The sequence below is a fragment of the Neoarius graeffei genome, chromosome 6, assembly GCF_027579695.1.
Source record: "Neoarius graeffei isolate fNeoGra1 chromosome 6, fNeoGra1.pri, whole genome shotgun sequence".
In the NCBI taxonomy this organism is placed as follows: Eukaryota; Metazoa; Chordata; class Actinopteri; order Siluriformes; family Ariidae; genus Neoarius; species Neoarius graeffei.
This window is the reverse complement of record NC_083574.1, coordinates 5,447,027-5,519,115: the sequence shown is the minus strand read 5'-3', so window position 1 is coordinate 5,519,115 and position 72,089 is coordinate 5,447,027. Positions and strand designations below refer to the sequence as shown.

Here is a 72,089-nt window from a genome sequence, read left to right as displayed (position 1 = left end):
ATGAAAACACACAAATAAGGTGGAAGCAAACCCAAAATGGCCTTGTATATAAAGGTGTACCAATGATGGAGCCTGCGAGTGGCCAAAGAAGGCCATCCCACCTGAGAGTAGAGGTCACAATGATGAGTCAAGCCTTTTGCATTCGTTATAAATCTCAAGGCAGCATGATACACTGAATCAATCTTATGGAGATACTGAGCAGATGTATTTCTATACAACAGATCTCCATAATCTAAAACAGATAAAAAAGTAGCAGCAACAAGTCTCTTCTTAACCTCAAAAGAAAAACATAACTTATTGCGAAAATAAAAACCCAGTTTAAGTTTCAGCTTTTTCACTAGCTGGAGCACATGTGCCTTAAAAGTGAAAGACTCATCAATTAAAACCCCCAAATATTTATAGGAGCTGACCATTTCTATGCATCTTCCGTCCAGAGTAACCACAGCAGAGGTTTGTGGTCTGGTCTTTGAATTGCTAAAGATCATACATTTTGTCTTTTCAACATTAAGAACAAGCTTCAACTGGATTAAAGTATTCTGAAAAGCATTAAATGCATTTTGCAGGTGTTCAATGGCCAAAATAACAGTAGAGGCACAAGAATAAATTACCGTGTCGTCAGCATAAAAATGAAAATTTGCATTTGGCACATTTTGTCCTAGGTCTCATCTCATCTCATCTCATTATCTCTAGCCGCTTTATCCTTCTACAGGGTCGCAGGCAAGCTGGAGCCTATCCCAGCTGACTACGGGCGAAAGGCGGGGTACACCCTGGACAAGTCGCCAGGTCATCACAGGGCTGACACATAGACACAGACAACCATTCACACTCACATTCACACCTACGCTCAATTTAGAGTCACCAGTTAACCTAACCTGCATGTCTTTGGACTGTGGGGGAAACCGGAGCACCCGGAGGAAACCCACGCGGACATGGGGAGAACATGCAAACTCCGCACAGAAAGGCCCTCGCCGGCCCCGGGGCTCGAACCCAGGACCTTCTTGCTGTGAGGCGACAGCGCTAACCACTACACCACCGTGCCGCCCCTTGTCCTAGGTCATTTATATATAAAGTAAATAAAAGCGGACCTAAGACAGAACCCTGTGGAACACCTTTATAAATAGATACAAATTTTGAACAAAGATCATCATATTTAATACATTGAGATCTATCATTTAGGTAATCTGAGAACCATGCTACTGCTTGCTCTGAAAGTCCTAAATTAAGAAGTCTAATCTTTAAGACACTGTGGTCAACGGTGTCGAAAGCTTTAGATAAATCAACAAAAAGTGACGCACAGTGCTGTTTCCTATCAAGTGCAATCAAGATGTCATTTACTACCTTCAAGCCAGCAGTGATGGTGCTATGCTTCTTCCTAAAACCTGACTGATAAGTAGAAAGAACATCATTGTTGAAAAGAAACTCCTTTAGCTGATTACTAACCAGAGTTTCAAGTATCTTGGCCAAAACTGAAAGATTTGATATTGGCCTATAATTATTCAGACAGGCTGGATCACCTCCCTTCCATAAAGGCAGGACAAAAGCAGACTTCCACAATTTAGGAACAACCTTGGTTTCTATAGAAAGATTAAAAATATAAGTTAAAGGCCTCGAAATAAAATCTGATGCCAATCTCAAGAAATATGGCTCAATAAGATCAGGCCCTGGTGCTTTTCTAGGATCCACACCCTTCAAGGCTTTACAAACTTCCTGCACAGAAAAAGGTACAAAATTGAACACTTCCCCAGTATTCACTGTAACTTCAGCACAGAAACTCTCAGATTTAGAATGAACAGTATCAAACAAGGAGCCAGAAGATATAAAATGCTCATTAAAACAATTCAAAATCTCCATCTTGTCATGAACAGCAATAGCGTCTTTCATAACACAAGTAGGTAGAACATGAGCAGTTTTTTCCACAGAGAGTGATTTTATCATTTTCCAAAACCTCCTTGGGTCATTTAAACTCTCAGTGGTAACAGACAGATAAAATTCTGATTTGGCTTTCTTTATAAGAGAAGAACATCTATTTCTTAGTTGTCTAAAAACAAGCCAGTCTGAGGTACAACCCGTTGCCCTAGCCTTTGCCCAGGCCGAGTTACGCTCATGAACAGAGTCTGCTACTTCAGAGGAGAACCAGGGGTTATCACGACCTTTTACTCTGTATCTCCTATAAGGAGCATGAGTGTTAATAATATGTGTGAACTCATCTTTAAAAAAGTTCCAAGCTGTCTCCACATCAGGAATCAGCTCAATTCTACTCCAATCAAAGTGATACAAATCATGATAAAATCCCTGCTCATTAAAAAATTTAAGATTCCTCTTACAAATGGTTCGTGACTTTTGTTTAGGAACCTTAGTGTTCCTTAAGGCAGCAACAACACAATGATCACTTAGATCATTACAAAATACACCGACAGCTGAAAATTTATCAGGAACATTTGTAAGAATTAAATCAATTAAAGTGGACTTTTCTATGCATTTAAGATTTGGACGAGTAGGCGAATTAATCAGCTGGGTCAGATTCACAGAATCACAAAAGGATTTGAATTCATCAGATACTGGCTTTAGCCAATCCCAATTCAAATCACCAGCTAAAACAAGTTCATTATATTTAAGTCTGGATAAAAGATATGATAAAGTATGCAATGCTTCCTTTGGGGCTGATGGTGGCCTATAACAGCCAACAACTGTTATGTTGACATTGTTGGCAACTTCCACATTTAAAGCCATGAATTCTAAGTGCTTATAGATTGATTCAGACAAAACAACCTTGGTGCGCAAGCTAGATCTGACAAAAATGGCAACACCTCCTCCTTTCTTTGGTCTGTCACAACGATAAACATTGTATCCATCAATGTTAATATCAATATCAGTGACTAATTTCGATAGCCAAGTTTCAGAAATGACAACAATGTCAGCATCAGTTGAATTAACCCATATACGAACCATATCCATCTTTGATAACAGGCTGCACACATTAAGATGAATGATACTTAAGCCAGACAGATGTTTAAAGTCAGCTGGCATTGAAATACAGCACAGCTCAGGACCAGGATTAGGTTCCACATTACCAGACATAAATAATAATAAAAGAATCAACCATTTCTGTTTTGCCATACAAGAGTCATTAGGCAAGTCCAAATAGCATGAGTCCAAATGAAATATCTGTTTGGATACAAAGCAGTTATTTAAAACCAGCAAGCTCTGAAAGCGAGGTAGAGCATCTAAAACATGCCAAGACACATTCAAGTCAAATGCCAACTGCTTTGGAGCTTGCACATTTTGTATAGTCTCCATTGAGTGAGTCCAAGATCCATAAGTAAAATCCAGTAAGATGCAAACATTATCTAGTGTACTCACGACAGAAGCCAGGTTGTTTACTTGTAGACTCCACATAGAGAATGCACAAAGCAAAATCACAAGAAGCGCCATTTCACCAAGCCTGGTAGATGGTAGTCTAGGTGTAGCTAACAGGCTACTAGAGCCTGGATGTTGCTGGCAAGCTGCTAGGGCCTGGTGTTACAGGCTGGAGCCTGGATGTAGTTGGCAGGCTGCTGAGGCCTGGTGTTGCAGGCTAGAGCCTGGATATAGCTAACAGGCTGTTAGGGCCTGGTGTTACAGGCTGGAGCCTGAATGTAACTGACAGGCTGTTGGGGCCTAATGTTATAGGCTAGAGCCTGGATGTAACTGGCAGGCTGTTTGGGCCTGGTGTTGCAGGCTGAAGCCTGGAAGTAGCTGGCAAATTGTTGAGGCCTGATGATGCAGTCTAGAGCCTGGATGTAGCTGGCAGGTTGTTGGGGCCTGGTGTTACAGGCTGGAGTCTGGATGTAGCTGGCTGGGGCCTAGTTATAGCTGGCAGACTACTAGGGCTTAGATATAGCTAACTAGGGCCTGGATATCCTGGGCCTTGCCTGGTCAATTTAGCTCATTTAGCACAACAGTAGTATAGTTAAGCTGATGCAATCCCAGGCAAAGACAAAAAGTTTTGTTCTTCAAACAAAACCTGCATTTAAAAATAATACCAAAATAAAATGAAAACTTCAATCACTCAAGGTACTAAAAACTACTAAAAACAAATAAATATATAATTACAAACAAAACATAAACAAACACTAACACAAGGACAATAGACATGCTGCCATCTTGGAAAAGGAGGAGTCTGGGCCTCCAAATTGATAAATTTGGAAAAAATTAACTAACTACTAGCCTAGCCTAGCTTATTATCTTATTATCTGGATCGCTGTAGCTTTGGATGAAGAGAATTTGAGTTGCTTGTGCAATTTGAGTGAATGTAATTACAAGTCAATTGCGTACTCATGAACATTCCAGAAATACACACATTGGGATTGTTAGTTACGTTGAAACATCAAGTACTGACAACAAAATAACTTTGATTCATGTCATAAATCTTCTCATAGAAACTAAACTTCATGTTTGTTCTTCCTCACTTGGCTTGGTGCTTTTGTAAAAATTCGAACTTAAAAAAAAAGTTATAAAGCATTCACTTCCTGTTCACCCTTTCTCTAAACACCCTCCTTTAAAGGGGCCGGCTCACCCTTCCCAGAATCCTCTGCGCCGAGAAGCGAGTTGCCATTTTCAATGCTAGCGATATTCCAAAACAATCCACAGCAACTCAGCGACATCCTAAATCGTAAGGTGAAAATGAAGAAGATATTTCGTTAAAGTTTGTATATTTTAATTTTTTTTCGACTGATCCATTCCGTTATCGCATAGTTATTCCATTGTGGCAGGTTCGAACCAGCCTTGGTTGTCTCGCAGGTAGGAAATAAAAGATAAAGCACGTTTTGTTTGAAGGTTCCACATATGACACATAGATGAAGAAAAGGTTCGATACGTCTTTCAAAGGGATCGTTAACAGTGAATGTAAGGAGGTTTTGCTGCACAGAGAGCTAAGAGTTGTGGTCAAATACTACCTGGGTTTTCTCTCTCTCTATCTCTCTGTCGAGCAGTGTTGCAGTTGTGTCATTCAACTTCGAGTCTGAGTCCAGTCCGAGTCAAGTCCAAGTCATTAAAGAAAATTTCAAGTCGAGTCCGAGAACAAGACTCCATACGCTCCATGTGACAGTGGCTGTCGCTGCCTTTATGTGAAAGCGTCTCTGCTGCTGTGTTGGACTAACGTTCCTGCTCGACTGCACCATTTTAGTTAACAGGCTACAGATAAAAAGCTTGTTCATCACTCAGCAAGCCCCGCCCACTATCAACAGGGCAAATAACATGAGAGAGGGTTAACACTAGCTAGTTTATCACTCAGCAAGCAAGCCCCGCCCACTACCAACAGAGCAATGAACATAGTGTGTCACTTCCTTCTCTGGGTGGAGTCTCGCCAAATGACGATTGAAGTTCGAGGTTGTCCCCGTCGTCTCCTCGATAGTTCTTCTACATATGGAACACATATCAGTGCATCCACTGCACGAGAAGTCTGTAGAAGCAAAGCGGACAATCCTAGGGGTGTCGCTCCAGGCATTTTAGCGCCATTAACGTTAGTTTGTTCCTGAACATGATGTATGAACAGGTGAATGTGCATTCTCTTGCACGAAATTAGTATAAAAATTAATGTAGATATAAATATCTTATGCCAAATTATTATGGCATGTTACAAAAAATAAAGAGAAGATCCGAGTTCGAGTCATCAGTGCTCAAGCCTAAGTCGAGTCACAAGTCTTTAAAATTAGGGCACGAGTCGGACTCAAGTCCTGGACTCAAGTACTACAAGCCTGCTGTCGAGTCACATGTCGATCCTGAGACACCAGTAAGATGCTGACCTCTTCTGCTCCTCAGACCTGCCTGACCCATCCTCATGCCCTACTTCTACCTGGAGTCTCATCACATCGCTCCTATGGAGGACGGCTCCATAGGGACAGTCAAAAGTCGCACTTAGAAAATGGTTCTGGACACTTACGATGGTTTAGGACTACAATCACCATGATCACTTTCGGACTGCAGGTGTCATGAACAGTTTTGCACTCAAGTGTCCATCAACTGTTGAGCAGTTTATTACTTCAACGACATAAACTTCATGTTAAAACTATAGTGAATTTCCTGGTAACACAGTTGGACTTTCTGACTACTGTATATAGGACGCAGTAAAAGAAGCAAGTTATGGAAAATCTCGCAATCTGTTATCACCCAGACGAGGATGGGTTCCCTTTTGAGTCTGGTTCCTCTCAAGGTTTCTTCCTCGTGTCATCTGAGGGAGTTTTTCCTCACCACCAATGCCCCAGGCTTGATTATCAGGGAGAAATAAATTTATTAGGGATAAATTTGTTCATATGTTTACAGTCCTTAATTTTCTGTAAAGCTGCTTTGCGACAATGTCTGTTGTTAAACGTGCGATACAAATAAAATTGACTTGATTTGACTTTCAAATGTGACGCCCCGGCTCAACCGTGCCGTCTGGCGTTACGCCACTGCCTCCCACACTCTATGCTCCCACAGTAATACCAACTGCAAGCTGTGTCCTGGTTTTGCTGTGTTCTTTGCATAGCCTGCAGGTGGAGTTGGAGCCTGCAGTCTGGGGGTAACCAGGAGGCGGAGTCCAGGGAATTTAGCTGGGGTTCTGTCACCTGGGAGGGGTTTCTCATTTCCAGCCCTGGCCTGACGGCGAGAGGCTGGTAGCTTGCTCTTCCAGCGGTTGTGGCTGGCGGCCTGTTTGTTGTGTCTTTGCTTGCTTGGTTCACTATAGTCTGTAAATATTGTAAAATAAATGCGCACATGTATATATACCACTAACAGTGTATGTCTCCTTATATGTGGTGGCTACCTTGAGCCAGGTGGCCCTCACACAAAACATAGTGGCCCTTTCATAAACAAAACAATGAAATGGATTCTTGGAAGGTGAACCGGCCCCTGTAAGCGTTCTTCTATGAAGAACCCTGTTTGAATGAGAAGCAGCTTGTTTGAGGTTTTTACAAAGAACCGAAGAACCCTTTAGCATTCCCCAAATCCCAATTGTTCCCAAAATAACCCTTGACAAGGGATATATTGTATTTTTCCTCACTTTCCAACAGACACTGTTTTGTTCTATAAATACTGCATGATATTGTGTTTACAATTCTATTGTTGGACCCTACATAGTGAACATGTGTAGTGGACATGAAGATATTTAACCTTCATCCTACCAAGTGGGGTCCATCTGGACCCCGCACCTATATGTTTGTTTGCCATTTTAAAAATATGTGACATACTGCCTCACCGTTTTATGAATTTGTCGGAATTTATGTCTTAATTAAAACACTAAAGCACCGGAAGATCAGCTTTTTGCATTGTGAAGGTATAATTAATTTGTTACTGGGGTCCAACCGGACCCCAGAGTAAAGTTTATCTGTCTTTCGTTTTATAATTGAATAGCACACTGAAAGTTAACTTCTTTTATTTCTTTTATGTTCCAGAATGAAACTACCAAGGCATTCCTTCTTGGGGTCCGTGTGGACCCCACTGCTGCAATAAGCACAGGCTGCAAAACAAAAGCCCTAAATTATTTTACAATTACTTTTTTGTTTTAAATTCTGTAAGAAAAGACCTAAGTTGTAATCCAGAATGTTTTACAGCTGCATGAGCTGCAAAAATCATGTATATAATGCCAATTTTTTTTGTGGCGCTATAATTTGCTACATGTATGCTAGTTATTGCAATATTATTGCAATGTTATTGCATTTATAATACATCATTGATATTCAGCCATAGTGGATTTTGTTCTTCAATAAAGTTATGTCTGTTTGCTGCATTGAATTGGTTCTTACTGCATTGATTTCAAGGTATTCCCTCCTGGGGTCCATACGGACCCCGCCTGGTAGTTTGTGTATGTAAAATTGGCTGGTAGGATGAAGGTTAAGTGTGTTCTTTATGCCTTGGGCCCTTTAGTGTATTGCTGTTATTAATACAAGATGTTCTGAACAAAACTTATCTGGTGATTTTGTCTTTATAAGCTTTAATTTTAAAGAAAAGTATTGGGGTCCAAACGGACCCCACATGGTAAGATTAAGGTGTAAAATAGCATGGTAGGATGAGGGTTAAGCCTGTTGATTCCTGCATGATTGAAAAGAAAACATTACTGTGGGAGAATAAATTAAAAAAGCAGCTGAAACAGTGAAGTCGATGCTACAATTATAGTATTGTGGAAAACCCTTTTGTGGTTTTATACTTGGTCATTTTTAAATCATCTGTAGTTGATATAAAATGAACACACAACACAGTGAAGTGATGAACTTCACCCCCAATTCTATATATTTACATCTATACCTGGACTGATGGAGAATCTTTCAAGCGTGCTGCAGTCTGGAATGCGTCTTGGTATTGATTTTCCCATCCCTCGTGTGGAATAACAGGAAAAATGTTTGGTAGTTTTGTGATTATAAAAAATTTATCTCCATTAAAGCAGGTTATGGAGCCAGATGGACTGCATGAGCTTTAGTGTAAAGTTCTCGGAGAATAGAGAACTTTTTAAGTGACTCCGAGGACTGAGAGGTTTTTCAGAGAATACAGGTAAGGAAAAGGAGTGCACAGAGAGACAGAGGTGAAAAACTGCTGAGAACATCAGATAAAGTGTGACAGATTCTCACACACACAGAGAGAGAGAGAGAGAGAGAGAGAGAGATCAAGACAGAGAAAGAGGGAGTAATTCATCATTGTAAGTGCACAGATTCTGGAAATAAATCAGAGAGAACAGTCAAAGAGAGGAGACAGAAGACTGAGAGAGAGAATCACAAAGGAAATGATTCAAAAGTTTGTGCATTTGTAAGCAGGTGAAAAGCACAAAGTCATTTGATGCAATGGAGACATCATCTCATCTCATCTCATTATCTCTAGCCGCTTTATCCTTCTACAGAGTCGCAGGCAAGCTGGAGCCTATCCCAGCTGACTACGGGTGAAAGGCGGGGTACACCCTGGACAAGTCGGCAGGTCATCACAGGGCTGACACATAGACACAGACAACCATTCACACTCACATTCACACCTACGCTCAATTTAGAGTCACCAGTTAACCTAACCTGCATGTCTTTGGACTGTGGGGGAAACCGGAGCACCCGGAGGAAACCCACGCGGACACGGGGAGAACATGCAAACTCCACACAGAAAGGCCCTCGCCAGCCCCAGGGCTCGAACCCAGGACCTTCTTGCTGTGAGGCGACAGTGCTAACCACTACACCACCGTGCCGCCTTGGAGACATCATATGGAAGAGAAATAACCAATGCCGGGGTGGCCCTATATTTAGCCGGGACCATCCCCGGCCCAAACCATCAATGGTGGCCTGCTTGGAGCATGGGGAAAATAATTTTCACTAATTTTGGTCACTGATCTTATTCTTGCATTAATCATCAATTCAACTGCACTCTGCATTTTCACATGGCAGCCCAGACGCCGACAGCATCGTAGCAGATTAAATAGGCGCTACCAAATAAGGAAATTCTCCCCTCCCCTCTATTGCAGTTGGTTTGGTCCAAGACTCCTCCTCTGTATTGCGGGGAACTTAAACAACATTGGCGCGAAACAGTGCGCGTCAGTGATGGAGGGCAGAAAGAGGCCAGGTGGAACCGAAAGGGCGAAGCTTAAAAAAAGGAAGGAGGTGGCAGCAAAATGTGCCAAATTGACAGATATGTTCTCAAGACCAGCTGGTAGGTTACAAAAGATATGGAGTATGATAACCCTGTTTGTCGATTTTATCAGTCTATGCTAGGCCTATAATGTGTCGATAGTTTGCGATGTCAATTCAGCTTTTTGATGTCATGTGAAATCTCGCAATTTACACGGTATAGATGTGGCGTATGTCTTAATTCTAAGAAGAACCGGACATTGCTTTACATCCCAGTTATTAACAATTTTAGATGAACAGGTCCCAAATGTGCTGTTGCGCGTTATTTCCTCATCCAGCCTATTTCATCTCGCTGTCACACCGTGCATTTCCACAGGCGTGCGCACATTGTGGTTATGAACACATAGGCCTAGAAGTCATATTTGATGTTAAATAATTGTTGTTAAATATATAACTTAGAAGAGGTGTATGCGTATGCCAATATTCTAAGCAGAATCGAACACTTGCTTTAGCCTACATTTCATTTAACCATTTTTGAGTTGCCTAATGCGCCCTCACGCTTTATCTGCCGGTTGCTGAGTACCCAGCATTGTTGATTTGCCATTATTTTCGAGGCGTATGCGGCATGTAATGCACAAGCATTGGTTCAAATGCACGCGAGATGGGTGCTTTCGTTATTTTAAGACTATGTGACTAAAAATGTGTTGTGTAATTCGTCTTAAATAACGCGAAACAATCAGCCATACTTGCTGCTTTGCTATTTGGAGTGGCAGTCAGCTGGATTTCGCCCCCGACGTAAAAGTTCATTCCCACACCCGGGCCGAAGATGCTGATTTCTGAAGATGCATGTCCTTTGGATGTGTTTTCAAATATTTTCACTAAGGAACTTTGGGACATGTTGGTGACACAGATAAATGTATATGCGGATTAGACACGCGGCCACACACCATCCAATTTTAAGTGGAGCCCCGTCTCATACTAGATGAAATCGTTCGTCGGTCTCTGCATTACGTTTGTGGTCATTCAACTACCGCGTAATGGAAGTTTTATTAACCCTAAAGCAAGGGTGCCCAACCAGTCGATCGCGGTCTACCAGTCGATCGCAGGCGGAGTTTCAGTCGATCGCGAGAATGACAAAAAAAAAAAAAAAAACTTTGTTGAAAAAGCACACTAATAAAACCATCGTTCATGAGTGACCAGAATATATTTTCATATTAATAAAATTAAGAAATATATAAATAATTCTTAAATATATAAATAATTCTGAATCCTATTCTGTTGCATGCTGGGTATGGTTTGCCATGATTGCTAGGTTGTAACTAGGGGCCTAAAGCGCGAAGAAGCTTTAGAGTCCGCCTAGTTACAACCTAGCAACCAGTGTAGTGGAAGCTGAGAAGATAATGGCGGAAACCAAAAAAGCTAAAAATTATCACTTTCATCCTGAGTGGGAAGAGGATTACTTTTTTGTTTTTTCGAATTCAAAGCCAGTGTGTTTGATCTGTAATGCTACCGTGGCCATTCCAAAGAAGGGAAATTTGGAGCGACATTTCATGACCGTTCACAAGAGCTATGCTAAAGACTTCCCGGCGAAATCAGCTGTACGAACTGAAAAGGTAAACAACCTGAGGAGACAGCTAGCCGCAAAGCAGGCAGTGTTTACGCGACCTGTTAATAAGAGTAAAACTGCCACGATAGCGTCTTACCGTGTGAGTCGTGTTCTGGCAAAGCACAAGAAATGTTTTAAAGACGGCGAAGTTTTCAAAGAAGCCTTTGTGGAGGCCGCGGATGCACTTTTCGCTGACTTCAAGAACAAGAAGGAGATCATGTCGGCTATTCAAGAAACCCAGCTATCCAGGAACACCATTACAAGGCGGTGCGAGACCATGTCAGAGGACATTGAACGACAGCTTAGAAATGACATTGAGAGCTGTCTTTGTTTTTCGCTGCAATTTGACGAATCAACTGATGCTGTGGATGTGGCGCAGTTATGTGTTTTCATTCGGATGGTTTTTCATAACATGACGGCAAAAGAAGAGATTCTGACAATTTTGCCTTTGAAAGGGCACACAAGAGGGTCGGATGTTTTTGACACGTTTATGGAGTTTGTCAGTAAGTCGCATTTACCCCTCTTCAAACTTACGTCAATCACAACTGATGGGGCTCCATCTATGGTTGGGCATACTGCTGGGTTCGTTGCTTTGTGCAAGCAGTCGGAATCTTTCCCTGATTTTTTGAACTATCACTGTATCATTCACCAACAAGGGCTGTGCGGGAAGATTTTGAACATGAAGGACGTCATGGACGTAGCTATAAAAATCGCGTGCTCTTTTCGGGCCAGGAGTTTACAGAGGCGCTTATTCCGTGCCCAGCTCGAGGAGGCAGGTGCAGACCACACCGATCTGCTGCTGCACACCGACGTCAGGTGGTTGAGCCGAGGCAAATTCCTCGAAAGATTTTTGGAACTTTTGCCCGAAATTAAAGAGTTCCTGAAGCACACAACTACCCATGCTGCTGCTTATACTCAGCTGGAGGACGGTCAGTGGCTCGCTGATTTGGCTTTTCTCACAGATGTCACCAATAAGATCAATGACTTGAATCTCGAGCTGCAGGGGAAAGGAAAGCACATCGCCAACATGATCAGTTCAGTGAACACCTTTAAAACGAAGTTGCGCCTGCTGTTACGCAGGTTGCAACAGTGTGATGTCAGGAACTTTCCGCACTTGGAGGCTGAACTCCGCCGTCAGGGCAAAGACAGTGTGGAACTTGCTCGTTATGAGCAACAGATCCAAAACATTCTTTTGGAGTTTGAGCGCCGGTTTACTGACTTTGCGTCCATTGAGCCTGTTGCTCAGTTTCTGTGCTTTCCATTTGGTGAAAATGTTGATGTGGATTGCATTGCGCCCAAAGTAGCCACACTCTTCAGCCTGGACTCCAGTGCTGTCGAGAATGAAATTCTCACACTGCAAAATGACATTGAGATCAAATGCAGAGCAACGCCTGGGATAACTGGCGAATTCTGGAACCTGCTGCTGGAAGAGAAGTATCCAAACCTCAGACAATGCGCACTGAATATGACTTCCCTTTTTGGATCAACATATTTGTGTGAGTCTGCCTTTTCACACATGAAAATAATCAAGTCCAAGTACAGAACCACACTGACTGATGACCACCTCGCAGCCTGCTTAAGGCTGGCACTCAACTCCTACTGTCCGGATTACGAGAAGCTAGCTGCCTCCTCCCAGTGCCAGAAGTCCCACTAAGGTAGAGAAGTGTTTATTATTATTATTATTATTATTATTATTATTAGTAGTAGTAGTAGTAGTAGTAGTAGTAGTAGTAGTAGTATCTTGAATGACATATTCATATCATATCCATATACTTAGAGGAGTATTTTATCTGTTTTCCAGATTCATTTAAATCCAACTGCTGGTTTCCCTGCTATTGCCACTCTCCAGTGAAGTTTATCATTTTGAAATATTGGACTTCTCTTCTCCTTCCTGCTTTGAAGTTATCTCTTCTGGTGTGTGTGTGTGTGTGTGTGTGTGTGTGTGTTAATCTGTTGAATTCATGTTGAATTGATGTTTTCCAATTTTGGATTTCTGTTATGGAGTTTTTGGAGTGTTCTTTTCTGTAGTTGTGTGTGTGTGTGTGTGTGTGTGTGTGTGTGTGTGTGTGGTTGAGAGAGAGAGAGAGAGAGAGATGATGTGCCTCTGAAGTTCTGTTTTGGACAACCTATTTGTGACATGTTGATCAGTTCCTCATTTTTTTGTGCATTTATACTGCCTATTCTCCTCCTGTGCAAATAAAAACTCAACTACGTGTGATCTGCGATTGCGGCTCCTTGTTTGAATTATTGCCCGGCCCTTGATCTTGACTTGGTAGATCTCAGCATGCCATCAACTTCAAAAGTAGATCTTGGTTAAAAAAAGGTTGGGCACCCCTGCCCTAAAGTAATGCAGAGAACGACGAACAACATACATTGTCACTACCTGAATTTAAACCAAATAAAAAGCATTGTGAAATAACAGTTATTTGTTTTATCTTTTTTAATGTACTCAAATTCCTCCTCCATTTCAAAGTGGCCTGAATGTGAATTAAACTCCCGGACTGAAAACAGGGCCCACTCCGGCCCTGGAAATAACCTTTACAGCACTTATTCACAATGGAGTGAAGCATGTTTCCATTCATTACTGCACGCATGCACACACACACCCTACATCCTAAACCACTTACAATACTGTTAAATGATTTATACAGGTGTAGGAATACGGGGACATAACACAACTAACTGTGGAGAAATTTGCTCATGAAGGGTGCCAATAATTATGGAACTTTCTTTCTCACGCTCTCTCTATGAATCTTACTCCTATATAAATATATATATTTACACCCTTTAGTTTTCCTCCACCCACATAACCATGAGAGAGGGGGGTGCACAAATTTTTGCAATCAATAAGCACTCTGCATCGTCTGGGAGAAAGCCAGGGAAGAGAAGAGCAACAGAACGGTGCACTGGTTATTTATGGCTGTGTGTGGCGCAGGTTTCTCCTCTGGGCTCCAGACACACTGATGGGATGGTCTCAATAATGTTAGAAAGCACACACACACAAGAGATTATTACACTCAATGCCCTGGAGAGAAACAGACATGGGAGAAAGGCAGAGTGAAGTGATGAAGAAGAGAAAAGAAGAGGTGGAAGGTGATCCGAGGAGCAGAATCCCAATTTTTTTTCCCGTGTATAGATTCCTCAGCTTGCTTTTCTTCGCACACACAGGAATATATACCGCACTGTATATCAATTCCTCTCTGGAACAAAGTCAAGATGTCATATGACACAGAACTATATAAAGATTTTACCCACAAAGATTTTTATACCAGGGCGGCACGGTGGTGTAGTGGTTAGCGCTGTCGCCTCACAGCAAGAAGGTTCCGGGTTCGAGCCCCGTGGCCGGCGAGAACCTTTCTGTGCGGAGTTTGCATGTTCTCCCCGTGTCCGCGTGGGTTTCCTCCGGGTGCTCCGGTTTCCCCCACAGTCCAAAGACATGCAGGTTAGGTTAACTGGTGACTCTAAATTGAGCGTAGGTGTGAATGTGAGTGTGAATGGTTGTCTGTGTCTATGTGTCAGCCCTGTGATGACCTGGCGACTTGTCCAGGGTGTACCCCGCCTTTCGCCCGTAGTCAGCTGGGATAGGCTCCAGCTTGCCTGCGACCCTGTAGAACAGGATAAAGCGGCTACAGATAATGAGATGAGATGAGATTTTTATACCCCTGCTCGGGGGGGGGGGGGGGGGGGGGGTATACTGGTTTATTTACAACTGTCCGTCTGTCTGTATCTCTGTTCATCTAAAACACCCTTTTCTCAGCAACCACAAATCATAGCCACTTGGTACCAGACTTCAGCTTGGGGTTCTATACTGTGTACATCATTTTCAGGTCTGTCGCACATCAACTTCCTGTTTACTGACAATGTATTTATGAAACATATACAGTAGCATGGATTTACAAAATTTTCATTACACTTTTCTCAGCAACTACAAATCACAACTGCTTGATCTTTGGTACCAAGATTCAACTTGGGGTTCTATATCATGTCTACCATTTTCAGGTCTGTCGCACATCAACTTCCTGTTTACTGACAATGTATTTATGAAACATATACAGTAGCATGGATTTACAAAATTTTCATTACACTTTTCTCAGCAACTACAAATCACAACTGCTTGATCTTTGGTACCAAGATTCAACTTGGGGTTCTATATCATGTCTACCATTTTCAGGTCTGTCGCACATCAACTTCCTGTTTACTGACAATGTATTTATGAAACATATACAGTAGCATGGATTTACAAAATTTTCATTACACTTTTCTCAGCAACTACAAATCACAACTGCTTGATCTTTGGTACCAAGATTCAACTTGGGGTTCTATATCATGTCTACCATTTTCAGGTCTGTCGCACATCAACTTCCTGTTTACTGACAATGTATTTATGAAACATATACAGTAGCATGGATTTACAAAATTTTCATTACACTTTTCTCAGCAACTACAAATCACAACTGCTTGATATTTGGTACCAAGATTCAACTTGGGGTTCTATATCATGTCTACCATTTTCAGGTCTGTCGCACATCAACTTCCTGTTTACTGACTGAATGTATTTATGAAACATATACAGTAGCATGGATTTACAAAATTTTCATTACACTTTTCTCAGCAAATACAAATTACAACTGCTTGATATTTGGTACCGAGATTCAACTTGGGGTTCTATATCATGTCTACCATTTTCAGGTCTGTCGCACATCAACTTCCTGTTTACCGACTGAATGTATTTACGAAACATATAGCGTGGATTTACAAAATGTTCGTTACACTTTTCTCAGCAACTACAAATCACAACTGCTTGATATTTGGTACCGAGATTCAACTTGGGGTTCTATATCATGTCTACCATTTTCAGGTCTGTCGCACATCAACTTCCTGTTTACTGACTGAATGTATTTACGAAACGTATAGCGTGGATCTACAAAATTTTCATTACACTTTTCTCAGCAACTACAAATCACAACTGCTTGATATTTGGTACCGAGATTCAACTTGGGGTTCTATACCGTGTCTACCATTTTCAGGTCTGTCGCACATCAACTTCCTGTTTACTGACAATGTATTTATGAAACATATACAGTAGCATGGATTTACAAAATTTTCGTTACACTTTTCTCAGCAACTACAAATCACAACTGCTTGATATTTGGTACCAAGATTCAACTTGGGGTTCTATATCATGTCTACCATTTTCAGGTCTGTCGCACATCAACTTCCTGTTTACCGACTGAATGTATTTACGAAACGTATAGCGTGGATTTAACGCTATTTCAGGAAGCAAAATGCTTTTTCAAAATGACAGTTTCCCAGGATGCTCTTTGAAATCCCTGGGGAGAGACACTGCTCTTTACTTACTGTACTTGTTTCAGGTTTAATTATTTGTTGAAGTCAACATTCATAATAAGTGCCCTATTCCTTTGATTGCTCGCAATATATATATATATAAGTGAGAGTGGGGGGATACGTAAGTGAGCAGTAGCTCAAAGTTGATCTTGTTTATTCCATTTATCAAACTGGATATGAATGAATTTATTCGTAAAGCACTCGCAGGAGCATTTACAAAAGCAATGTGATATTCATGTACAGTATGTACAGTGTCTCGCAAAAGTATTCATCCCCCTTGGTGTTTGTCCTGTTTTGTCACATTACAAGCTGGAAGTAATGGGGGGTTAGCACCATTTGATTTACACAACATGCCTGCATATTGCTGTTTCATTGTGACACACAGCAGTGTTGTGTTGTCATCAGTCAGATAAATGCTGTAAATGCAAATATAGTACAAGCTCATAAAGTTCATAATGTTATTCGGCATTCTGTACTTTTGCATATTTGAAGAACAGCTTCATAATGGAGGCAAACAAAACTGTCTTGTCAGATGAACAGGAAACTGCAATTGTAGATAACATCAGAAGAACAACAACAATAGCAACAACTATCAGAATTTCAGAGCCGTCATGCATATTTCCCTGGTGGCTTTGGAAAGGTAAAAATCTTATGGCCCTCAGGCCAAAGACAGACATGTTTCTGAGACTGTATCCCCATATTCTCTTATTTGATTTAAATTTTACTTTGCTGGATTTTGCATTCATTTATGTGGGTTGTATTTAGATGTACAGCAAGTGGAAATAAGTATTCAGACACTATTGTTTTTGTTATTTAATATTCCTGGATTTCACATGACGTCACAGCCTCCTCATAAGTTATTCCTGGTCAGGATTGTTCATGGAAAAAAGTTCATGGAACCACAACTAATCCTCTTCAGACAGGACATTAAATGATAAGGAAGGCAAGAAAGAAGTCAGTAGTCACTCAAAAGGAGTTGCAGGATGACTGAAAAGCAGCTGGAAATCATCATATCTGTTCCTACATCTTGCACAAAACTCCTCCTAAAAAAAATAAGCACAGGGATGTGCATCTCATACTCCTTTTAGACCAACAGGGAACGGGTTCCGTTCTTGTTTGAGCGCTAAATTTTGAACCGTTCAGAGCACTTCAACCAAAATTAATTTGGTTCGGAACCTGAAAAGTTGGTTCCCAACTGGAACCAAAAGATCACTGCTTTTTTTGGTTGATTTGCAAACCATGATGACATTAGTGGGTGTGTCATTAATTAGTGTAGCGGCTAACATGAAATTTTCACCAGAATATTTCACATGGTGAGCAAAGCATGAAAATTGGCACACATGTAGATCAAACCATACTGTTTCCAAAACAATCATTGGCCATCGCGATTTCCGCCATTTTAAAGATGGCCGCCGCCGTTTTCAAAATGGCGTCATTTTCAACAACCAAATTTCCGAAATATGGACATATATCTTTATCGTGGTCGTTTTTTTGGCCGGATTTTCACAATTTTAATGTAGAAGGCTTTGGTTATTATGTGAGTGAAGTTATAATGACTATTCTTTCAAAATAATTCAACCTGGATCAAAACTGTCCAGGAGCATGACAAAAGTTTGATTCAAAAGGGCAACTAAGAAACTGTTGTTTTATATTCTCAAAAGAGTAAATTGCAAACACTACCAGGGCACAATGGTGCAATTTACTGCTGTTAAACTTGGCATGGGGTTCAGTGTAAGCTTTGTTCATTATTGATACAAAGTCTCCCAAATACATTATGATCCGCCCCGTATATACAGGTCGTGATGTCGTGTCCGAATTGACGGAGTGTGCCAACGCGGGAGAGCCGAGCCAAGAGGGACAGGGCTAAAAGCCCCTCGAATGGTGTACAGATCGCACGGGAGTTAAATTGCACTGGATGAACGATTGGGCTAGGTGTAGGAATTCCATCTTCGAACCTAGTTGTATCCCATGCGTTAAAGTGTTATAGCTGTAGGTGGTAAAAGGATAATCCCTCGGCCTTCAGTTATTGATAGTGACAAGTCATTTTCCTTATTACTGCGTTTGTATCTTTTTGCAATTACATTTTTTCCATGCATTCACGGGTTGTGATACCGTTTCTGCGTTTGTTGGAAAAGGGAAAAGACAGCATGGCAGGCCTGGAATGTGTGTGACAATGCCACAGAAACGTTCCATAGTCTAAGCAAACCATGTGACTCTTTGACAGAGCAAAACATTGATGTCATTGAGAAATTTGTTGTCATCATGTACGATCAGTCAAGCATTTCAACGAAAGTTAATGAGACTCGTCTTGATCTTTTTGCCCGCAAACAATGGCCTTATAACAACATCCCACCATCCAGAGCTGCCCTAGTCGAACACATCAAAAGATCAATTCTACAGGCTGGACACACATGGGGTCAGTCACTTTGTAAAACACAGGACTTACCATCACCATCAAGTTGGGGTTGGACAAAAAATGATGGGGTTTGGGTGCCGTATTGGACGTCAGTAGCACCTATAGCAGCATCATGTCAGGAACTGGTCAAGTGTGGATGTAGAATAAACTGTTCTGGCAACTGTAAATGCTTTAAATCAGGACTGTCTTGCACTGCTCTCTGTAGTTGTAACTGCTCAGAAAATTAGATCCGCTGAGTCTTAGTGTAAACGGCTATTTATAAAAAAAAGTCTGTATTTCTGGAATGTCTTGCGCATGTGCAGTGCGTATTCACGTTAGTTTTGTACAAAATAGCTATTATGGCTATGGGGAGTCATATTGAGGTAGATATTAGCAAAAGAAAAGAATTTAAATTAAAAATGGTACATATAATAAAACTAGTAGGCGAAAACTGTAAAAATGACACCATTTTGAAAATCATGACAGCCATCTTGAAAATGGTGGAAAGTTGAGTGGCCAATGATGATTTTTGGTCAGGTACATGCAGACAAAGTTTCCTGCAAAATTTGGTGCTTTGCTTACCAAGTGAAATATTTTACCAGCTATCCGCTCCACTAAATTTGGAGAGGAAGTGGTGCACAGCAATGGAGAACACAATGGAAAAGGATACATCTTCATGAAAAAAAAGGACCAAAAACAAATATCTGCAATAACAGAACAAAAGCTCACAGGTAATTAATGTGCACCACCATCTTGCAACTACTGTTTACTCCCATTCTGAAACAAACCAACCATATAAAGTACAACTAAATAGAGAACTCAAAACGGCTAACCCCACGCGAGACCATACACAGCCTGGGCTGGTCTAGACTGAAACACAGTGGGCAGGAAGGAAGAGGAGAGGTGCAGCCTGAAGAGGTGAGTCTTTAGTCTGCACTTGAAGGTGGTCAGGGAGTCGGCAGTTCTGACCTCAATGGAAAGGTCATTCCACCAACAGGGAATCAGAACAGACAGCAGTCTTGAGTGGGCTGGGCAGGAGCAGAAAGGAGGAGGGGCCAGGTAACCAGTAGTAGCAGAGTGTAGGGATCTGGCTGGCATGTCGGGGTGGATTAGACTCTGGAGGTATGCTAGCCCTAACTCCTTGAGAGCCTGGTAAGCTAGCACCAAGGTCTCAAATTTGGTGTGAGCTGCAATAGGTAGCCAGTGCAGTTTGGTAAGCAGAGGGGTGACATGGGAAGAACGAGGGAGGTTGTAGACCAGGCGAGCTGCAGCATTCTGGTTGACCTGCAGGGGTCTGATGGCAGAAGCTGGAAGGCCAGCAAGGAGAGAGTTGCAGTCGTCTAAGCAGGAGAGGATCAGTGCTTGGACCAGGGCCTGAGTAGAGTAGGTGGTAAGAAAAGAGTGGATCCTTCGGATGTTATAGAGGAGGAATCTACACGTCCAGGTCACTGAAGCAGTGTTCACAGAGGAGGAGAGTTTGTTGTCAATCAAAAAGGGGTATAAAAGCATTTAGATAAATCAGAACTCCTTTGGAACAATATACTCTGGTCAGACAAAACACAAACAGAATTTGTTGGTGATAATTCAGCGTGTCATATTCGGAGAAAGAAAGGTTTCTCAATGATTTCAAGAACAGCATATCCATAGTGAAGCACGGTGGTGAGGGCATTATGATATGGAACTGCTTCTCTGCAAACAGCACCTGGGCATTACACATTATCGAATGAAACTTGAATGGACCAATTAAGTGGGACATACACTACCGTTCAAAAGTTTGGGGTCACTTTGAAATTTCCTTATTTTTGAAAGAAAAGCACTGTTCTTTTCAATGAAGATCACTTTAAACTAATCAGAAATCCACTCTATACATTGCTAATGTGGTAAATGACTATTCTAGCTGCAAATGTCTGGTTTTTGGTGCAATATCTCCATAGGTGTATAGAGGCCCATTTCCAGCAACTATCACTCCAGTGTTCTAATGGTACAATGTGTTTGCTCATTGCCTCAGAAGGCTAATGGATGATTAGAAAACTCTTGTACAATCATGTTAGCACAGCTGAAAACAGTTGAGCTCTTTAGAGAAGCTATAAAACTGACCTTCCTTTGAGCAGATTGAGTTTCTGGAGCATCACATTTGTGGGGTCGATTAAATGCTCAAAATGGCCAGAAAAATGTCTTGACTATATTTTCTATTCATTTTACAACTTATGGTGGTAAATAAAAGTGTGACTTTTCATGGAAAACACAAAATTGTCTGGGTGACCCCAAACTTTTGAATGGTAGTGTATTAGAGGAGAATTCAATCTCATCAGAAAAGAAACTTTGCATTTCATTGCCTTGTACCTGTGACATGTGCAATGACAATGAAGTTGAATCTAATCTAATCTAAACTTCATGTATGGAAAAGATGAATGCTTTAACGAAACAATGACTCCAAACATACAGCCAAAATAACTCAAGAAGGCGTTGCAGGGCCTCTCCAATCTCCTGACCTGAATCCTTATGGAAAATCTATGGAAGATTTTGAGAATGTGAGTCCATCAGAGGGATCTTCTTAACCTTGGGGGAAATTATGATGATTTGTTAAGAAGATCAGGCTAAAATTAGACTACAATGCTGTTAAAAGCTTCTTCCTGTAGATGTCTCAAAGCTGTAATTCCCAACAACAGTTTTGCAACAAAGTACTAATGTTGGTAATTTATGAAATCTGAATACTTTTTTTCCGCTAATAATTTTTAAAAAACATTTCTTTGTTTATGCTAATGAATACATACTTTTTTTGTTCATATAAGTACAAAGTCAAAAGACATTTCATGTGTAAATGTGTCTGAATGCTTATTTGTCCTCACTGTATATTTGTTTTGCAATCGACTGAACTTTTTGTATTTTGTAAATTCCAGGAAATTACATTGTGAAATTTGTTCTTGCAGTATATGGTGTACCTTTACTAGTGCATCTCCAACAATTAGAATATCATGAAAAGTTCACCTGTAAAAAGTGAAATAGTTAAAGCCTTTTTTTGTTTTAATTTTGATGATTATGGCTTACAGCTCATGAAAATCAGAAATCCAGTCTCTCAAATGATTAGAATATTTCCTAAGATCAATCAAAAAGGATTTACAATACAGAAATGTCCAACTTCTGAAAAGTTTGTTCATTTATGCACTCAGTACTTGGTCGGGGCTCCTTTACCACGAATTACTGCATCAATGGGGCGTGGCATGGAGGCAATCAGCCTGTGGCACTGCTGAGGTGTTACTGAATCCCAGGTTGCTTTCATAGCAGCCTTCAGCTCGTCTGTATTTTTGGGTCGGGTGTTTCTCATCTTCCTCTTGACAATAACCCACAGATTCTCTCTGGGGTTCAGGTCAGGTGAGTTGGCTGGCCAATCAAGCACAGTAATGTCATGGTCAGCAAACCATTTGGTAGTAGTTTTGGCACTGTGGGCAGGTGCTAAGTCCTGCTGGAAAAGGAAATCAGCATCTCCATAAAGCTTGTCAGCAGATAAAATCTCCTGGTTGACAGCTGTGCTGACCTTGGACTTGATAAAACACAGTGAACCAACACCAGCAGTTGACATGGAAGCCCAAACCATCACAGACTGTGGAAACTTCACACTGGACTTCAAACATCTTGGATTCTGTGCCTCTCCACTCTTCCTCCAGACTCTAGGACCTTGATTTCCAAATGAAATGCAAAGAGGACTTTGGACCACTGAGCAGCAGTCCAGTTCTTTCTCTCCTTAGCCCAAGTAAGACGCTGATGATGTCTCTGGTTCAGGAGTGGCTTGATATTAGGAATGTGACAGTTGTAGCCCCTTTCCTGAATATGTCTGTGTGTGGTGGCTCTTGATGCACTGACACCAGCCTCAGTCCACTCCTTGTGAAGCTCTCCAGACTTCTTGAATCGACTTTTCTTGACAATCCTCTCAAGACTGCAATCATTCCTGTTGCTTGTGCACCTTTTCCAGCCAACCTTTTTAGCAATGACCTTCTGTGGCTTACCCTCCATGTGGAGGGTGCCGATGATCGTCTTCTGAACAACTGTCAAGTCAGCAGTCTTCCCTATGATTGTGGTTGCGTGTACTGAACTAGACTGAGAGATGCATGGTATTTATACTGTTTTACTCAAACTCGAAATGAAATATTCTCATATTTTCAGATTTCTCTTTTTTATTTTTTGTACCGTAAGGTCATAGTTATCAAAATTAAAGGAGAGCCATATCGAACCACTAATGCATGCTGAAACTCATGAGATTTGTTGCTAGGCTGGTTTTGAATTTGTCACTAAAGGAGTCTGAGAAGTCACAAAATCTCGTGATAAAGTCTCTAAGTTGGCAACACTGAATGAGCATTTGGACACAGAAATGGCTACTGGTGTCAGAATTAACAAGCTGATAGATGCGGAAAAAAACAAAAAACAAAGCATCAGGGATTTTACATTTCCTTGCTTTTTTCCGGTGATATACTGCCCCCTGTCTTCTTGGAGTGTGGCGTATGAATTCGACAGGTGGTCAATTCTTACATATAGCACCTTTAAAGCCTAATTAACATTCAAAATAAATAGGTATGACATAAATAAGACTATATAGACTCCTCACATGTATTTAATAATATAATTAACAATGTAGAGCACCTTGGTATGATTTCAAGATTATTAGAATGGCACTAGTTGAAAGTTCAGGGCCTCAGCACCCACAAAGCCCTCCTGTAATCTGAACACCGCTCTACATTCAACAGTGCACGTAAATTATGAGGAATTTTATTTATTTCCACTTTTCCTGATCCAGAAAATGCATCAGATTTGTGAAATACTCTGGAAGCTATTGGAAACCAAACATAATTTTGAAGATGAACAGTTCAGAAATTATACCGATGCACATATTGTTTTTGCTATAAAACACACAAAGTATAATTTGGCCTCTGAAACATGAGCCATTTCAGTAATCAGGGTCGTTTGTGTACTTGAAACTAGAGGTGTCCCATTACTGAAGCATTACGATACTGTACTTCAGACAGTTTAATGCTTTCTCAGAAGAGAAAGGTAATGATCAGTACTTACTGCAAAAGACATTTATTAATGTTTCTCAACAACATGTTTCCCAGAATGCACTCCTGCATCACTCCTCATTCAACGGACTTCTAATGCATGGACGAGCACATTCACCATTAATGAGCTCCTCCGAGTGAATAATCTGTTTTACGAACCGACGAAGCAAAGGATTGCATGCAGGCAGGAAATAAGCAATGAATTAGAGAATTCTCGTTTCTTTTATTCATTTTAAGTGTTTCAATCAAAGAAACCCCAAGTGCAACAGGCAAATCAAAGCATAAGAGACAAATTATTTAAAGAAAAGGAAGGAAACAGAGTTACTATCAGAAAATGAATTAAAGCTGGTTAAAATGAAAATTATTTTAATTTCAGCACAGTCCAGGTTTTCGCTCGTGGTTATTGTTGATCAAACGTTTAGAGGAAAAAGAACTTTATTATTGAATCAATCAGAAAAATAAGCAATGCTAATCTCTTCATGTCAGACTTGGATAATGATGTCATTGTATTGTGATGATGATGATGAAGATGCAAATGTGTTTATTGTCGTCTCTTCCTGCTATTTCTCAAACTAGGGAAATAAACTAAAAATCCCAGATTCTGTTAGATTCCTGTGTGGGCTTTATATTTATTTATTTGTTTGTTTGTTTTGGGGTGTGTGTGAAAATTGTTCCACATTAATCAAAAAAGAAAATGTCACAAATAAAATAAATTAATAAAACAATTTAAAATGAATACAATGACTAAAATGTCACAAAATAAACAGAAAATCAAATTAATGAAAACATCACAAACTGATTTTAAAAGTCACAAATTAATAACAAAAAATTTAAATTTAATCTAAGTTTTGCAAAAAAAGATGTTACACTGATAAAAAGCCCAAAATAAAATGACACAAATTATTCAAAAAGAGAATTTGTAAAAATAAAAAAACAAATTATTAAACAAAAAAGGTTTTCATTAAAAAAGAAAAAAAGCTCAAATAAGTCAAGGAAATAGAAGTTAAAATGGATAATAAACACAAATTAATTTTAAAAAGTAAAAAAATAAAAAAAAGATTCACCAATTAATAAAATTAAATTTTAAAAAAATGACAAATGAATCAAAAGGAGAAGTCAGAAATCAATTAAAAAAAGAGAAATCACAAATCGTCCAATGTAGTTACAAATTAAACTAGAAGGGCACTCAGTAGAGTTTACACATCCATTAAGCCACGTTATCAACATCAATATCAAATCACTCGATCCTAGGATAATACGAAAGATGTCTACCAAATTTCTTCCAAATCCGTTCACTACTTTTTGAGTAATGTTGGGAACAGTCAAAAAAATCCTGGATCTACATACATATCCAGATTTACATCAAAATCTAATCTGTTGTTCCTTTGTCTATGGCTCACCCTTACTCCAAATTTCATCCAAATCCGTTCACTACTTTTTGAGTTATGTTGGGGGAAAAAACAAACAAATGAAGGCAAAAACAACCTCCTCCAACAAAGTTGGCGAAGGTAACAAAAAAAATGGATTAACTCAAATAAAGTCACAAATTAATCAAAAATAGAGAATGAACCCTGAACTCAACATCATCCTGGATGCTGATACTGATTATATGGACCAATGGATTATCTTTGGGCCAAATTTGTTTAAACGTTATTTTCTTTTTAAAACGGAGCCTTCTCAGCACTTCAGGGTGGAGCCACTGCACAGACGAAGTTAGTGTGTGATGTCACTACATGAACTCCACATCTTTGGGCCAATAACATCTGAGAGCTAGAGGATGAATTTGAGCTAAGCTAGCTAGTCATAAACAAAATCATAGTTGTTATGGCAATGGTAAATTCTCACATCTTTGGCTGCTGTTTAATAAACCACTGAAATAGTTTATTATTTCATAGGACCTGATGGGGGCGGCACGGTGGTGTAGTGGTTAGCACTGTCGCCTCACAGCAAGAAGGTCTTGGGTTCAAGCCCCGTGGCCAACAAGGTCCTTTCTGTGAGGAGTTTGCATGTTCTCCCCGTGTCCGCGTGGGTTTCCTCCGGGTGCTCCGTTTTCCCCCACAGTCCAAAGACATGCAGGTTAGGATAATTGGTGACTCTAAATTGACCGTAGGTGTGAATGGTTCTTTGTGTCTGTGTATCAGCCCTGTGATGACCTGGCAACTTGTCCAGGGTGTACCCCGCCTCTCGCCCGTAGTCAGCTGGGATAGGCTCCAGCTTGCCTGCGACCCTGTAGAACAGGATAAAGCGGCTACAGATAATGAATGGATGGACGGATGACCTGATGGAGGAGGTGTGTTTAATTTGCATATTCATAGGTTTGTAATGAGGGTAAACATGTAAAGACTTTTCAGGATGTTAAAAGAGCGATTTATTATTTTGCACAGATTATTTTTAAGGTTTTAAGATTTTCAATGTTCCAGAGGAGTTTTGAACCTAATGGTGCTTCAGTGTATTATTTTCTCTGCTATGGAAAGCTCTCCTTTGTGTTTACTCCTAAGTGTAAACATTTATCCTAGACGACAAGACGCCATGTGTTTTTGGAGTTATGGCATACCGGTAAGTGTTTGAGCTGAGCTCAAGTGGCAGTGATGGAGAGCAACGGGGTCATCACTGGGAGACATCTGACTGGGAGATAAAAGTATATTATTGACCCTCCCTGACAGAGTAGCCACAGCAGTGTCTAAAGATAGAATTCTCCATAAGTCTCCATAAGGCAGTGACATTCCAGCATTGAACAGTCCCAAGTGGGTAAAACATTCCTCCCAAACTGCCAACTCACATAAACTCCACTCAACAAGCGATGGCTGGAAAGGAGAATCCAGTGAAGACACATCTCATCTTCTCTAGCCGCTTTATCCTTCTACAGGGTCGCAGGCAAGCTGGAGCCTATCCCAGCTGACTACGGGCGAAAGGCGGGGTACACCCTGGACAAGTCGCCAGGTCATCACAGGGCTGACACATAGACACAGACAACCATTCACACTCACATTCACACCTACGCTCAATTTAGAGTCACCAGTTAACCTAACCTGCATGTCTTTGGACTGTGGGGGGAACCGGAGCACCCGGAGGAAACCCACGCGGACACGGGGAGAACATGCAAACTCCGCACAGAAAGGCCCTCGCCGACCCCGGGGCTCGAACCCAGGACCTTCTTGCTGTGAGGCGACAGCGCTAACCACTACACCACCGTGCCGCCCCAGTGAAGACACAATGACAAAAAAACATGTTTACTGCTAACAAACTGCTATTGAAAAGAAAGACACGCCCCCAGAGGGGTGGTGGTAGGGGGAGGAGCATAACCTTCCTTTCTAGAGAACATTTATTTGGATGAACACAAGACTGATACAGTGGAAAAAAACGAACTTGTTTGACAGGAAGTGATGTCCTATAAAATTAAAATGAGAATATCTCCAGCACTAGACACACCATCATAGTGGTGTGTGTAATCTGAAAGCAAAGGTACAGAAAGCGCCGAAACACACATTTTGATTCTCGGATCATTTTATTGCACACTTTAGATCGACGTTTGCTTGTATTTTCAATCTCAGAAGCTTGTTTTCGCAGGACATAAACCAAACCTGATTCTGACTGGTTTAGGAACTGAAAAACAAAACGCATCATTGGTTTGAAAGCCGAGGACTGATAACGGTGGTGAGAAAAAACTCCCTCAGATGACACGAGGAAGAAACCTTGAGAGGAACCAGACTCAAAAGGGAACCCATCCTCATTTGGGTGATAACAGACAGCATGATTATAAATAACTCGCTTCTATAACTGTGTCCTATATACAGTAGTCACAAAGGATAACTGTGAGAACAGAAAAATAATTATAGTTTTAACATGAAGTCTGTTTTGTTGACGTTATAAACTGTTCATCAGTTGATGGAGACTTGAGTGCAAAACTGTTCATGACACCTGCAGTCCTAAAGTTTACAAGACAATTGTAGTTCTTAGGCATAGATGTATTACTGTAAGTGTCCAGAGCTGTCTTCCAAGTGCGACTTTCAACTGTCCGTATGGAGCTGTCCTCCACAAGGGCGATGTGATGAGACTCCAGCCAGAAGTAGGGCATCAGGATGGATCAGGCAGGTCCGAGGAGCAGAAGAGGTCAGCATCACTGGTGTCTCAGGATCAACATGTAACTCAGAGGGACAGACAAAGCTGTTTATGAGAAAAACAACTTTAAAAATATATTCTCATTATCTGTAGCCGCTTTATCCTGTTCTACAGGGTCGCAGGCAAGCTGGATCCTATCCCAGCTGACTACGGGCGAAAGGCGGGGTACACCCTGGACAAGTCGCCAGGTCATCACAGGGCCGACACATAGACACAGACAACCATTCACACTCACATTCACACCTACGGTCAATTTAGAGCCACCAGTTAACCTAACCTGCATGTCTTTGGACTGTGGGGGAAACCGGAGCACCCGGAGGAAACCCACACGGACACGGGGAGAACATGCAAACACCACACAGAAAGGCCCCGTCGGCCACTGGGCTCGAACCCAGAACCTTCTTGCTGTGAGGCGACAGTGCTAATGACTATACCACCATGCTGCCCCATATTATGTTAATCTGGCAAGGAACTACATCGCTTCAGTTTGCAAGGTTGGCTCAATGTCATCACACCACAGACGCCATGGCTGAGCTGAGAATTATAGGAAACGCAGCCTTGAAGCACAAAGAGTTTTTCAACTACATTTCCCAGAATGCACTGCAGCCAGGACGCAAGTGATTGTCTGTTCACAAAAAACAGAGAATCTGTTTTTTTTTTCTTCTCGTAAATTGGTGACTTTGTGTGAAATCTTGGAATTTCTAAGATTTTCCCCCTCCCAAACTGATGACTTCATAATCTCAAAGAATATCTGAGAAGTTTTTTTTTTTTTCATTTGTTTGTTTGTTTCCAAAAACGTATAATTTTATTCTTGGAAATTCTGAGATTTTTTCTCTGAATATTACCCCCTTTCTTAGTTTTGTATTTTCTTAACCTACACTGGCCCGAATACACCATCATACTACATGCGTCTCAGATAAATTTTTTTAAAGTTATCTATATAATAAGCAGCAAAGTTTGTTTGTTTGTTTGTTTGTTTTGAGCTACCGTCGCCATTTCTCGACAGATTTTCACCAAATTTGGCAAGTAGGTCCGGGGATGACCCGAAATATATACAAAATTCATGTACAGGCCCCAGGGAGGTCCCTGGGGGGCAGAACATCCACCCACCCCCTCCCTCAATGCCTTTCACGTTACATTTATCAGCACAAACTCTCAAGAGATCTTCACTAAACTTGGCACATAGGTACAGGATATAGCCACAATTTGGCAGAACTCAGAAATTCCATATTTGGGTTCCAGGGGGTCCCCGGTGGGCCCCTGGGAGGCGGATGTTTGGATTTTTGTTTGTCTTGGGTTAACATCACCATTTCTCGACGGATCTTCACCAAATTTGACACAGAAATCTGGGGGCAACACAGAATTTTGCAAAACCCGGGCAATGCCAGGTAACCTGCTAGTTATTTAATAATGTGCAGTGTGAAACCAAACAGCAAATAAACAAAAATCTAATTTCACTCAAATTCCTCCCTGTACATGTGAAAACACCTTGGGAGGTCATTGGAGTGAGATTCAGGCCAACACCTGCTCAACCGTTACTGACTTTTTTCTCGTTTATCCAGTCTTCCTGCTCTCCAGTGTTTGTTTTCCCTCCCTGAACATTTTGTTTGCATACTTTCACTTGCTGAAATCACTTCACGAGGAATGTTTGTCTTGCACCTTTCACTTCTTCCAGATTTGTAGAGATGAGATTTGTTTGAAAACTTGGATCCATGATGCAGCCATGGTTTTGTTGGTTCTCTGTATTCGTGCTCAACTTCTTGACTGTTGTCTCGTCTCGTCTGTCTTGCAAACAAATAAGAACCCTCAGAGCTCCAGGCGTTAATCTGTTGCGAAACCTAATGACCCGAGTGCACAGGTTGTTGGAATGAGGCTCCATGGTGCACTAACATGCCGAGGCAGATTTTTTGAGAAAATGATAGCGTAGATGTTGTGATGAGGTTCCGGATGTCTGTAATTCTGTTTAGGAAGTCAGGAGCACATTCTTAGAAACATTTCTCGAATTAAAAATCAGCTTGAAATGGAAACGGTGCACAAGAAGTAGTGTTAAAGGTAATGGCTTATTTGAAGGTTCGTGTGTGTTGAGGGACACCACAGTACAACATTAACCATTCTGTTGATTGAAAAACTGCTGTGTCATGCCTCAATCTGTGGATGAAGTAGAACGACAAGCTCATGCGGCACATTTCGAGACGGAGAGATTCGGAGCCAGGAAATTGTTGCTTGCTTAATTGCTTGGTGTGTGTGTGTGTGTGTGTGTAGTAATGAGAGTACATCACATGGGAATTCAGTAACAGTCCGTAAATGTCCAACGTTTGTTTGTTCAGCTTCAGGATTGTTTATGTGCAGCTCGATTTGTAGGAAATCCAGAAACGTCCAGTCTGATGTTTTGTGAGAGTCAGTGGCTCTCACTAAGTGTATTAAAAGACTCGTGTGAAACTTGGTTTCATTGCTGAAATAGGAAATAACTTCTATACCTGGTGCTTTCAGCAAATCACCCCTGAACTTTAGATCATAAAACTGCCTAATGATGTTTTTTTTTTCCTCTCGAAGCACAGTCTTTGCCCAACACACAGGGAGGTTGAGACATCGTTAAAGAAACTGAATTAAACCAGACATGCGTTGCTAATAACAGAGCATAATAAAGCTTCTAATAATAAAAGAGCAATCATTTATAGCTGATTTCTCTCTTCGCTGTGCTTCACTAAAGCCCTGAAAGACGATCTGACCCTCAAATCCATCCACACACAACCTCACAGACAGGAGAAAATCGATTCAAGGACACACCTTTCATCAAGTCTGTCAGGAGGCATTCGGCGGTTTAATAAACAGAGTTATTCGAAATTGAGATCAACACTGGGTTTATGATCCACAAAATTATATACAGAGGAAACATTCGGAGCATTAGTAATCTCTGTAGACAGGGAATTCTGTTCACAGAGATCTGGTTCACTCCAAACACAAATCGAAGAACAGAAATCGGATCAAATCATGAATAAAATGTTAAAGCGCAAATTCAGAACTGTGCAAGTGTAGTCTTAGGTTTAGCGTACACGTCGGAGTAGTAGTTCAACAAGGGTCATTTCTCGCTCAGTTTTCAAGATATCTGGATGAAACTTGGTGTGCGTATAGGTAGCGACCATCTGTGAGCTCCATATCATGCATGACATCATATGTCAGTTTATGATGTCATAAAATTTTCAGGAATGTCTATGAATGGGACCAAGACAAGCTAGACAAAATTTTTTCATGCCATCCTTATACCTTAATACTTTTTTTGCACTCATTTGACCTCTGACCTTGACCCTTTGCCAGAATTAGGTCAAAAGGTCACTAATGCGTTAAATCGCTACTCCTCCCTCATTTTTTTCCATGAATTTTCACCCAATTGGGTACGGAGAACCTATTTGGGGGATTTCAAAATAGTTCACACCGGTTAAGCGATTTGACCCATTTTCACTGAGTTACATGACCTTGAACTTATCAATTAGGTGACTCTGTAGCAAAAAGTCAGTTTTTTCTATTTTTCATGGTCTTTGAGCTAGCCTTGCTCCTTTGCCATAGAAAAACAGGTTTGAATGAATATTTATAGTTTTGACCTATTAAGCTTTGACCTAGGTCACATATTTACAATGGTCTATATCTCAAAAACAAAGCAAGACAAGCGTTGCCAGGCAAAACAAACCTCGCCCGGTAGCACTTACGATGAATATGAAGAGATCATGAAAAAAAAGTACCCTATGGGTCCATGTGGCTACTGTTCATAAATAAAATAGTTTTCTGATCCCATGTCCATACAGTAAATATAGCGTATATATTTACTCTGAGGCAGTAGCCACAAAAATAAAGCGTAATCCAAAAATAAACAATTTAAAAATCACAGAAGTAAAATATACCAAGCGTCTGTACTTTATATTATCCTACTCTTACCTCTTACAGTTTTCGAAACTGAAACCTCCGAACCGAGGCTGACATACACACGCTGTCGCCATGACCCAAACTCTTATTTCCCGGAAATGGCCCGGCGCTAGAGCTCAGTGGAACGCACTTTCCCTCTGTAATAAGCATAAACATGTCTGAAGGCGGGTGGCACGGTGGTGTAGTGGTTAGCGCTGTCGTCTCACAGCAAGAAGGTCCGGGTTCGAGCCCCGTGGCCGGCGAGGGCCTTTCTGTGTGGAGTTTGCATGTTCTCCCCGTGTCCGCGTGGGTTTCCTCCGGGTGCTCCGGTTTCCCCCACAGTCCAAAGACATGCAGGTTAGGTTAACTGGTGACTCTAAATTGAGCGTAGGTGTGAATGTGAGTGTGAATGGTTGTCTGTGTCTATGTGTCAGCCCTGTGATGACCTGGCGACTTGTCCAGGGTGTACCCCGCCTTTCGCCCGTAGTCAGCTGGGATAGGCTCCAGCTTGCCTGTGACCCTGTAGAACAGGATAAAGCGGCTACAGATAATGAGATGTCTGAAGGCGATTTCTTTAGTCTAGTCCATTTATTTCAAATGGTGGACCGAATTGTATACACTCACCGGCCATTTTAATCAGAACACGTGTATGTGCATGCACAGTGCGTGATCGTTACACTCTTACATTCTTACAGCATGATGGTGTCGTGGCTAGCGCCTCGATATGAGACAACAGATACAACAAAAACGATTTTGACCTTTTTGGTGACCTTGACCGGATGACCCTCAAAATGTTGGAGGTTCTATTTGAGACCAACGCCCATCTATCCTGAAAGTTTAATGAAGATTGATCCAGCCGTTTTACCGTAATATCATTAACAAAAAAAACAAAGAAACCCAACCAAAAACAATACCTCACCCCGCTTACTCCATAATGGGCAAGGTAATAAGGCCATGGTTACTATTAACCATGAATAAGAAGTCATATACAGTGGTGCTTGAAAGTTTGTGAACCCTATAGAATTTTCTATATTTCTGGAAAAATATGACCTAAAACATCATCAGATTTTCACACAAGTCCTAAAAGTAGATAAAAACAACCCAGTTAAACAAATGAGACATTCATATTATACTTGGTCATTTATTTGAGGAAAATGATCCAATATTACATATCTGTGAGTGGCAAAATTATGTGAACCTCTAGGATTAGCGGTTAATTTGAAGGTGAAATTAGAGTCAGGTGTTTTCAATCAATGGGATGACAATCAGGTGTGAGTGGGCACCCTGTTTTATTTAAAGAACAGGGATCTATCAAAGTCTGATCTTCACAACACATGTTTGTGGAAGTGTATCATGGCATGAAAAAAGGAGATTTCTGAGGACCTCAGAAAAAGCGTTGTTGATGCTCATCAGGCTGGAAAAGGTTACAAAACCATCTCTAAAGATTTTGGACTCCACCAATCCACAGTCAGACAGATTGTGTACAAATGGAGGAAATTCAAGACCATTGTTACCCTCCCCAGGAGTGGTTGACCAACCAAGATCACTCCAAGAGCAAGGCGTGTAATAGTCAGCGAGGTCACAAAGGACCCCAGGGTAACTTCTAAGCAACTGAAGGCCTCTCTCACATTGGCTAATGTTAATGTTCATGAGTCCACTATCAGGAGAACACTGAACAACAATGGTGTGCATGGGAAGGTTGCAAGGAGAAAGCCACTGCTCTCCAAACAGAACATTGCTGCTCATCTGCAGTTTGCTAAAGATCACGTGGACAAGCCAGAAGGCTATTGGAAAAACGTTTTGTGGACGGATGAGACCAAAATAGAACTTTTTGGTTTAAATGAGAATAATAATAATAATAATAATAATAATAATAATAATAATACTCATCTCATTATCTCTAGCCGCTTTATCCTGTTCTACAGGGTCGCAGGCAAGCTGGATCCTATCCCAGCTGACTATACGGGCGAAAGGCGGGGTACACCCTGGACAAGTCGCCAGGTCATCACAGGGCTGACACATAGACACAGACAACCATTCACATTCACACTCACATTCACACCTACAGTCAATTTAGAGTCACCAGTTAACCTAACCTGCATGTCTTTGGACTGTGGGGGAAACCAGAGCACCCGGAGGAAACCCACGCGGACACGGGGAGAACATGCAAACTCCGCACAGAAAGGCCCTCGCCGGCCACGGGGCTCGAACCCAGAACCTTCTTGCTGTGAGGCGACAGCGCTAACCACTACACCACCGTGCCGCCCAATAATAATAATAATAATAAATAATAATAATAATAATAGGTTCAATTTATATAGCGCCTTTCTCAAAACCCAAGGACGCGTTACAATAATAGACAGGGAAAAAAAAAAGTCCACCAAATAGGGGTCAGGATATCATTCCAGTGGTGTAGCAGCCACAGTCCCACCAAAAGGCGCACGAAAACAAGTCCCACACCACCAGCACAGCCACAGTGATGCCGCCAGCAACATTGCTCGAACACCACGCCATGGATCCACAAAGCGAGCACAGAAGCACTGCCATGCAGAGCGCTTGTGTGTCCCAAACTGCCTGCGCAGCCGCCGCGACGTCACCGAGCAACATCGCTCGGAACATCACGCCAAGCATTAAAGGACAGAGTGCTGGACAACCACGAAGTTAAAATGAGCAACGAGCTCACTGCAGTCCATAGTTGAGAGCACAGGCATCACCCATGGTGAACCAAGGCCTGGAGGGGACCGACACCCAAAACTGGGTCCAGAGCTACACCACAACTGGCGGACAAAAACACTCAAACATCAAACTACACAAACTCACAGAAAAAAAATAAGTAAAAATAAAAAAGGAGAGAAAATAAAATAAAATAAGCTCCGGTGAGAAGCAGCAGCCAGAATGCGCATGATGTACTCTCAACCGGAAACGAAAAAAAAAAAAGACGCGTTATGTTTGGAGAAAGGAAAACACTGCATTCCAGCATAAGAACCTTATCCCATCTGTGAAACATGGTGGTGGTAGTATCATGGTTTGAGACTGTTTTGCTGCATCTGGTCCAGGACGGCTTGCCATCATTGATGGAACAATGAATTCTGAATTATACCAGCGAATTCTAAAGGAAAATGTCAGGACATCTGTCCATGAACTGAATCTCAAGAGAAGGTGGGTCATGCAGCAAGACAACGACCCTAAGCACACAAGTTGTTCTACCAAAGAATGGTTAAAGAAGAATAAAGTTAATGTTTTGGAATGGCCAAGCCAAAGTCCTGACCTTAATCCAATGGAAATGTTGTGGAAGGACCTGAAGCGACCAGTTCATGTGAGGAAACCCACCAACATCCCAGAGTTGAAGCTGTTCTGTACGGAGGAATGGGCTAAAATTCCTCCAAGCCGGTGTGCAGGACTGATCAACAGTTACCAGAAACGTTTAGTTGCAGTTATTGCTGCACAAGGGGGTCACACCAGATACTGAAAGCAAAGGTTCACATACTTTTGCCACTCACAGATATGTAATATTGGATCATTTTCCTCAATAAATAAATGACCAAGGAGAATAATTGTGTCTCATTTGTTTAACTGGGTTCTCTTTATCTACTTTTAGGACTTGTGTGAAAATCTGATGATGTTTTAGGTCATATTTATGCAGAAATATAGAAAAATCTAAAGGGTCCACAAACTTTCAAGCACCATTGTATGGGTTTTCATTTGGGAACATTGGTTTTGCCCTGGAGTGACCTTGACAGGTCAGATCAATGATCAGCATCTTTTTCACTGGCTTGTATCAAGAAATTGGTGAAAGACAGGGACTTAGTTAACCATGGAAGTATTATATCCTTTTCCCTTTGTCATCATATTCCAGACAAGTGGCCTCATTTCTCTCAGTTCTGTGACCTTGACCTTTGTCCCAAAGCCTCAGGTATGGCAATGGGATACCACTGGGCCCTTGCCACAGTACCTCTAGTCGTATTTTTTTTCTAATCTTGAAACATTTCATTTCACCAATTTTTTTTGCTCCACAGCATTTCTTTACACGTGCCCAAGACTTTTGCACAGTTCTCAAGCAGAACTAATCAATCAATGTTTCAAAAAATAAACCAAAACTGGCTGTAGTTAACTAAACCACTGCGAGTTCTCAGGCCAATCTCATGCATCTACAGGTATGTCTGTAAATGGTTTACCAGAAAGCAGCTCATCTCGCGATAAGGAGAGTTTTCAGACTCTCAGAGATTGGAAATATAACGCAATGACACTATCGGTATCTAAATCTATTTAGATATTCAAATACGGCCAAAATATGGACACCTGATCACACCAATACAGTGGTTGTTTACTGGACTATGTGCAATAGGTATATGCAGCAGTTACGGTATATTCACGTAGGCCAGTGGAACAAAATTGTGTTCAAATATGCATTCTGAATGTACAGGTGAATGACAAAGTTATCTATCTATCTATCTATCTCAAACATTTGCGACAAACTTTGAAACAAACAGTTGTATAAAATGTCTTTGTACGCTGTAGCTTTATAATTTTACTTCACTGGAACCAAGAGGCCTGAACCTGTTCCAGCATGACAATGCTCCTGTGCACAAAGCGAGAGCTCCATGGTGTGTCAAGATCTTCCACTCCAATCTTAAGTGTCCTGCACAGATCCTTGCCTGAACTAAACCCTTTGGAATGAACTGGAACTCAAACTGGAGCCTCTTCACGTAACATCACTACCTGATTAATGATGGTGATCGAAATAAAAGCAGACTACAAACTGTGGTCTTTAAGAAAATACCAAGAAGAAGAACGACAGCATCTTCATGCAACACAAGAAGTCTGATCAAAAACACTATATAGCTTGGTCCAGCATGACGATGCTCCTGTGTACAAAGTAAGAGCTCCATGGTGTGTTCAGGTTGGAGTGGAAGATCTCAAGTGTCCTTCACAGAGCCCTAACTGAACTCAACCCCACTGAACACCTTTGGGATGAACCGGAACTGGAGCTTCTTCATGTAACATCACTGCCTTATCTCACTAATGCTCTTGTAGCTGAACTGAACTGAATGAACACAAATCCCCAAAGCCACGCCCCAAAATCTTGTGAAAAGCCTTCACAGAAAAGTGGTGGACCTTCTTAAAACAGGAAAGGAAGACCAACTCTGTATTACAGTCATGTATTTGAAATGAGACGTTCAACAAGAACACATGGGTGTCCATAGACTGTACTTTTGGCCATAGAACATATAAACTTGTAGCTTAATTTAAACCACCATGACCCTGAACAGGCAGTTACTCAGGATGATGTGAATGGATTGCATTCAACATGTTGGAAAAATTAATGGGTTCTTTGTTTGGCCTGGTTTGGAAGCTTCATATCTGATTGCTTGGATGAGTTTGTTTGTGTCCTCTGATGCTCCAACCTCAACCAGATACCTCAGGAACGTTTCTGGCAAGCGTTCTTGGGGGGGGGGGGGGGTGCACACACTGTCAGAAATAATGGCACAGTAAGTGTTCATTTCTGTCCCCCAGGGTACAATCTACACTAATGTACCATCTAGGGATCATTACTGGACCTCAAGGTAGCTGTGTGTGCCTTTGTAGAGCTAAAAAGGTACATACATGTTTCCAAGCAGTATATAAAGGGTACAAATAAGTACCTTAGGGGATACTGATCCAGTGACAAGCCGGTGTACTGCTAAAGGGACAATAATGTTAGGCATATCAAGTTAAAATTCAAATTCAGTCCAAATTACTTGAAACGGCTCCTCATTGAATGCAGAACAGACTTTTTACAGAATTAAAATATGTTCATCCGTTCTTCAGATATTACAAATCAAAGATTGAAGAAACGGCTTAATTTTTAGAAAACGGCCGTAACATTCTGTATGAGGATCACATGGTCCAAAATGGGCCTCATTAACCAATGAGATCAAATGTTTTTTCTTAACTTTTCTATTTTTCAAGATATTTACAGGGAAATTGGCAGGAACATAGATGGTTGGAAACTGAATACAAAGTTTGAAAAATGAGTAAAAACAAATTATGCAAATTAGCATTTCATTCATATTATGCTAATTATGTAAAAACATTAAATCAGTACACAATAAAAAAAGTAATAAAAGATTATTTCTAATCCCCTCTTTGTGCTCTGTAGGCCTTTGCATTTCTCAAAAGTAGGGCCTACTAGTGTTTATATGAAAGAATAGAAATGATTCTTTTTCGATTAATATTCACAGCTTTCAAGGCAAACCTCGAAAAAAACTGTCTGATCCACATCCAATAAACAATTCACATGAACTCAACTGAAATTGACACTCGCATTTCTGACTTACGGTTGTTTAAAATATCATTCTGACCACTAAGATCTCAACATTTTTCATCAAAACAATTAGTTATATTTTAAAATTGTTATTTACATGAATCAGTTTGATTTAAAAAAAATAAGTAGGTAAAGCTATGGAAAAAAAAAACCTCACTTCAAAGTCTCATAACGTCAATCATAATGTCAGAACTAGCAGACGGAAAATGTTGCTGAATCCTTCATCAGAAACAGTGAGAGCGAGAGAACATCCCTATAAAAGTGATCTGATTGATATTCATGACTAATCCAGTGGGAAACCGATCAGAAGAGAGAGAGAAAGCAAGCCTGACCGCTTTCCCGTGACTCAAAAAGAAAAGCACCAGCAGTTTCCCGACATCACACGAGCAGAGTTTTTACTCTGTTGTACCGACTTCAACCTGCTGTTACTCCCAAAGTACTGAACAGATCTTAACCAGATACATTTCTTTGGAAAGCAGAGATAAGCTTTTTAATGATCATATTCATGATAGAAAATATTCAAGAGTTAAGCAATGACAGATTTGAAAACTTTGATGAGCGTCTGCATGCAGAATTTTCACAGCACAGCCAGCAAGCGTCTGATACGCCCAATAATGTACTTTATTTTCTGAGAGTGCAGTGAATAATATTTGTTTTCAGTTACAGTCAAAGATTTATTGTACAACCCCGATTCCAAAAAAGTTGGGACAAAGTACAAAAATTGTGAATAAAAACGGAATGCAATAATTTACAAATCTCAAAAACTGATATTGTAGTCACAATAGAATATAGACAAATGTCGAAAGTGAGACATTTTGAAATTTCATGCCAAATATTGGCTCATTTGAAATTTCATTACAGCAACACATCTCAAAAAAGTTGGGACAGGGGCAATAAGAGGCTGGAAAAGTTAAAGGTACAAAAAAGGAACAGCTGGAGGACCAAATTGCAACTCATTAGGTCAATTGGCAATAGGTCATTAACATGACTGGGTATAAAAAGAGCATCTTGGAGTGGCAGCAGCTCTCAAAAATAAAGATGGGAAGAGGATCACCAATCCCCCTAATTCTGCGCCGACAAATAGTGGAGCAATATCGGAAAGGAGTTCGACAGTGTAAAATTGCAAAGAGTTTGAACATATCATCATCTACAGTGCATAATATCATCAAAAGATTCAGAGAATCTGGAAGAATCTCTGTGCGTAAGGGTCAAGGCCGGAAAACCATACTGGGTGCCCGTGATCTTCGGGCCCTTAGACGGCACTGCATCACATACAGGCATGCTTCTGTATTGGAAATCACAAAATGGGCTCAGGAATATTTCCAGAGAACATTATCTGTGAACACAATTCACCGTGCCATCCGCCGTTGCCAGCTAAAACTCTATAGTTCAAAGAAGAAGCCGTATCTAAACATGATCCAGAAGCGCAGACGTCTTCTCTGGGCCAAGGCTCATTTAAAATGGACTGTGGCAAAGTGGAAAACTGTTCTGTGGTCAGACGAATCAAAATGTGAAGTTCTTTATGGAAATCAGGGACGCCGTGTCATTCGGACTAAAGAGGAGAAGGACGACCCAAGTTGTTATCAGCGCTCAGTTCAGAAGCCTGCATCTCTGATGGTATGGGGTTGCATTAGTGCGTGTGGCATGGGCAGCTTACACATCTGGAAAGACACCATCAATGCTGAAAGGTATATCCAGGTTCTAGAGCAACATATGCTCCCATCCAGACAACGTCTCTTTCAGGGAAGACCTTGCATTTTCCAACATGACAATGCCAAACCACATACTGCATCAATTACAGCATCATGGCTGCGTAGAAGAAGGGTCCGGGTACTGAACTGGCCAGCCTGCAGTCCAGATCTTTCACCCATAGAAAACATTTGGCGCATCATAAAACGGAAGATACGACAAAAAAGACCTAAGACAGTTGAGCAACTAGAATCCTACATTAGACAAGAATGGGTTAACATTCCTATCCCTAAACTTGAGCAACTTGTCTCCTCAGTCCCCAGACATTTACAGACTGTTGTAAAGAGAAAAGAGGATGTCTCACAGTGGTAAACGTGGCCTTGTCCCAACTTTGAGGTGTGTTGTTGTCATGAAATTTAAAATCACCTAATTTTTCTCTTTAAATGATACATTTTCTCAGTTTAAACATCTGATATGTCATCTATGTTCTATTCTGAATAAAATATGGAATTTTGAAACTTCCACATCATTGCATTCCATTTTTATTTACAATTTGTACTTTGTCCCAACTTTTTTGGAATCGGGGTTGTATTTATCCTCTCTGGTCTGATTAGTGACCTGATAACATGCTTTGTTTAATAAAATGCATCAACATCAAAACTGCACAGTGGTTAAAGTCACAGTAAATGACACAGACACTGTAAATCCTCTAACATTGTGCAGTGAGTGTAATAATGTTAAATTACAGTATGATCTTGTGCAGTGTTAAAAAACCAAACGTAACTTTTCACCTCAAATGCTTTGAGTTTAATGGGTTAATGAAATATAAACCACAATACAAACTCACCATAAAAAAATGCTTCCAGGCATGCTAAACAGTGAGAATATACTGAATTATACTGGTTTAATTTCAAATAAAATGGTGAACACGTCAGTACACTGATACAGAACGGAAAGACAGGGTTTGCATAGATCAAAATCAATGAACAGAGTCAACAGAATCTATAGACACAGATCTTTTTAAAGCTTTTGCCCTAAAACTATACATCGGAATTTTACAGAAAGTTCCAGAATAGGGAAAAAAATGTATATATTCTAACATTCTAGCACTTTTCAGTGGCATATGGCTGTGTTTCATTTCTACTACCATTAAAAGTACAAGTTGACTTGTTCGTGCTTCTTATACGTCCATCATAATGTACAGTCTGCATATCATTGGCTGTCAGCAGGTCATGTGACAGATTTAGTGCATCACTAAATCTACGTGCAAAAAGTACACAGCTGTCCGAAAATCCCAAAAATCCCTGCACTGTTCATGTTACGTGAGGACAACGACATTCTTTACTTGTATCAGACAGGATGCTTACAGTGTTTAAACACACACATTCTTTTACAAATTGCAAAAAAAAAAAAAACAGGGTGTTGGAAATGCAGCAGGAAGATGGTGGTGTAACATGCGCTTAACGTTTACTGTGAGCGACAAAAGCTAATCATGTTTGCCTCGACACAAACACTGTCATCACTGTACATCCCTTAATGTTACTGGTTCTTCTTCAGCTCGTAATTATGGAGCACACAACCTGAACATTACATTCATCTGAGAAAGTAATTCCGAATTCCAGCCAACTGGAGCCTTGAATTTAATCTTCAACCAGCTTCTTGAACAACCTCATAAAATTACACACACTCAACCACAATGGAAAGACACACACACACACAACCAGTCAAAAGTTCGGACTTCATTTTGACACGAGGAATTATTTGAGTTTAGAATAATAATGAAGACATTAACACGATAAAATAACATTGATGGAATGATGCAGTGATCGTGTGATTGAGGGCAACATTTTAACTTAAGGCTTTGGTCATAAACTAAAAGCATAATTTAGGAATAAATTAGGTTAAGTTTAAATTAAGTGAAAAAGTGTAGCTTAATTTAGTAATAAATGATTTTTGATCTCTACTCTAGTCTTAGTATCGTAGCACCACACTGCCCTGTCATCCAGATGTGAAGGCATTTTGAACAACAACAAAAAACAAGAAGAGGCCTTTATTTGTCATGTATACTAATTCAAACTACCTTCACATCTGGATAGAAGCATTTCATGAGCTGGATCAGATTTAAAAAAACAACAACAACAACCCTTGACTCTTTGCAGTGGGGATGCCAAGTTTATTTTCAAATTACTTCATGAATATACTGACTAAAGATGTCACAATTTGGACACCCAGGATCTGTATTGGATCCCAGCAATAAAATAAAATAAAATAAAATAAAATAAAATGGCGGATCATATATTAGAGGGGGAAAAAAAGGATTCATTTGATCCAATCCTGTAATAAACTGGATTTGGGGAAGAAAAAGTTTATTATTATTTTTTTTGGGGAACTGTAAATGTTTACAGATTAAAACTGGAAGGGCACTGGGTAGAGTCCATGCCTCTGCCAAGCCACATATCATCATCAACATCAAAAATCACTTGAAGATAGGAGAATATTAAAGCTGTCCACCAAATTTCATCCAAATCCGTTCACTACTTTTTGAGTTATGTTGGGAACAAACAAACAAACAAACAAATAAATGGACGGGAAACTAGAAGGGCACTTGGTCGAGTCCGTTCCTCCACCAAGCCACATATCATCAACATCAAAATCAAAATAACTTGAACTGAGGATAATACTCAAGCTGTCCACCAAATTTCATCCAAATCCATTCAGTACTTTTTGAGTTACGTTGGGAACAGACAAAAAAAAAAGTCCCAGATCCACATATATATCCAGATTTACATCAAAATCTAATCAATTATTCCTTGGCCCATGGATCACCTTTCTACCAAATTTCATCCAAATCTGCTCATGACTTTTTGAGTTACACTGGGAACAACCAACCAACCAAACAAGAAAAAAATGGAGGTGAAAACATAACCTCCTCCAACACAGTTGGTGGATAAAAAAAACTTGATTGTATTTTGTCAGAATTAATTTTTATTATATTTATACTTTTAAAAAAAACTATTATATTTGCAATGTAAGTAATGTTTGCATGAACACTATGCTTTTGCCAAGTCGTGTTTTTAGCTCTGTATTTTTAAGTGCTTCAGTTTTAAAACCAATTTAAAGTTTAGCAATTGTTAAGGGAAAAAAAAATATGTCCTGAATGGGTATGAATATCAGCTGATAATTAAGGTTTCAGTTTCTGTATCAGAAAAGAAAAAAGATTGTATCGTGCCAACCTGAATATTTACCACTGTGTCCTAGACTAATAGATTTACAAATCTATAGATTTTGATGCAATCTTGAATTAGTAAATGATATAGTTTACAACCAAACCTTAAATTAAAATGTCAACAAACTAAAACATTTATATTTTTTAAATCTCGAAGCTTTGTACGCTCTCGGCATCTTCTCAACCGGCTTCATGAAGGAAAATCTCCTTAAAAAAATACATTTTAATCCAGAAATACATTTATTATTTCCGATTTAAATATCTTTACTATTTACAGTTGTCTTAGAAACAAAATTAAACCTTTATCATATAAGGCAATGAAAAATACATTCATATCTAGTAATACGTGCAGTCTTTTGATTGGTAGTGTATTTTTCAGGAAATAAATCATCTTTCACCGCATATAACTAAGAGTTAACATTGCATGTACTATATCTAATAAATTGTGTATTTTACATACTTATACACTCCTTAAATAACGGTCAATAAAAGTTTGTCCATTTTATAGCCTGTACATAAAAATAATTTATCCAGAGGAACAGGAAGACGCACTTCGTGGTACGGGAAATCTAAAGGATGAGCTCAGGAGCCAAACTTTATAAATAACAGAGGGAATAAAACAGAAGCAGGGATTTTTATCTGGGACAAATGCACACATCTCAGATTAAAAAAACAGATCCCGTTTTACAATCGATAGCTCTCGAAAACCCTGCTACAAGTCACAACACTGACATTAAACTTGCATTTGACATTTCCAGACCAACGTGACCCCCTTTAACCTCAGCTACGCATTGCTTCCATTCTCACGAACACAAATAGCATCATTAATACAAAACTACATTTTACATCCGGTCACATTTTAAGCTCTGAGGGTTTATTGCACGTCTGTGTGTGGGGGCGGATTGCTAAAATACAGCATTCGGTTATATTTGGGTTTGAAAAAGTGCCACAAATATAAATAAAGCACTGTATAAAAGATATAATCACGATGGAAAGATGAGTTATTTAAAAAAAATGCATCCTACGTGCCAACGTTGATGGAGGAAACTGAACAGGACATGTTGAGCAGCTACAGGACGTGATGCAGAAAATATAGCTGACTTGGGTTTATTATTTTATTATACAATTATTTCAGTGTTACATGTGCAAATCAAGTGGCAGCTCATAGTTATTTCTCAATTTTAAAAGCTAGACAAGCAAAAAAAAAAATACATTTGACAGTGCTTTTTGAACTTTGGGTTCGTAAGTCCAAAGTAATTTAAAAAAATAAACAGCTAAAGTATAAAAAAAAATTTGCATTTTTGAGTGTCAGGTTTAAACATGCTGACAGACATGTACTCTCAAAGTGCATTCTGGGTAACTAACACACACACAGTGCATAAACACTCCCAAGTGAACAACTCCCAAGAAAGCAAAGAAATTCTATGTATTCTTGCCGCGACATTCTAAAGAACACACATTACTGTAGATTTCAATTTCTGAGGAAATTTGATGAACAATTCATGAACAAATGAGTGCGTATGAAATAATATTTATGCCACTAAACTCTTAAAAAAAAAAAAGGGTTACAACCCTTCAATTGATCTCAAAAGGTGCGATGAATCCTATAACAGAGTTTCTCTACACAGAGAAAGTGTTCCTGGTAAAACCATTCGTTAAAAAATGAACGCTTTAAGAACCATTAAAGAACCGTTCTTTCCAAATGTAGCGAATTTGAATGAGAATTTTTATATAAAAGTTTTTTTTTATGCTTCGTTTCAAAGTTTTGAAGCTAAAGTCAAAGTGAAGTTTATTTATCGTCCAAGTTAAATTATTCTATCCACATTCACTGGATATGCGCTCTGATTGGCTACTCTACTACCAGGATATCAGCTCATATACAGTGAGTAGAGAAAAACAAAATGGCGAAGCGTGTTACTGAACCAACCGAGGACGAAATAAAAACTTGACTGGAAAACAAAACCCCAAAAAATACAAAAAAAAAAAAAAAAGTGCAACAAAATATGGAATGAAAGGATTTGATGGTAAGAACAGATTTTTTTTGTTAATTTTTCAAGAATTATTATTAATTATTATTATTCTCATTTTTCACAAATTGCTCCGGTCATTTCACCAGTTTGTTTACATTCTAAGCGGAAATGATTTTGTCTGACATTTTGTATAAAATTTGTATTTATGAGATTTACAAAAAAAAAAAAAAGGCTCCGTTTTTCAAAATCCAGTGAATGTAGATAGAATAAAACGGTTATTCCACTCGATCTCGTCATACATGACTTATAGCACTATCAGCTCATGTACGACTTGATTTCATGGAATAACTCTTAATTATATGGCTGGAATATCTGCGTATAAATCTGTGGTCATGAAAATTTCCGATTCTTAATCAACAATTTTTAGTGAGGACTGAATTTTGTATTCGCCTCCAAAATGTGAATGAATTTTGTACGTCGGATGGTTATGCTAGCTAGACTTTTAATTTCGTCTTACAAAACTATAAAATTAAATCCGAATCTCAAACGTATTTCGATTCCTATTGGTGCAAAATCATTTCATAAAAGTGATGATGGTTCGATCAGTGTTAGAAAAAGTGTGGAAGATAACCGAGCCGCGAAGCGTAAAGTCCATCAGTGTTTGAGTCCGTGATGTTTTCGTGGCATGGATCTACTCCCTGCTCAATTCTTTTGGGTTCCTCAATTAGTAGCAGTGTGCTTTAGCTCTGCAGAGGAATTTCAATCTCATGCATTATTAAACAACAGAAAAGAAAAACATCCTGCAACAGCCTGGGATCCATTTTCACAATCAGGGACGAAAACTTTGTGCAAAAATAATCAGTACTTCAGGCGAAGCTTTTTTTTTTTTTAAATGTGCTACACTGCAAATTGTATAGAAATGGCATTGATTTTAAAGCGTGCACACGGTGTATATGAGCTCCGAGACATGAAAGCTTCTTGATTTAGTCTGACATTCGCAAAACAGATAACTCAATCATCGCTGATGCTGGGATCAGACTACACAATATTTTTGTCTTTCACGATGGTCACCATGTCAGATTAGTGCCAGAAGTTCTTGCTGCGTCTTGATCAGGAGACTGCTGACGTTACAAGTTTGACCGTGACCAATCATCATTCACGTCCTTGCATGTTGCCTGGGAGGCGGGTCAAGAAATTGTCAATCACGGCTATTGAGGAACACGTTGTAGGAGTTATCAAGCTACACGAGAATAAAGAACTTTCTGACATGGTAGATTTTTCACCAGGGTGTCATCGCTCTTCTTACAAGTCTCGTACGTCTTTTCTGACGTTCATATTTGCTGGAAATTTACCACCGAAGACAAAGTCGTGTCGAAATCAGGCTGAAATAGTCCTGAATGTACAGTAATATAGTCTGATCCCAGGATTAGGCATTTGGGTAATACTCACGTTAGAGCTGATGCTCTTTCTGTTCGTATGAAAAATACAAAAGTTAACGATGTAAACTTAACCTTTGTTAAGTTTAAAAAAAAAAAAACACATCAGGTTTCTAAATAACATTAACAATGCACGACCAGACGAAAGCCAAATCTGCACAAATGCTACATTTCCGACAATTTTAACGACATCAACGACTTGACACAATACAACGAATGATATTTACAAAAATGAAGTTGCGACACTCTGCAAGTGCACACACACAGGACAGGAATGAGATACAGTATATTATATATATATATATATATATATATTAACCCAATAAATCGTACATCTAGTTTTGGTTCTGTTGCATAAAAATAAAATCTGCGGGTTTTCCCCCCCTTTAGGTTAAACCTGAAAGCATAGGCACTCCAGCTGTTCTGAAACGTTCTCACAGTATAAATGTGTTTGGTATGAAATGCACGTGTTACGTGAAACAGAGAGGGCTTGGAATGAGCTTGGTTTGAAAGTGCGAGTCATGTGAAGAAAGCATCTGGATACAAGGCGCTGCGGTTTCTTCGGAAGATCCTGCTTTGAGGGATACTGATGAGGATTTCTCTCAGGGGACAGGATGATGATGTAGCCACCTGAATTGATTATATATTTCATAAATACCTCGACATAGCACTCGCTTAGTGTTGAGTGCAAAAGTTTGCACAAAATACAACAAATTCGAAAAGGTGAAGAAATGAAATTAACAGCAAGAACAAATTTGGTGCGGCGGGTTTCCTGCCGTCCGTAGCCCGATTTGGATGGGATTAAATTTACAACAAGAATCTGGGAGTCATTCTGTAAACTCCAGGTGCGACGCTGTGAGTTTATTTCCATGCCAGTGTTTTTCTCCCTTTTGAGAAAATTACGACAGACAAAATTCAATTACGACTTTTTTTATGAACTCTGATCTATTCTGATAAAATTTGATCCTGTCCAGAAAGACAGCTTTGGGGAATTTTTTTTTCTCACCTAGTGCGCATATCTGCTTCTCAGATCATGCAAACATGACCACATTGAGCCGTCGCTCATCTCTGGATCTCTGATCGTATAACTCCATGTCCATGCTGCTTATATTATCAGTCCATTAACCAGAAAAAGAAAACAAACAAACATTCATTGATTGAGCGAGCGAGATGATTGATGAAGGCTGATTGAAGAGACTATTATAATAATTACATACGTTATAAACCACTTTATATTCACTACAAACATAAAACATCATGCAATATTTCTAGAAATAGATTTCTAGAAATAGCCTCATCCCTTTTGCAGTATTTTGATTTTTAAAAACCATTCTCACAGATTTAACATCTGGGAAAAAAAAAAAAATCATGACCGATGTCACATCATAAAACTAATTCCATCCAAACAGATCCATCAGATGCGACACATTTCCTCATTTCATCACCAAGTTTTTTTTTTGTCTAGTGGGCCGAAAGCTACTGAATTCGAATCACAGACTTCCAATTTTATTCATTTTTTTTTTAAATAGAACAATTAATGAATTTAGAGCCACGTGGCCCTAAATTCTCCGCTATTTTTTCCTGCTTCACCATGAGCCAATACAAGATACTACATCATGCATCACATCACATCACATCACATGGTGGGCTTTCTCTGTTCGTGCAAGGCATTGTGGGATGCAAATTTGAAACAGGAGAGAAAAATGGAGGATGAGAGTGCGCGAATGAAATGTGAAAGACCAACGACGTTATGTTATATACGAAGGAAAGGAAATGCAGGACCAAACTAATAAATATCGGCGCTTAGCGAACACCTCGGTGTGATCAGCTGTTCGTTTAGTAACAGTCAGTGCACGGTCAAAGGTAAACCTGCGCTAAAAGCGAGCAATTTCATGCACGTTATTTGCTTTAATCACCTCAAATTCAATAACTTCCCAGAAATAAACATCTCACAATGACCAAATTTCAGACGGAACTAAATTTCACCGATTTTATGAAATCGAAAGACCGTCTACAGTAGCTTTAAGTTCATGATGTTGTTGTTTTTTTTTAATGTGTTAGTTCGTCCTTCGGAACTTGTTTTCACTTCTATTTTGTTTTGATATTGAATTGTACACATCATCACGAGACACTGTTTTTCCCCACTTGCTCTCCAAGGGGTACAAACTTTTGCACTCAACTTTTTATGTACTGTACAGCCATAAAAGCTGCACCGTAAACAGACACGTCATGAATGCGGTGCTTTGCAGACTGGTTCGAGGTGACGGAAATGATAAAGAAATTAAATATTTGTTAAGTCGAATTGACAGTTTTAGGAAGGAAGTGGAGTTGTGATTGACGCCCACTAATGCAAATCCAATGCTGAAAAAAAATCATCACACTTGAGAAAATCTGGTCACGTAATCGCAGTTAAACATTCGTAACACTTAAGTTTGCTTTGAAAATGTATATCAAGTTAAAATCATTAATTTTATGTTCAAATGACTAGTTAGTCTATAGAAATAATTATTCATGTTAAAACCTGCACAAGGTTATTCAAGGTGAGCGACTGGACCAGACCGGTGTGTGAACGTGTGATGATTTCGAGCTTCCGTTTACTTGTAGCTTTATGGCTCTGATGTGGAAAAGATGATAAAGCAAAAACGTGGGACGCGAATGCAGTCCATCTTGGCTGAAATGCATCGAGTGCATTTACAACGAACAGAAAATCTATGCAAATTCGATTTTCCCCCTCGAACCGTCCCTTACCTCGCCTCATGATGAGACGGAAACTTCAGGATAGGTTGTTGAGTGTTGGAGATCAACTATTTCAAAAGTCCAGGAGTTAGAAAGTCGACTGACATTAAAAGGTCTTGTGATCTAATCTCAAAAACTGTTCTTCCCTCGTGTACAGGGACTCATTCTTTCTTCGCTCCTTTGACTCGTTATTGTTCCTGAACATCTTTTCAGGTTTGCTGGAGCCCATCTCCAGCTGTCATATTCTTCTGAGCTCTCTCTCGGCGTGCGAGTATACTCAGCGATTTTACAAGCATTGACACATATTCTGCCCACGACACGCAACACAGCAGCTCTGTATCGTGGAAGAAGAGAACGAGTGCAATAAAAACATGTCACAACGCCTCAAAGCCACGTCATCTTTCACAACAGTGCTTTTCATCTAAAACAGGAAGTTTCAGCACACAAAGTGAAAATGGGTGGAATAGCAGTTGATTAGATATACCTTGGCTGAGTTTAGACTTTAGATGCTACTACTACTGTGCAAAAGTTTGCATACCCCTGCTTGAGGATGAGATGAGGAAACCAGTAAGGCGTTTAACGCATGACAGGTTTTTACAGTATCAATACGAGTCAAGAAATGTAGATTAGGGTTTTGTTAAATATGGAAATATATTGACCACGAGAACTTTTTCACATCTCCATTTGTTTGAGAGGTTTTTTTGTTTTGTTTTTAACCTCTCTGCTGTTTTTCTCATTCCCACTGATTTAAATTGTCTTGGGCACTTTAAACAAGGTGCATTTAAAAGGCCTAAATTAATTACAGCATGCTAATTCGTGTGAACGGATTGCTCCTAAAGATAACGCCATGTTAGGCTTAAGTCAGATTGATGCTGTCGACTGGTTTTTCCGTCACGCACCTCGCGATTTAGTCGAGATCAGTGGTCTTATAAATATCATTGACACTATCAGAGGATGATTTTTCAGAGCTGCTCTGACTCACTGATGCTCAGTTAAAAGCCACCAGTCGGATGATGCACAAGGAAGCCATGTCCTTAATGGTGGGACCAAAAGGTTGCCGGTTTGATTCCCTGGACTAGCAGGAATAGCTGAAGTGCTGTTGAGAAAGGCACCTCACCCCTAACTTGTCTTCCCCAGGCTTGTCTGGGTGCGTTGTACGTCGTTCTGGATAACAGCGTCTGCTAAATGTCTTTAATGTAATGTCATGCAATGCAAACTCATGGGGCAGCGCTGTTACCGATACATGTAAACGAATATCCTTGTGTCAAATTGTAGATGCAGAAAATGCAATGTTCTTTAATCGCAGGTCTACGTTTGAGGATCGATTGTATAACCTGACATGCAGTGTTTGTTACAGATCTTGTTTCTGACATGAATAACCCGTCCCATGGGTTCTCATGGCAAAGTAACACTATGAAATGATGCACAGTGTACAGCCGGCTTTAAATCAACCAACCAACCAACCAACCAAGAGAAGAGATACAGTACAAACATGGGATTTCTAGATAAGAAACCGATGGGGGATGCAAACTTTTGCACTCACTTGTAGGTACATGGATTATAGGCTAAACCTATGACCAGTATGTTCCCAGCCCAACTTGGCGCTTCCAAAGTTGGGCTGATTTCATCAGATCAGAAGGTTTGAAATGGAAAAGAAACCAAAAAGTGCTTCCCTTGTGAGAACACATCAGCGAGGCGCGCTCTCTGTCTCTGGAGCCATGAGATTCCTGGATTGGAAGCTCCAGGAGATACAGTACAAACCTTCATGACCATCTAGTCAATGATCTAAATGAAGTGGATCCAGCCGTCATCCCATTCCCGAGGAGGAGAGATCTTGAATCTGTGGCGTCGCACTTTGTAGTTCGTGCCGTCGTTGTTGTCCCAGAACTCGTCGGTCCCGACGCGGTAGCACACGGCGAACTGCAGGCTGCTGCTGCTCTCGAAGAACGCCGGCGTGACGATCTTGAAGTGGAACTTGTCGGTGGATCCGTCGCTCGATTGCGGCACGTACGTGGCCGGGACGTCCATGAAGGTGAGCCAGTTGTTCAGTGTGTATCTCAGAGTCACGGTCTTCTCAAACGCCAGGTTCAGGACGCGCACGATGCCCGACACGCTGAACTCATCCGTCTCAACGGACTCCAGCAGGACCTTGGCGATCTGGAGTCGCTCCTGGAAATCGGGTTGCGCGCCCGGACTCGTGAACAGCGTCTCCACGAAGGTGGACTGCGCGCATCCGACATTCGAGAGCTCGAAGTTGTTCAGGTGGAGCGCTCGTGCCTTTTTGAACTTGTCAGGGGTTTCTGGGACGTCGGTGTCGTCGAAGTGCCGCACGGTGATGAGTTCGAGGCCGAGCGAGTCAGCAAAGCGCACTTTCTTCTGGCTGGATGGGCTGCAGATCCGCGCCACTTCCAGCTTCGCTCTCTCCGCAGAGCTCGGTAAGGATTTGCACCGGCGGCGCAGACCGGGACTCGGCGGCGGCGGCTTCGGGAAGGATTCACGACCCCTCGGTCTCTCGTTCACGACGCGCATCTCTAACGGCTCGCCGGTCACAGCCCCCTCCACCTTCTCCTCCTCCTCCTCTTCTTCTTCTTCACCTTCTGTTTTCTCCCCATCATCCATCTTCTGGTTTGCGCTCAGGCTCCCAAACAGACCAGCAATGCAGCTGTAATTTCTCGGGAGGCAGCTTTTCGGAGGCAGCATGACCGCGACTTCACCAGTCGCTTCAGTTTCCATAAAAAAAAATTAAAAAAAAAACAATCCTGGGGTGTCTGATCAGACGAGCAAACCGACCGGATCAGGGAAAGTCAGAATGATGAAGTGCCTGTGCGTAAATGCGTGCGCGTAAAATAATGCGTGTGCGTATTGCGCGTTCCGTTTGCGCGGCTTCAGCACAACTCTCTCTCTCTCTTTCTCTCTCTCTCCCTCACTGCGGATTTCTGTGTCCCCCTTTCCCTTTTGCAAAATAAAATCTCCAAAAACAGGACAAATCAGCCGTGCGCACCGTCCAGGAGCAACCCGCAGGCTGCAATAACGAACCTGATCTACGCAGGGCAATGAGGAAGAGATCAGTTTTCTGTCCACTCCTCCTCCTCCTCGGAAAGATAGAGAGAAGAATGGCGCGTGCGCACGGTCACGTTGCCCAAATGGACCGGCTGAAGGTGCGCGAGCTGAACCAGAACACAACCGGACCTTTAATGGAAGAATAAAACCATTGTGCAAGTGTGCGTCACACTCAGAGGACATTCTCTCATCATCAGGTTAGAAGAGCTATTTGGGCTGTCAGGAAGTCAATTAAACAAACAAACAAACAAACAAACAAACATGCATGATTAAAAAAAAAAGCAGGGTTGTATATAGTTTATTCCCGATAAATACATTAGAAATAATAATTAAAAAAAAAAAAACACCAAGAGTGACTTCCTAAAACTGCAACAAAACCATAAATTCAAAGTGAACCCAGTGCTGTCAAGTGCACGCCCCGCCCACCTCCTTCCTTCCTTTTCCGTTGCGTCACTGCCAAAGCTGTCGCTTCCCTTTGATCACCATAGCAACGGCACGTAACACTGACGAGCATTTCAGAGCTGCACCGACACCTCGGCCGGATGATGATGATGATGATGGTTTTGATTCAGGTTTATCCCCCGACACGGTTCAGGTTCGAGTCTCCAGCGCGTGCCATCTGGCTTCTGACTTGTGTCCGTTATGACGTCAGCAGAAAAGAATGACGTGATTTCCTCACACAAAGGAAGATCAGAAGAGAGACGCGTTTGCAAATCAGAACTCATGGATGCTGATCAAAGCACCGAGACTCGTCTGGAAGAGCCGGGCTGCTGCAGTATACTGACACTGCGTACGCTTTCCAAAAGGTGTGTGGATGTCCTGCTGGATATTAGTGAAGAAATCTCTGTCAAAGAGCAGGAAGCTTACGAGATTCCCAACCAAACAAGCTGGGATGAAGCTGTGAGTAATTCATTCAGCACCTTCTTCTTCTTCTTCTTCTTCAAATCAAAGCCTTTCAGATATAATTCTGGACATGCATTACATTCTAGTATAGATATTAAAAAAAGGAGTAAGAATGAAAAGTCAGTGGAGCATGAGGACAAGTTGGGATGGAATGAACAACGCAATTTAAACAAGATGAACTGTGAGCTCCTGCTCACTTCTGTATCAAATAATGTATCTGTAGCCGCTTTATCCTGTTCTACAGGGTCGCAGGCAGGCGAGCTGGAGCCTATCCCAGCTGACTACGGGCGAAAGGCGGGGTTCACCCTGGACAAGTCGCCAGGTCATCACAGGGCTGACACATAGACACAGACAACCATTCACACTCACATTCACACCTACGCTCAATTTAGAGTCACCAGTTAACCTAACCTGCATGTCTTTGGACTGTGGGGGAAACCGGAGCACCCGGAGGAAACCCACGCGGACACGGGGAGAACATGCAAACTCCGCACAGAAAGGCCCTCGCCAGCCCCGGGGCTCGAACCCGGACCTTCTTGCTGTGAGGCAACAGCGCTAACCACTACACCACCGTACTGCCCCTGAATGTTGACTTCAATAAATAATTAACTTTGAAACAAGTAAGTAAAGAGCGGCGTCTCTCCCCAGGGATTTCAAATAGCATCCTGGGAAACTGTCATTTTGAAACAGCATTTTGCTTCTTAAAATAGCGTCAAAATCCACCCTGTGTGTTTTGTAAATACATTCAGTCGGTAAACAGGAAGTCGATGTGTGACAGACCTGAAAACGGTACACACGGTATAGAACCCCAAGCTGAAGCTCGGTACCAAATATCAAGCAGTTGTGATTTGTAGTTGCTGAGAAAAGTGTGACGAAAATTTTGTAAATCCAGGCTATATGTTTCGTAAATACATTCAGTCGGTAAACAGGAAGTCGATGTGCGACAGACCTGAAAACGGTACACACGGTATAGAACCCCAAGCTGAAGTTTGGTACCAAGTGGCTATGATTTGTGGTTGCTGAGAAAAAGGGTGTTTCAGATGGACGGAGATACGGTCGGACAGAAAGAGAGGTAAACCGGTACACCCCCCGCCCCCTTTCAGAGCAAGGGTAATAATAATAATAATAAAAAGAAGGAAAGAAAGAAAGCAGTGATTTACTTTGTAAATTGACTTTGACTTGTATTTCATTACAGACAGAATGAACCCAAGATATTCCAAATTCTATCTGGTCAACTTCTTTTTATTTCTTAATATACAGTACATCCATTTGTGCATTTCAGACCTGCAACACATTCCAAAAAATGGTGGGACATGGGCAGTTTAGGGCTGATGATAATAATAATTAAATTATTAAGATCGCCTTAACTTTTCAACTCTGTGATTTTGTTAAAGTATGGAATCCGAGGCAAAATGTTCTGAAAACCAGATTTAAAAATCAAATGTCGCTTCAGAGAAATCTTGGTTTGAATTTTAAGAAATGAAAATTCAGGGGTTTTTTCTGACGCAATTCCGTGAGTGACTTTTCTTTCCTCATAAAAGATTTTGCATTCAGAGTTAAACATAGTCAATTTTTCTTTGCTGTTTTTTAGGGTCAAAAGATACCCTATACAGTGTGAACTTTTTATTTACAGCTAGGCTGCCTTTCAAGATTTTTCAAGTGTAGGTCATAAAAAGAATTTTCCCCCGACACCCAGTTATTTTTGTGTAGTGACCGAAAGCTATTGAATTCTAATCACAGACTTCCAATTTTTTTTTAACAAATATAGGGCCATGTGGCCTGCTATTTTTTCCTGCTTCACCATGACCCAATACAAGATACGACATCATGCATGACGTGGTGAGCTTTCCCCGTTCATGCAAGGCATTGTGGGATACAAATTTGAAACAGGAGAGAAAAATGGAGGACGTGAGTGTGCGAATGAAATGTGAAAGACCAACGACGTTATGTTCTATACGAAGGAAAGGAAACACAGGACCAAACTAATAAATATTGGCGCTCAGCGAGCACCTCGGTGTGATCAGCTGTTCGTTTAGCGACAGAATGATGTCAAAGGTAAACCTGCGCATGCACACACACACATACACACGGACTTCCTCTGTCTGCTTGACTGCGCAAAGCGAGCGGTTTCATGAACATTATTTGCTTTAATCCCCTCAAATTAAATAACTTCCCAGCCACAGAATGGCCTGATATTTTGTGAGATATTACAGAAATAAACATATATCACAATTTCAGACGGAACTAAATTTCACCGATTTTATGAAATCGAAAGGTCGTCTCGCTTTAAGAAATTTGTCGTGTAAAAAGCATGCAAATATATATAAATAATGTGATACTGAGTGTAATTTATACAAGGTTTGTTTATGAAAAGCAACATTTACTGCCCAATTATTATTTTAAGATGTACTGTATTTTAATGAAGAAAATTAAATAGTATTGCAGAGTATAAATAATCTTAAAAACATACAGTATGTACAATAAGAGTCTTTACGCATCATTACATATACAAATTCACTTCTAGGGTTAATTCTATATTGCAAACAGACTTTATGATAATCACCACAAGGCTTTAATAAGCTTCTGTAAGAAATTTAGACTCAACAGCAAGATGTTAATCATTCGACTGACTTTCAAACGTTGTCCAAGAGACAAAAAACACATTGATCATGTGAAGACGTCAATAAAGTCTTTCTTGAAAAAAAAAAAAAAGTGAAATATTTCTCAATTTGGTTCTGTAACAACCCAAAATCAGCAGAGGTATGAATACTAGAGTCTCGTTTTGAACAAAGAGAACCAAAAGCATTTCAGACGGAACTAAATTTCACCAATTTTATGAAATCAAAAGGCCGTCTAGCTTTAATACCATTATCTCGAGTACTGCAACTAAAAAAAAAAAAAAGTTGCCACATTTTGCCGTGAATGTAATTCTGTTACCGAAGAACTACCCATATAAGGTTGGAGATCCAGAGCAGGGCATCTGACCGAGCGCTTTCCTTTTTACAAAATCTCTCCAGATCATCCAGGGTTCTCCTCCCTCTCCTCTTCATGTTTTCACTGGGGTTCGGCTCAGGGGACGGACATGGCCAGGGCAGAAACTTGATTCTGTGATTCTCAGTGAACCATTTTTGCATTGATTTGGACATCGGCTCATTGTCCTGCTGGAAGATCCAGTGATGACCCGGTTTTAGTTTCCTCCCAGAGGCAGCCAGATTCTGATTTAAAATGTCTTGGCGTTTCAGGATCCATGACATCATGGACTCCATAACAAGGTTTCCAGGGTCTTTGGAGGGAAAACAGCCCCAAAACAAACATCACAGTTGGGATTGGGTTCTTTTCATTATAGCTATCCTTCTTTTGACACCAAACCCACATTGACTGTTTATGACCAAAAAGCTCTATTTTTGTTCCATCAGACCAGAGAACATGGTTCCAGTCAAAGCTGTAGTGGTGTTTCGCAAACTTCAAGCAGGTTACGGCTTGAAAGTTCCTATCATTTCCAGGGGAGCCAATAACAGTGGGACACGTGTTTGTTGAAAATTTTCTTGATGAGGGATTTGTTTTTATCTGAATACATTTATTGCCATTAAGGGTTGGATTTTTCTCATTTTTTTCAGTGTGAGATGACGCGACTTCACCAAAAGGCGGATTTTTTTCCAAACTCTTTTTACTCATCTTTACAAGTGGTGCCAATAATTGTTGAAGGCACCGTCAGTTGTAGATTTTCCCTATTTGCAAAATACTAGTTAGTTCATACATCTATCAATCAGTCAGTCCATCAGTGAAACTCTCCTTAAACATAAATTTACGTAAAATCAAGCGCTCTTGTAGGATACGAACGTTTTTCAGAACTAATTGGACTTTCATGAACGCCGTTGCTTGTCTAAATGTTCCCACCAACAATTTATGAAGGCTCAGAAAGGGTGCAAAATAATTCTAGACAGTAATGGATTTGCTGTATTAGAGTTGTGAAACTACACGAGAGGTATTTGTGTTGAAAAGTGTTGCGTTTGAGGTCAGTTTGTTTAAGCTTATACACGTCGTCTCGCAACAAACGAGTGTTTTCTCAGCTTCATGTTATTAGCAGTTATAACAAAAGGTACATATTTTGGATGTTACTCTCCTGTACATATCTGCAAATTTAATTTGTAATCATCATGACTGACCAATGAAGCACCACTAGCCTAAATGTTGCTGTTGTACTTTGTGTAATACAATTAAGATATTTAAAACTCACATGCCGGTTGTGTTTTATGTCGGCAGATCCAAGGTTGGGGTCGATATTCCCCTTTTTCCTGCCTGTTTATAGCACAACAAAAGAGCAAGAAGCTGAAACCAGAGATATCAGCATCCCATTGTGTTCTCTGCGCTGAATTGAAGGACCTAAAACTCTCCCAACACCTTGATCTCAGCCATGCTGCTTCTGAACCTTCTTACGAGACACCTGAAGAGCCTTTGAGAAGCAACGTTCCTCCAACTTCGGAACATCTAAACAAAACCCCAAGCACCATTACTTCTACCTCATCCTCCGAAGAAGAAGAACCAGCACCATCTGATTTCACTCTTAAGGAGAACAACATAAGTCCGGTCCTGCTTGGACCTGAACAGTACACACCTGACCAAGTTCTACCTCACGCACCACGACCGGATACTCCATGGCAGTTTCTGAAAGATAGAAATGTTGGAAAAGTGGCACTGCTTGGTCGAGTTATGGTGTTGCCACCGGTAAAAGTGCCAACAAGACCAAATTCTTATCCAAAGAGCTTGAATTTATTCAAAAGAAGAGGAGAAGATAGCGCCCCAAGACCAGATATGGTTAGTGAGAAAGTTGATCGAGATCAAGAAAAAGCAGTGGGTATTTATCCTCCCAGCTCAACTCTTGGCACCATCCAAGGATCTTTGATGTCTAAGCAAGGACCACTAATGCAGCACCAGTATGACCTAGTATCCACTTTAAACATGTCCAGAAGGCATCAGAGTCTCGTCAGCACCTTTGTTGAGACACAACCCAGTGCCATGTCTCTGGGACGAAAACTCAGGCAGAATGAGCGGATCAGGTCACCTCTAAGGCACCACTCTGGGCACAGATCACGGTTAAGCCTCAAAGATAGAAGTCCGAGGAGGGCAGAACCTGAGCTTCCAATGCTGCTGGGAACCAGGGTCCAGATCCCAGTGTCCACTCAGCGATTACTCTAGGTGCTCGTTGTTTCTCTCTCTCTCTCTCTCTCTCTTCATTAAAAGATGACAAGTCGAAACAACAATGTGTTTTCTCAGAATGAAAAGATTAGTTCATTTAATTTGCATATCATTTAGTATATTAGGGTTTTATAGCTGATCCTTTTTTTATCCTAAGCAACAAAAATGCTTAAAATAGTCACATTAAGTAATGAACGAAAAACTCAGAGTCCTGCTGTTTTAGGAAAATAATCAACAACACGGATGTGCGATGAAGTAGAGTTAGAGTTGCCACCCTGAAGTCGAATATGAACTACTGATTAACCGAGTGCGAAGTCTTTATGAGAAAATATCAGCCCGAGGTCTTGACAGTATGGACCGAAATGTAGGTTCGTACAAAAAGACCTCGGTCTGATATTTTCCCATAAAGACCAAGCAAGCGAGGTGAATAAGGAGTTTATTATATGACTTTTTTTTTCTACGATTAAAATAGACGTTATTATAATGAGGCATGACGCTGCTTTCGGTAACGTAGTTGAGTCATGTATGCAGAATAAGCAGTTAGCGGTTTCAAAACTGAATTTATTCCTCCACTTGAGTGATGACAAATGTTCTGAGAAAGAAAAATATTCTCTGTATCGGTTTATTTTTCAACAAAATGATGCTAAATAATGAACAGTTTTTTGAGAAAAGGTGCCTTGGAAAGAATCGCCCACAGGCATTACGGGAAAATTCTGCCTGCCAAGGAACCAATCAGAGCGCGCGATTTTACCCGAAGTAGCTCGTGCTATAGAATAATTTCCAATAGCGTCATGCTTTGAAACATTTTATTCCTTTTATACCTCTGCAATTTGCCAAAGCTGACATTATTTTTAAAAAAGTATGTTTTATCCATTTATAGTTACATTTAATGTTGTGGAACATCCACAAAACAATTTAGTTCCTTTTATCTGTTACATTATAGCAGCTATAAACAGTCGTTCCGTCACCATGCTACGGTTTTGAAGTTAAGAAACACAGGTCATCGTGTTTCTGAGAAACCGTAAAGAAGATAGACACGCCTTCGTCCTGAAGAAGTCAGAAAATTGTTACAAAGCACATCTTTTTCTGTTACAAATCCGTTTATGAGGATAGTTACGATAAGCTGTTACGAAAGAAACGATAACGTATTAGAACGAGCGCGTGAATGCAGTCAGCGCTGCCGGTCCAGAAAATTAACTAACACTTTCTGACGAGTCTGGTGGTCAGCGTGTCCACCTCTCGACCAGGAGATTGTGAGTTCGACTCGGACCAAAGACCACCATAAAAATAGCTACCCTATGGGTCCATGTGGCTGCTGCTTATAAATAAAATATAGGTTTTCTGATCCCATGTCCATACAGTAAATATCACACATCTACATGTTATCAGTGAGACTCGCCTCATCTTTCGCAAGCATCACCAAGCTGTGAGCAGCATCAGGGCTGGGAGTATTTCGTTTCCTGTGTTTTGTTCAAAATGCAGCGCTGTGAACTCGATCTATTTTCAAAATAGTCAGAAAGAAAGCACTTGTTCATGAATTGTCTTCGAAGCATTATTTAGTACGAATGAGCACATTTTGTTTCGCAAGTGTAGTGTAAAGATTCTAAAATAAAAAAATACAATTCAAAAATTAAAGCAAATAGCAGAAGTTTGATATCGGCTTCTCGGTATATCTGCCAAAAAGCTCAAAACGACTTACAAAATCTTTCATTTGCCCTTTCAGAAGGACCAAACGAAAGCTGTGAGAATCAAAAGGTAAATTTTCTTAAAATAAACACCGCTTACTTGATATCGAATCAGTAGCCTCGGCCAGCCACGAGGGGAATTTCATTTATATCTTTTTATCTACTGATTATCTTCCGATATTGCGAAGTTATAACGAGGTTTCTCTTATTTCGTTTCTGGTTCCGAAGTTTATCAAGAAGTAGGACGGGTAATCGAACTTGATCAGGATAAGTGCTGATTGGTTACGAAGTTTCGCTATTGTTACAATCATTCTTACAACACGATGACATCGTGGCTTCACCACTCGTTCTTGTGTACCTTTGATAACGCAAGATCAACTGTTCGTATCACGAGATCACGATTCGCCGTTCTGGTGATTGTAATAGTTATGCGTATGCGCATCCGCAGTGCGCTATTGTTCCACTCATTCTTACAATGCGGTGGCATAGTGGCTTACTGCCTCGCTTTGCTTCTATGAGGCAATAGCCACAAAAATGGTACCTACTGCCACCTGGCAAGGCGCTGCAATATAGATGTGAGTGGGGAGTCAAACTCTCGCGGTTACCAGAGGACAAGCCTCCCACTGTAACCCTAGCGACGTAGTAGATGAGAGGCCGAGGGCTATAGAAACGGAGATCAGCGTCGCACTGATGCACCTCAAAGAGCTGGATAGTACTGGGACAGCAGACTGCCTGGGAAGACCCGGTCCTGGCATGGGAGGGACTTGGATGATGATGGACTTCTGATGAGTTATCGGTATTTTAAGATATTAACAGTGAAACTAAAATTGCATTTCTAGACGCATCGGATCCAACAGTGCACTTTTATTCCACTAGCGTCTAAGTTTTTCCTCTTCAAGATCTCCTGCTGTCTCTTTTTCAGCTATGAGTCACGTCTTTTTATAGCTAATGGTCCAACTTTTGACTGCTGTCCATGAACTGCTTGAGAATTCGAGCCTTAAATGAAGGTTGCACCATGAAAACGTTTACCACGAGTCATTCGTTGCCTCAGTGAGGCCCATTTATGAACATTATGTACACGAGAATGTCAACAGGGATGATAACCTTTCACCTTGCTCATGAAATACAACCCCGATTCCAAAAAAGTTGGGACAAAGTACAAACTGTAAATAAAAACGGAATGCAATGATGTGGAAGTTTCAAAATTCCATATTTTATTCAGAATAGAACATAGATGACATATCAAATGTTTAAACTGAGAAAATGTATCATTTAAAGAGATCATGGATCATGTTTAGATACGGCTTCTTCTTTGAACTATAGAGTTTTAGCTGGCAACGGCGGATGGCACGGTGAATTGTGTTCACAGATAATGTTCTCTGGAAATATTCCTGAGCCCATTTTGTGATTTCCAATACAGAAGCATGCCTGTATGTGATGCAGTGCCGTCTAAGGGCCCGAAGATCACGGGCACCCAGTATGGTTTTCCGGCCTTGACCCTTACGCACAGAGATTCTTCCAGATTCTCTGAATCTTTTGATATTATGCACTGTAGATGATGATATGTTCAAACTCTTTGCAATTTTACACTGTCGAACTCCTTTCTGATATTGCTCCACTATTTGTCGGCGCAGAATTAGGGGGATTGGTGATCCTCTTCCCATCTTTACTTCTGAGAGCCGCTGCCACTCCAAGATGCTCTTTTTATACCCAGTCATGTTAATGACCTATTGCCAATTGACCTAATGAGTTGCAGTTTGGTCCTCCAGCTGTTCCTTTTTTGTACCTTTAACTTTTCCAGCCTCTTATTGCCCCTGTCCCAACTTTTTTGAGATGTGTTGCTGTCATGAAATTTCAAATGAGCCAATATTTGGCATGAAATTTCAAAATGTCTCACTTTCGACATTTGACATGTTGTCTATGTTCTATTGTGAATAAAATATCAGTTTTTGAGATTTGTAAATTATTGCATTCCGTTTTTATTTACAATTTGTACTTTGTCCCAACTTTTTTGGAATCGGGGTTGTAAATGACATTCTCTGTAGCTGCTGTAATAGTCCATGTTTCAACACTATTGAACACTGTTTTGGAGATAGAGGTTCTTCACTCCAGAAACAAACTCAAAGGTGATAAAACCATGTTATCGTTCCAAAGTTCTCCTAACTGAGAATCTGTCTTGTTTTTTGTTGAGTACATTCTAAACCAACACGACAGCATTATATCTTTGAATCTTTGAACTCAGTCATGAGAATGTCAGCTGGACAGAAGAGCATCATTCTTTCGATGCGAGTTTAAGAGTCGAGGGTCCAAGAATATCTCGTTATCTCAGATAATGTTGGCGCGTGCCTTGGATGGCTCACCTCTCACTCATGGATTATTAACGCTGTGATTATCGCGACTGCAGAGTTTCACACTGCATACTTGTGTTCAATCCAGACACATGGACGAGAAATATATCATAGAATAATGAAAGGAGAAAAGTTGAATTTGCTTTCCAGTAATTTTGGAATAAAAGTCAATGTTTTATTGTTAAACTGTTGAAAAGATAGACGTGTTCAAGAATTTGTTCAGCTTTTTGCAGGTTTGTTGGGAGTAACAGGACGATCTGTTCATTTTCTTAATGAAAGCTGTTTGTCAGCCTTTTAACTGAGTAATTATTTTTTAACAATTATTCACAGAAGTCGAGGTTATAATTCACCGATATTCACTGGGCCTGAGGTTGATAATTGTTTTAGTATAAATACACAGGCGATTCTTTAAAAACTTGCATTTATTTCAAACTTCAAAAGCGGCATGCAAATGTAATAAAGTCACGCCGCAGATGTGCGTCACTCATCTACGCCGAGTCACATCAAATACTTTGTTTTGAAATCGATAAAATAAATCACAATCCCACCTTACACTACCATTCAAAAGTTTGGGGCCACTTTGAAATGTCCTTATTTTTGAAAGAAAAGCACTGTTCTTTTCAATGAAGATCACTTTAAACTAATCAGAAATCCACTCTATACATTGCTAATGTGCTAAATGACTATTCTAGCTGCAAATGTCTGGTTTTTGGTGCAATATCTCCATAGGTGTATAGAGGCCCATTTCCAGCAACTCTCACTCCAGTGTTCTAATGGTACAATGTGTTTGCTCATTGCCTCAGAAGGCTAATGGATGATTAGAAAACCCTTGTACAATCATGTTAGCACAGCTGAAAACAGTTGAGCTCTTTAGAGAAGCTATAAAACTGACCTTCCTTTGAGCAGATTGAGTTTCTGGAGCATCACATTTGTGGGGTCGATTAAATGCTCAAAATGGCCAGAAAAATGTCTCGACTATATTTTCTATTCATTTTACAACTTATGGTGGTAAATAAAAGTGTGACTTTTCATGGAAAACACAAAATTGTCTGGGTGACCCCAAACTTTTGAACAGTTTTAGACCAAACTTCTTTGTCGCATCTTTAGTGCTTTTATTTAGGAACAGCATTTTCTATCATTTGTAATTCTTCCTCACTTACAGCGACGAAATAGTCCGAATTTCTCAACCAACTAACAAACTAGATTGTTTTTTTTTCCACTTTAATATTAGTCACCATTTTGTCTCACATTACCATGTAATATTCCCAGTTTGATCCATTTCAGTTCAAAACGTAGACGAGTTCAAGTGGACGAGTAAAAAATGACAAGTGACTAAAATACGATGTCCATTTTCCTCAAAGGATGAAATTAAATTTACAACCCCGATTCCAAAAAAGTTGGGACAAAGTACAAATTGTAAATAAAAACGGAATGCAATGATGTGGAAGTTTCAAAATTCCATATTTTATTCAGAATAGAACATAGATGACATATGAAATGTTTAAACTGAGAAAATGCATCATTTAAAGAGAAAAATTAGGTGATTTTAAATTTCATGACAACAACAAATCTCAAAAAAGTTGGGACAAGGCCATGTTTCCCACTGTGAGACATCCCCTTTTCTCTTTACAACAGTCTGTAAACGTCTGGGGACTGAGGAGACAAGTTGCTCAAGTTTAGGGATAGGAATGTTAACCCGTTCTTGTCTAATGTAGGATTCTAGTTGCTCAACTGTCTTAGGTCTTTTTTGTCGTATCTTCCGTTTTATGATGCGCCAAATGTTTTCTATGGGTGAAAGATCTGGACTGCAGGCTGGCCAGTTCAGTACCCGGACCCTTCTTCTACGCAGCCATGATGCTGTAATTGATGCAGTATGTGGTTTGGCATTGTCATGTTGGAAAATGCAAGGTCTTCCCTGAAAGAGACGTCGTCTGGATGGGAGCATATGTTGCTCTAGAACCTGGATATACCTTTCAGCATTGATGGTGTCTTTCCAGATGTGTAAGCTACCCATGCCACACGCACTAATGCAACCCCATACCATCAGAGATGCAGGCTTCTGAACTGAGCGCAGATAACAACTTGGGTCGTCCTTCTCCTCTTTAGTCCGAATGACACGGCGTCCCTGATTTCCATAAAGAACTTCAAATTTTGATTCGTCTGACCACAGAACAGTTTTCCACAGTCCATTTTAAATGAGCCTTGGCCCAGAGAAGACGTCTGCGCTTCTGGATCATGTTTAGATACGGCTTCTTCTTTGAACTATAGAGTTTTAGCTGGCAACGGCGGATGGCACGGTGAATTGTGTTCACAGATAATGTTCTCTGGAAATATTCCTGAGCCCATTTTGTGATTTCCAATACAGAAGCATGCCTGTATGTGATGCAGTGCCGTCTAAGGGCCTGAAGATCACGGGCACCCAGTATGGTTTTCCGGCCTTGACCCTTACGCACAGAGATTCTTCCAGATTCTCTGAATCTTTTGATGATATTATGCACTGTAGATGATGATATGTTCAAACTCTTTGCAATTTTACACTGTCGAACTCCTTTCTGATATTGCTCCACTATTTGTCGGCGCAGAATTAGGGGGATTGGTGATCCTCTTCCCATCTTTACTTCTGAGAGCCGCTGCCACTCCAAGATGCTCTTTTTATACCCAGTCATGTTAATGACCTATTGCCAATTGACCTAATGAGTTGCAATTTGGTCCTCCAGCTGTTCCTTTTTTGTACCTTTAACTTTTCCAGCCTCTTATTGCCCCTGTCCCAACTTTTTTGAGATGTGTTGCTGTCATGAAATTTCAAAATGTCTCTCACTTTCGACATCTGATATGTTGTCTATGTTCTATTGTGAATACAATATCAGTTTTTGAGATTTGCAAATTATTGCATTCTGTTTTTATTTACAATTTGTACTTTGTCCCAACTTTTTTGGAATCGGGGTTGTAGATTCGCTGTAAAAAAGTGAACACACTGTGGTCGAGGCACTTCTTTATAGCAGTAAAGACTTTAGAGAAGTTACATACACACACATCCTGGAACACAATCAATTCCCTCTTATTATTCTTGTCAAAGCAAACAAGTGCTCATACACACAACCGTTCACTTCCAGTGTTGTCGTTCTTACCTCTGAATTGTGTAACGTCCTTCTCGTCTCGTCCGCATGTGTAATATTTCGTCAGCAGGGTTACCGTTCAGCCGTTTCTTCATCTTTGGAAGATGGCAAGGATATGATAGGATTAAAGCATGGATCTGAAGAAAAGAGAACTGGGTTTAATACCGTGTCCAGTCAGGTCTGAAAAGGGACGGAGCGGATTTTTGTTCAGCTGGACAGTTTTCCAGATAGCCACGAGTCCATGGAGAATTGGAGAGAAAAGAGAGGAAACAAACAAACAAAAACGCTTGCGAATTTATTTTATAGCACAGCGCTGCACTGTAAAAAATTAAAAATCTTAGGAAGTTTATTTGTCTATTTTCAAGTCAAAACATCTAGCCACCCTTATTATAAGACATAATTGCCCAACAAGCAAAACCTCATTTAGCTAGAAAGGCTAGTTTTTAGACAGTCCATCTTGAAAATCTTGTCTAGACAAAAAGTCTTATTTGGAGCACCTTTGAAAATAAAACAGTTTTTTTTTTTAATCAAGTAAGTACATTTTGGACATTTGTTAAATGCGGTTCATCTTGTTTCAAGAAAAAAAAAGTATGCTTGTTTTGGGAATTAATGAACTTTACTGAAATCTTTGAATCTTTCATTACAATTCAACTCCACCTTACAGATCCTCAGTTTACTGCGAGTGTTTTCTCAGTCATTCAGAGTGAGCTCCTTCTAGATGCTCTACAGACTCTAGACCAGACAAGTGCCTTCAAAAAGGCTATGAGTGAGTGGAGGGCGTTTTACTGAGGTCTTTTTGGAATGCTGTGAGTTAAAGTGCCATTCCACCATTGGATGTATTTTTTTGGCATAAAATACAATATATTTTATGACAACATGACTAGACAGAGAAATCTTTTAGCTTCAAAATGATATATCAAACGTAATTTTTTGACAACGACAAGTATATTAATTTTGCGACCAAAGTCACCTACCCTTTTAATTTCCGCGCGGTAGTGAAACGTGAGGTCATCGGCAGGTTCCCCTTCTTGTGTACCACGTCACGTGTGATTATCAGCAATGGCGGATAGAACGCGATTGTCAGCTTCGGAAAAGAAGCGAAGGAAAATAGCAAGTGATGCCCAAAGGAGACGGTCGATGGTGAATATCGGCACAGCAATCGACAAGTGGAAATCGCGTTCTATCCGCCATTGCTGATAATCTGTGCCACGTCACACGTACTGTACACAAGAAGGGGAACCTGCCGATGACATCACGTTTCACTACCGTGCGGAAATTAAAAGGGTAGGTGACTTTGGTCGCAAAATTAATATACTTGTTGTTGTCAAAAAATTGTTTATCATTTTGAAGCTAAAAGATTTCTCTGTCTAGTCATGTTGTCATAAAATATATTGTATTTTATGCCAAAAAAAATACATCCAATGGTGGAATGGCACTTTAAGTTCAGTGTTTTTTGGGTTTTTTTTTTGTGCCTGATCTTGTAAACCCCTCGTACACAGGAATAGTCAGTGCCCCCAAAATGCACTGTTGCTTTGGCGTTGTGTAAGCACTGTAAGTCAAAATGCGTAGACTTTTTTTTTTTGTGCCTGATCTTGTAAACCTGTGGTTGGTTGAAGAGAGCAACTGGACTTGCTTGAAGATTCTTGAAAACGTTTCGCCTCTCATCCGAAAGGCTTCCTCAGTTCTGTCTGACTAATAGGGAGTATCCAGTATTTATCCTCTCATGGATCATCATAGAATCCGAATCAGAATGCTGATGGCTGCATTGTAGGTAGTTGATAAAAGATGTCATAGACACCCACCTCTGTTCAGCGATGGTCATTCCAGGTTGACAAAAATGAACGATCCTCTCTGGCTAAGATGTCTGCCAGTTTTCTGGAAGTCCTCTCATACTCCCGCACCAGTCGAAGGGAACTCATCCCAAAGTGTGTAGAAACATATCTGTGAAGAATCTCAGTCATCCAGGTACATAGTAATCTGTGGTTGGTTGAAGAGAGCAACTGGACTTGCTTGAAGATTCTTGAAAACGTTTCGCCTCTCATCCTAAAGGATGAGAGATAAGGGATACTCCCAGGGGTTAAATTGGGATTGGTTATGTGGGGGGGCTCTGCCTCGTACCCGCCCCTGCCACCCTGCCCCAATATACTTTTTGGAAAATAACCCTCTAATTTGATAACCATATCATATTGCACAGAGATATACACCTTATCTGTGTGTTGTAGGCCTATGTGTGTCTTGTAGTGCCCCCCTACACATTATGGCAGTTTGAATGTAGATTGGTTGGCCAATGTAACAGATTGTACAGGTTGTTGTACATTGGTTTGAAGGAAATGATTAGTGGGGGGTCTGGGGGTCCTCCCCCAGAAGTTTTTTATTATCATACATGTTATTTGCTGAATTCTGGTGCATTTTAATAAGTTGTTAGCTGACTTTACAGAGGTAGGTTGAGCAATATCATGTTAAATCTTGTCACATGCCTACAGGTGAAAAATGTGAAGGAGAAATGTTCAGTGAGAAAATTTGAAATTTATATATAAAAGGGGAGACGGTGTACGGAGAAAATTATAAACAAGTCACAACGCTGAAACACAAGCCCAAAAACCCGCAAACCACGACTTCTGATTTTTTTTTTTAAAGCGAGCTCACAAAAAAAGAAACCCCAAAGTCGCTTATAAAAAGCGGAATTGGCAACCCACGCAGTGTTCCAGAAACCAGAATCTCTGATCGCAAGTTCTGTTCTAAATAGCTTTGACAGGTCGTCTTATCAGGAAAACTATGATCTCTCTCATAAAAGTCATGGGTTTATTGATTAATAAAACGATATTTAATTATTCAGAACTGAAAATCGTGAAAAGGGTTTGTTGCTTTTGATGTGTGCGTGATCATATGCCATCCGCTCCGAGCTTATGTGCTGGGGCTCAGCCCCGGACAGCCCCGGCCCAATTTAACCCCTGGATACTCCCTTTAGTCAGACAGAACTGAGGAAGCCTTTAGGATGAGAGGCGAAACGTTTTCAAGAATCTTCAAGCAAGTCCATTTGCTCTCTTCAACCAACCACAGATTACTATGTACCTGGATGACTGAAATTCATCACAGATATAGATCTTGTAAACCCCGCGTACACTGCACTGTTGCTTTGGCGTTGTGTAAGCACTGCAAGTCAAAATGCGTAGACTTTTTTTTTTTGGTGCCTGAGGTCCTGGGGAAGTGGAATCTTAAGAGATGTTTTAATGTTTGAATGTTGAAATGGGAAAAAAAAATAAACTTGTTGCAATGCTACACGTGTCGTCAACTTGATTCAAGATAGTCTCTGGTCTCATATCTAGAGTATTTTACTAATTACAGGTCACAAAAGAAGAATCTTTTAAGCTAGCAATGCTTAGTTGTAGAATTTAACAATCCTAATATTAGTATATTTATCTTAAATTCAGTTTTTACTGCTAAGACTTTGTCATGAATTTAAGTGAAATACCCTTAAAATGAAATAAATAAAAATGACTTGAATGGCTAAATGTAAGAAGTACGATCTTGTTATAAGAACCATTTTGAGTTAATCAGATCTCGCATAATAAGTTCCCCAATCTTATTTTGGAATTATTTCATCTAAAAACAGGTTAGATTTTTCATCTTACTTTAAGAAATCTTACCAAGTCAAATTTGACGAGTTCCATTGGCAGATTTTTTTCACCTGATTCAAGCAAATATGCTTCGTTTTAATCTTTTATTTCTTATTTTTGAAAGGCCATTTTTTGCAGTGTGTTGAATTGATCCGAACCATCAACAGTAAAGAATCAAGTGTTTGAAAAGAGAGAGGGAGACTCCTCAATGAACTTGTCTCATGGATGTTCCACAACAGTAAAAGTAATTTTAAATAGATTTCTTTTACTTAATAAAATCGCAATAATTGGCAAATTGCTGGAGGATGAAAGGAATAACAATAATACATCAGAAAATAATCAACTTTGGGACGGTAACTAACTGTACTGCAATTTCATCACATCACCCAAATCACTGATTATTTTCCTACAAAAGTACACCCCTTGAATGGTTATTCCTGACACCTCAGATGCAAATAATAATAACTATTTTTTTTGTGGTCCGGTTTCCATCAAATCCTGCGCTCTGATAGGATACGGACCCCAGTTACGGACCTCTGGCGACTCACTCGTTCACAACAAACATACCGGTAGTAGAATTTTTTGTCCAGATTTATTTATAAAAGATTATCAAAAATCTTATAAACTTTTGCCAGCATTTCTCAGGAGAATAGCATTAATTTTACAGCATGGATAGCGATAACGACAGTGTTCACAGCGAAAGCGAGTTTTACTACCCTGAGGAAGAAGAAATAAAAGAAAACATTTCAGGAGAAAGCTAAAAACCTCTAACTGTTGCTAACGCTGAGCAAAAACATGGCTGAATCCTGAATGACTCCTATTTGTATAAATAGGGGACTACATAGGCGGCAAAATGCTTTTTTTTTTTTCCTGCCATGGAAGTGCACTTGTATACCGAGGAGGAAGCAATTTGCATTACAGTCGTGAATGAGGATTCAAAATGGTGGCTCGGTTCGGTTTTCCCTTTCGGGCGCTCTCGTTTTCTGTTAGAATTTGGTAAAGAAAAAAATAAATATTTTACCAGCATAAGGCCGGTCCGTATGGTGAAATACTGTGACCTCGGCCCAGAGGGCCTCGCTCAGTACTTTCAAGACCTCGGTCACGGTATTTCACCATATGGACCTCCCAGCTGGTAAACAACACATTTATTTGTCTTGAACTAAAAATATACGATGAATTTACAACAAAAACCAAGAAAGTCGTCGAAATACATATAAAAAAATTTAACAGTTATTCTGCAAAATCAAGTCGTACATGAGCTGATAGGCGATGAGGCGCGTAGCACCGAGTCGTCTATAATCCATGTATGATGGGATTGAGTGGAATAACTGTTTTATTCTATCCACATTCACTGGATTTTGAGAAACGGAACACTTTTGCAAATTCAATAAATAAAAACTTTCTCCAAAATGTCCGACAAAATAACTTCCACTTAGAATGTAAACAAAGCAGTGAAATGACAGGAGCAATTTGTGAAAAATGTGATAATGCTTGGAGAAAAAAAAAAAACCCTTTCATTCTCTTTGTATTTTGTTTTCAAGTAGTTTTTATTTCGTCCTTGGTTAGTTCAGCAACACGCTCCGCCATTTTGTTTTTCTCTACTCACGGTATACAAGCTGATAGCCTAGTAGTAGAGTAGCCAATCAGAGTGCATGATCGCTCATATCCAGTGAATGTGTACAGAATAACATTAGAGAATGCGTCTCTGTCCGGTTGTTTAGGAGGCAACATGCTCTTGCGATAAATTACTTCGTGTGTCTTTCAGTTCCTGATAACGGCATTGCGAAACAACTTTTCTTCCTCGTTGTACACTTGTGGTCAACCAATCTTGGAAAGAACACGTGATTTGGATTCAAAGCTTCATTACAACAAAATAAATGACTGTACTTGCCTCTAAAGCAACAGGACGAAAGACAGACTCTCCTCTTTTTTTTTCTTCACAGTTGCCGAGCGGATGAGTGTATACAGTAGAACAACCACAGGAAGAGAATAAACCTTGTCTTTTATTGACTTTTCTTCATTTAAATGTCTGTTTTAAACTGATTGTGCAGTGATGCAGCACACCTCAGTGCTGTAGCTACAGTGGATATAAAAAATATACACACCCCGTTAAAATGATCAGTGTTTCTGATGTAAAAAAAAAAAAAAAAATGAAACCAAGATAAATAATTTCAAAACTTGTCCTACCTTTAATGTGACCCATAACCTGTACAATTCAACTGAAAAACAAATAATAAAAAAAAATGTCCAATAAGCTGGTTGCATAAGTGTGCACACCCTTAAACTAATACTTTGTTGAAGCACCTTTTGATTTAATTACAGCATTCAGTCTTTTTGGGTCGGAGTCTATCAGCCTGCCACATCTAGACTTGGCAATATTTGCCCACTCTTCCTTGCAAAAACTCTCCAAATCTGTCAGATTGCGAGGGCGTCTCTTGTGCACAGCCCTCTTCGGGTCACCCCACAGATTTTCAACTGGATTTAGGTCTGGGCTCTGGCTGGGCTGTTCCAAAACTTTTTCAGGGTCAGTGTTGTGCTGAAAGATGAAATTCCTCTTTATCTTCAGCTTTCTAGCAGACACCTGAAGGCTTTGGGCCAAAATTGATTGGTATTTAGAACTGTTCATAATTCCCTCCACCTTGACTAAAACCCCTGTTCCAGCTGAAGAAAAACAACCCCAAAACATGATGCTGCCACCACCATGCTTCACCGTGGGTATGGGGTTCTTTTAGTGATGCGCAGTGTTGTTTTTGCACCAAACATAGCTTTTGGAATTGTGGCCAAAAAGTTCAACCTTGGTTTCATCAGACCATAACACATTTTCCCGCATGCTTTTGGGAG

General features: G+C 40.3%; 3 protein-coding genes and 1 long non-coding RNA gene across 4 annotated transcripts; 3 read left to right on the top strand and 1 right to left on the bottom strand.

The window, feature by feature from the left end:
• The first annotated feature begins 10,951 nt into the window (after positions 1–10,951).
• Positions 10,952–12,501, top strand: LOC132887634 (general transcription factor II-I repeat domain-containing protein 2-like). The gene is made up of 2 exons (XM_060923100.1): positions 10,952–12,408; positions 12,459–12,501. Exons 1-2 carry the CDS (start codon positions 10,952–10,954, stop codon positions 12,499–12,501), a joined length of 1,500 nt encoding a protein of 499 aa, XP_060779083.1.
• A 53-nt stretch (positions 12,502–12,554) lies between these two features.
• On the top strand, positions 12,555–13,375 carry LOC132887353 (uncharacterized). Its single transcript, XR_009654811.1, has 2 exons — positions 12,555–12,812; positions 12,959–13,375. It is a non-coding gene; the product is annotated as an uncharacterized LOC132887353 (long non-coding RNA).
• Positions 13,376–40,739: 27,364 nt separating this feature from the next.
• On the bottom strand, positions 40,740–52,762 carry LOC132887695 (protein phosphatase 1 regulatory subunit 3E). The gene is made up of 2 exons (XM_060923211.1): positions 47,594–52,762; positions 40,740–47,474 (listed from the first exon to the last, which is right to left on the bottom strand). Exon 1 carries the CDS (start codon positions 52,054–52,056, stop codon positions 51,109–51,111), a length of 948 nt encoding a protein of 315 aa, XP_060779194.1. The 5' UTR covers positions 52,057–52,762; the 3' UTR covers positions 40,740–47,474; positions 47,594–51,108.
• A 250-nt stretch (positions 52,763–53,012) lies between these two features.
• On the top strand, positions 53,013–58,656 carry si:ch73-103b9.2 (uncharacterized protein LOC100150067 homolog). Its single transcript, XM_060922819.1, has 2 exons — positions 53,013–53,283; positions 57,550–58,656. The coding sequence occupies exons 1-2, from the start codon at positions 53,026–53,028 to the stop codon at positions 58,480–58,482; spliced, it is 1,191 nt and encodes a 396-aa protein (XP_060778802.1). The 5' UTR covers positions 53,013–53,025; the 3' UTR covers positions 58,483–58,656.
• Positions 58,657–72,089: the final 13,433 nt, after the last annotated feature.

Bases quoted from the DNA above. Each gene is read 5' to 3' on its own strand.
- LOC132887634 (XM_060923100.1), top strand. From the start codon at position 10,952: ATGGCGGAAACCAAAAAAGCTAAAAATTATCACTTTCATCCTGAGTGG. The intron at 12,409-12,458 runs GTGCTTTCCATT...TTGCGCCCAAAG, and splicing joins GAGCCTGTTGCTCAGTTTCT to TAGCCACACTCTTCAGCCTG.
- LOC132887695 (XM_060923211.1), bottom strand. From the start codon at position 52,056: ATGGAAACTGAAGCGACTGGTGAAGTCGCGGTCATGCTGCCTCCGAAA.
- si:ch73-103b9.2 (XM_060922819.1), top strand. From the start codon at position 53,026: ATGACGTCAGCAGAAAAGAATGACGTGATTTCCTCACACAAAGGAAGA. The intron at 53,284-57,549 runs GTGAGTAATTCA...TTATGTCGGCAG, and splicing joins AAACAAGCTGGGATGAAGCT to ATCCAAGGTTGGGGTCGATA.